The 70,299-nt window shown below is 48.5% G+C and overlaps 5 protein-coding genes and 1 pseudogene across 6 annotated transcripts; 3 read left to right on the top strand and 3 right to left on the bottom strand.

Annotated features, from left to right (window-relative positions):
- The first annotated feature begins 4,748 nt into the window (after window positions 1-4,748).
- LOC124648386 lies at window positions 4,749-6,302 on the top strand. The gene has a single exon (XM_047188165.1). The coding sequence runs from the start codon at window positions 4,749-4,751 to the stop codon at window positions 6,300-6,302; it is 1,554 nt and encodes a 517-aa protein (XP_047044121.1).
- A 623-nt stretch (window positions 6,303-6,925) lies between these two features.
- Window positions 6,926-8,332, bottom strand: LOC124648385 (annotated as a pseudogene).
- Window positions 8,333-16,957: 8,625 nt separating this feature from the next.
- Window positions 16,958-21,713, bottom strand: LOC124707238 (type I inositol polyphosphate 5-phosphatase 1-like). 2 transcript variants are annotated; one of them, XM_047238904.1, is made up of 10 exons: window positions 21,401-21,713; window positions 21,144-21,311; window positions 20,152-20,223; window positions 19,494-19,581; window positions 19,286-19,390; window positions 18,362-18,884; window positions 18,037-18,221; window positions 17,748-17,856; window positions 17,537-17,679; window positions 16,958-17,419 (listed from the first exon to the last, which is right to left on the bottom strand). In XM_047238904.1, the coding sequence occupies exons 1-10, from the start codon at window positions 21,513-21,515 to the stop codon at window positions 17,263-17,265; spliced, it is 1,665 nt and encodes a 554-aa protein (XP_047094860.1). In that variant the 5' UTR covers window positions 21,516-21,713; the 3' UTR covers window positions 16,958-17,262. The 2 variants fall into 2 exon arrangements, with proteins under 2 accessions (XP_047094860.1, XP_047094861.1); XM_047238905.1 differs by lacking the exon at window positions 16,958-17,419 and having other exon boundaries at window positions 17,568-17,679; window positions 17,748-17,873.
- A 1,450-nt stretch (window positions 21,714-23,163) lies between these two features.
- Window positions 23,164-25,590, bottom strand: LOC124649758. Its single transcript, XM_047189339.1, has 2 exons — window positions 25,453-25,590; window positions 23,164-23,548 (listed from the first exon to the last, which is right to left on the bottom strand). The coding sequence occupies exons 1-2, from the start codon at window positions 25,573-25,575 to the stop codon at window positions 23,429-23,431; spliced, it is 243 nt and encodes an 80-aa protein (XP_047045295.1). The 5' UTR covers window positions 25,576-25,590; the 3' UTR covers window positions 23,164-23,428.
- Window positions 25,591-25,936: 346 nt separating this feature from the next.
- Window positions 25,937-40,392, top strand: LOC124707236 (protein PIGMENT DEFECTIVE 338, chloroplastic-like). The gene is made up of 8 exons (XM_047238903.1): window positions 25,937-26,743; window positions 29,916-29,990; window positions 30,088-30,159; window positions 30,335-30,415; window positions 30,708-30,805; window positions 39,708-39,833; window positions 39,946-39,994; window positions 40,110-40,392. Exons 1-8 carry the CDS (start codon window positions 25,937-25,939, stop codon window positions 40,320-40,322), a joined length of 1,521 nt encoding a protein of 506 aa, XP_047094859.1. The 3' UTR covers window positions 40,323-40,392.
- A 1,282-nt stretch (window positions 40,393-41,674) lies between these two features.
- On the top strand, window positions 41,675-43,103 carry LOC124648384. The gene is made up of 2 exons (XM_047188164.1): window positions 41,675-42,420; window positions 42,509-43,103. Exons 1-2 carry the CDS (start codon window positions 41,675-41,677, stop codon window positions 43,101-43,103), a joined length of 1,341 nt encoding a protein of 446 aa, XP_047044120.1.
- The last annotated feature ends 27,196 nt before the right edge of the window (window positions 43,104-70,299 follow it).

Below are 70,299 nucleotides of genomic sequence, written 5' to 3'. Positions count from 1 at the left end.
CTAGAGTCTAGATAACATCTAGTATTGAGTTTTGAACAACAAGGAAGACGGTATGGAGTCTTATAATGTTTACCATATGTCTTTTATGTGAGTTTTGTCTGTACCGTTCATCCTTGTGTTTGTTTCAAATAACCTTGCTAGCCTAAACCTTGTATCGAGAGGGAATACTTCTCATGCATCCAAAATTCTTGAGCCAACCACTATGCCATTTGTGTCCACCATACCTACCTACTATATGGTATTTATCCGCCATTCCAAAGTAAATTGCTTGAGTGCTACCTTTAAAATTCCATCATTCACCTTTGCAATATATAGCTCATGGGACAAATAGCTTAAAAACTATTGTGGTATTGAATATGTACTTATGCACTTTATCTCTTATTAAGTTGCTTGTTGAGTGATAACCATGTTTCTGGGGACGCCATCAACTATTCTTTGTTGGATATCATGTGAGTTGCTATGCATGTCCGTCTTGTCTGAAGTAAGAGAGATCTACCACCTTCATGGTTGGAGCATGCATATTGTTAGAGAAGAACTTTGGGCCGCTAACTAAAGCCATGATTCATGGTGGAAGTTTCAGTTTGGACATATATCCTCAATCTCATATGAGAATAATAATTGTTGCCACATGCTTATGCATTAAAGAGGAGTCCATTATCTGTTGTCCATGTTGTCCCGGTATGGATGTCTAAGTTGAGAATAATCAAAAGCGAGAAATCCAAAATGCGAGCTTTCTCCTTAGACCTTTGTACAGGCGGCATGGAGGTACCCCATTGTGACACTTGGTCAAAACATGTGCATTGCAAAGATCCGGTAGTCCAAGTTAATTAGGACAAGGTGCGGGCACTATTAGTATACTATGCATGAGACTTGCAACTTGTAAGATATAATGTACATAACTCATATGCTTTATTACTACCGTTGATAAAATTGTTTCATGTTTTCAAAATAAAAGCTCTAGCACAAATATAGAAATCGATGCTTTCCTCTTTGAAGGACCATTCTCTTTACTTTTATGTTGAGTCAGTTCACCTATTTCTCTCCACCTCAAGAAGCAAACACTTGTGTGAACTGTGCATTGATTCCTACATACTTGCATATTGTACTTGTTATATTACTCTATGTTGACAATTATCCATGAGATATGCATGTTACAAGTTGAAAGCAACCGCTGAAACTTAATCTTCCTTTGTGTTGCTTCAATACCTTTACTTTGATTTATTGCTTTATGAGTTAACTCTTATGCAAGACTTATTAATACTTGTCTTGAAGTACTATTCATGAAAAGTCTTTGCTTTATGATTCACTTGTTTACTCATGTCATTACCATTGTTTTGATCGCTGCATCTACTACATATGTTTACAAATAGTATGATCAAGGTTATGATGGCATATCACTTCGAGAAATTATCTTTGTTATCGTTTTACCTGCTCGGGACGAGCAGTAACTAAGCTTGGGGATGCTTGATACGTCTCCGACGTATCGATAATTTCTTATGTTCTATGCCATATTATTGATGATACCTACATGTTTTATGCACACTTTATGTCATATTCGTGCATTTTCCGGAACTAACCTATTAACAAGATGCCGAAGTGCCGGCTCTCGTTTTCTGCTGTTTTTGGTTTCGAAATCCTAGTAACGAAATATTCTCGGAATTGGACGAAACAAAGACCCAGGGGCCTATTTTTCCACGGAGCTTCCGAAGACCGAAGAACATACGAAGTGGGGCCACGAGGTGGCAACACCACAAGGCGGCGCGGCCCGGGGGGCCCGCGCCGCCTATGGTGTGGCCCCCTCGTCGAGCCCCCGACTCTGCCCTTCCGCCTACTTAAAGCCTCCGTCGCGAAACCCCTGATGCGAAAAACCACGATACGGAAAACCTTACTGAGACGCCGCCGCCGCCGATCCCATCTCGGGGGATTCTGGAGATCTCCTCCGGCCCCCTGCCGGAGAGGGGATTCATCTCCCGGAGGACTCTACACCGCCATGGTCGCCTCCGGAGTGATGAGTGAGTAGTTCACCCCTGGACTATGGGTCCATAGCAGTAGCTAGATGGTTGTCTTCTCCTCATTGTGCTTCATTGTTGGATCTTGTGAGCTGCCTAACATGATCAAGATCATCTATCCGTAATACTCTATGTTGTGTTTGTCGGGATCCGATGGATAGAGAATACCATGTCATGTTAATTATCAAGTTATTACATATGTGTTGTTTATGATCTTGCATGCTCTCCGTTACTAGTAGAGGCTCGGCCAAGTTTTTACTCTTAACTTCAAGAGGGAGTATTTATGCTCGATAGTGGGTTCATGCCCGCATTGACACCGGGACAATGGATGAAAGTTCTAAGGTTGTGTTGTGCTCGTTGCCACTAGGGATAAAACATTGGCGCTATGTCCGAGGATGTAGTTGTTGATTACATTACGCACCATACTTAATGCAATTGTCCGTTGCTTTGCAACTTAATACCTGGAAGGGGTTCGGACGATAACCTGAAGGTGGACTTTTTAGGCATAGATGCGGTTGGATGGCGGTCTATGTACTTTGTCGTAATGCCCAATTAAATCTCACTATACTTATCATGTCATGTATGTGCATTGTTATGCCCTCTCTATTTGTCAATTGCCCGACCGTAATTTGTTCACCCAACATGCTTTTATCTTATGGGAGAGACACCTCTAGTGAACTGTGGACCCCGGTCCATTCTTTAATACTCGAAGTACAAATCTGCTGCAATACTTGTTTTTACTATTTTCTCTGCAAACAATCATCTTCCACACAATACGGTTAATCCTTTGTTACAAACAAGCCGGTGAGATTGACAACCTCACTGTTTCGTTGGGGCAAAGTACTTTGGTTGTGTTGTGCAGGTTCCACGTTGGCGCCGGAATCTCTGGTGTTGCGCGGCACTACATCCCGCCGCCATCAACCTTCAACGTGCTTCTTGGCTCCTCCTGGTTCGATAAACCTTGGTTTCTTTCTGAGGGAAAACTTGCTGCTGTGCGCATCATACCTTCCTCTTGGGGTTGCCCAACGAACGTGTGAAATACACGCCATCACTCGCCGGCGATGGCCTCTCCGAGCTCACAACGTCGCAGCAGCTCGCCGGCGACGGCCTCCCCTCACTCGCGACGCCGCAGCAGCTCGCCGGCGACGGCCTCCCCTCGCTCGCGACGCCGCAGCAGCTTTCGGCGCTCGAGTCGCCGCGAGCAGCGAGCTCGCCGGCGACGGCCTCCCCTCGCTTGCGACGCCGCAGCGAGCTTTTCCGCGCCCGAGTCGCCGCAGCGAGCGGCTCGCCGGCGACGGCCGCCCCACGCCCAAGTCGCCGCAGAGCGGCTCGCCGGCGACCGCCGCCCCGCGCTCGCTACGCCGCCGCAGCTCGCCGGCGACGGCCGCCCTCGGTCGCGACGCCGCAGCAGCTTTCCGGCGACAGCCTCCCCGCGCCCGAGTCGCCGCAGCGAGTAGCTTTCCGGCGACGGCCTCCCCGCGCCCGCGACGCCGCAGCGAGCTCGCCGGCGACCGCCTCCCGAGCTGGTCGCGGTTCTGCCGGAGCGCGCTGCTAGCTCTCCTCACGGGGCAAGAAGAGAACAGTGCTGGAATATGGGAAAAAAATAATTCACGTTGCCAGGTGTCAGCTCCCACACTGGGTCCAGCCATTTATTTCTTTTCTTAACGGGAGAAAACGGCCGTTCGGCCTACTCAGCACTGACAGTGGGCCTTCATCCCTTAAACTGCTATCAGACGTTCGTTTGCGTGATTTGTTACTGGTCGCCTCAAAAGTTGTAATTTTTAGCAAAAAATTTCAAGAATGGTACTAACCTGTAACCAGTGTCCCAATTGTGGTAGATTTATGTAATTTACTCATTTCTGTGTGAACTCTGTTTAAATGTTACTGTAATGTAGTTCATTCCCTCTGGTTACTTGACCGCTTTTCTTAAGTGTAAACTACTTTTTTTAGCATCATTTATTTACTGCAATCTCTATTGTTACTACTTATTTATTAAGGTAAAACGGTGCTGCATTTCAGCCACTGATAACTTGGCTAACTTAGAGAAGTCATACGCCAAAGAGAGAGCCTCCGTGCATGCTAGAGCTTCAAGGGATGGTGGATCGGTGACTCTTGGAATGACGATAGTCGAGGATCCCAGGTACTGACCCTCTTTATCTCTAATAACAACAGCACCTGATACCTTTCCATCGATTTTCAGAACTGCACCATCGACATTAGCTTTCACTAGATCATCACTTTTGTTTTTTTAAGGGGACACTAGATCATCACTTTTGTTTTTTTTAAGGGGACACTAGATCATCACTTGGCCACTTGGGGATTCATTTTTTTGGGACATTGCTAGTCGTTGTTGGGGTATTAGATAATGGATGGAGGCCTTGGCTTCGAAACAAGAGCTAGGTACCATCTTAGTAATAAAGGGGGGAAATTCCAGCCCATTAATGAGATATCGGGCCGGGCTTATTTTCAATTTGCTCGATCTCGTTCGCAAATTCCAATTTCCAACCCTCGTCCAATTATTAAGAAAAAAAATCCCAACTGTCGTCTCGCCGGCCGCGCGTACTCCGATTCCGCCGCGAGTCCGTCCGGCCACCGCCCCCACCCTGAGCTCAGTATACAAACTTACAAAGTGGTTCCAGCTTCGATGCGGAATCGTCTATCCAATCACGGCAGCCGAGAGCCAACTCGAAGCGCCTCCATCGCATCTCTACTCGCCGCGTGGCCGGAGTGAGCTCCCTCATGGCCTGGCGGCGTCGTCTAGACCGTCTCCTGCGCCGGCGGCCGAAGGCGGCGCCCGGAGAAGACCGGATCAGCGCCCTCCCCGACGACCTCCTCCTCCTCGTCCTGCGCCGCCTCGACACCCGCGCGGCGCTCGGCACCGGGGTGCTCTCCAGGCGCTGGGCCGGCCTCCCTCGCGAGCTCCCCGCCCTCGATCTCAGGGTCAGCGACGTGCTCCCGCCGCGCTACCAACGGTGGCTCCTCCGCCACCGCGACATCTACAGCAAGGGGACCTTCGTCTTGTACAGGCGCCGCCTCGCGCAGCACGAGTTCATGCCCAACATGACACGGTACGAGCGCCGCGCCATGCGCGCCTTCACCAGATCCGTCGAAGGCCTCTTGGCCGCCGGAGTTCGCCGGAGGATCAGCAGGCTGAGGCTCGAGTTCTTCACCACCCGCAACACCGGCTGCATCGACCGGTTGATCTCTCATGCCATGGATGATTGGGGCGTCGACGACCTCGAGGTCATCGCCAGGCCAACCTTCTACCAGCAGACCGTGCACACCTTCCCTAGCCATGGCCTCTGCGATGAGCCTGGCGCGTCACGCCTGCGAAGCCTCAAGCTTGGGTGCTGTGTGATCCCTCGACGGCTGCACAGGTACGGCGCGCTCACTAAGCTCGTCCTGCAAGACGTAGCTGAGTCGCCGCCATCTGCTTACGAAAATGTCTTGTACTCGTGCCCCCAGCTGCAGGTGGTGCACCTCAACTCCTGTCACTGCGACCGGGAGGCGGTCATGCTTTTGGATGCCCCCGAGTCGCAGATCAGGGAGCTCGTCGTGGACAATTGTGTGATCGGAACGGTATGGCTGAGGGATCTTCCCAACCTGGAGCAGCTGGCCTCCATGGGCACAAGACTCTGCATCGAGTCCGACGACTCAGTTCCAAGCCTCAGGCAATGGCACCTCACCCGCCGCCACGGCATCGAAGTGGAAGGGTTTCGCCAGTTGTTCCGGCGGCACCTGGAGCTTAACCCATTTGTTGAGCACACCCGGGACATTACCGACCTGATCATCCGGTTCACCGGCCCCGACAGATGGATCGTGCCGTCTAGCTCGCCGTCGTCGCTGCTACCTAACCTGAGGCGGCTGCTCGTTGCCGACGTGCCTTCGTCCTGGGACGTCTCCTGGCCCCGTGCTCTCCTCGAGATGGCGCCTGCCCTCGAGACCTTTCACATTCACATTGCCTCTATCCCGGAGGAGCCCAACAACGAGGAAATAATATCCTGGCACCCGACTAAGCTTCGGCAGCATCGCTTGAAGGAGTTTGTGATGGCTGGTTTCCAGGGAGCCGAGAGGCAGATCTACCTTGTCAAGTTTGTCATGGAAGTATGCACAGCGTTGCGCCGCGTTGCCATGTTCAGGAATGGCCATGCTCAGGACAAGGGGCACTGGGACTGGGAGATGGTGACACAGCAGCACTCATGGACCCAGGAGGAGAAGGACGCCACGCTCAACCAGATTATGGGCGCGGTATCTTCCGCAGCCGCAGCTCCAGTTCAAGTGGTTTTAGGCTGATCCTCGTGTGTTTGGGCCTGTCTTGCGATCCCCTCCTAATGTACTACTCCATATCCCTGTTTTACTAGCTCTAACTTGTAGCATAGTAATGTATTCCATGTCCCTGTTTTATTTGATGAAATGTATAATGTGTTGCTCAAATAATGTTTTCGCTGGCTGTTCATCCAAAATGTTATTACGAAGTTATTTGCATCAACCTTTAGAAGTTTGGAAATATCAGATAACTTTAAGAGGAGTAAAATCAATGCACTCCTTTCTTATATTTTAAGAACCTATGAACATGTCATGTTGATTTTCATCCTTGCCAGAAATTGATCAGAATACAATTGATTCTCTTCTGAAGTGTTTGACTAGCTATATTCTTATTTATTTACTAGATGAAAAAAATGACCATGTTTATGTATCAATTTGATGGGGGGAATTCTCCCCCACACCCATCCCTAGTGCTATGCATCAAAATGCAACCCCTACTTGCATCTGTACATTTTACTAGTAACTTGTTTGAAATACCGGCATTGCCCTTTGGTCACTGCGCCTTGAGCTAAGACCTTGCATCTTCTCTCACTTCCAGTGGTCTTTATTCAACAAGTATTTTTTTTCTTCAATAATAGATGATCCTCTGCCTCCAAATCAGTGAATGATAGCTTCCTGCAACTTTCTGTGGGATAAAACTCCTACCTCTGCCATGTAGATTGCAGACACCGGGTGGTGATCAGAAAGGTTGAGCTCCGCCACCTTGTCAGATGCTAACCTGATACCCTTTCCGTGTGAAAGAATCCGATCACACCTAAGACAAGTAGGCAAGATTTAATCTCGGTTCACATGACCAAGCATGAGCTACTATGAATCTTACCAGATTTATATGCAAATTGAAAGGCAGGACTATAACTAGGAGGACATCATACCATGCAGGTGTTCTTCTTGCAGATTGTGGCTCGTCACTTGCATACTATTCCGAGTTAAATTCATATTTATACGTCGGGGGAAAGCTGATCGCCCCTTCTATCCAGCCTTCAAATGTACGCCCTTTCATCAGTTCGCTTCTTAGCTGTCACAGCAAAAACATGAGCTGGATATTCTACAAGTAGTTATAAATCCACTGGGAAACCAAGTTACCTGATCATTGTCGAACAATCGATTCCAGTCCTGTCTTGAGATGAGCTCATGCGTACTTTAAAATGAAAGGTTGAGTCGGTAGTTGAGATCCCTAAACCATATAATCCTTCTGAAATTTTGGAATGGTGCAAACCATAATCTTGGGTTGCATCAGCTATACAGCAGTGGATACACTCAGATGAAATCCTGGTTGGGTGCAAACTTTTGGAGGATAGCAACGATTCCATGACACAAGTTTGCTAACTTACTTGTGGTCATGTATTCCCTTAGGCATGCACACTCCATGATTTGGGTTAAGTACTGTTCTTCGAAGGATTTCTTCAACATCTGCATTTATTTTTATTAGATTTGCGTCCTTTTCACCAGAGGTCAAATGGCAACATAAAAAGCAAAAGGGTGTCTGATATATAGACATGCTGACCTGGACTGATATTTAACCCTGGAGCATATAAGAAACAAATTTATCAGCAGCTGAATCTAGTAACAACTTATACGAGCAAGTCAATGAAACTTTCTAAGGCATGAAGTACAAACAAATCGAAAATGAATGGCAGAAAGAAAATATGATTAAGTTTGGTACTTGCCTTGTTACCAATATAACCCATCGTGCCTACACCTACTGTTGATACTCTCAAATTCTGAATGTGCTTTCTAGGACCTCTCAGAATCCATATCGAAAGATATATTCCCACCATTTGCTTGCTTATTATCCTTACAAAATATGGCCTTTTCTGTTTAACTGATCTATGATCGATACTGACATCATGGTCATGTGTCAGTAAAGTAAATGATGCACTGCCTTGAAGTAGGTGGACTCCACTATCATTAGTAGCTGGGTTATTTTCTTGTTCAATCAATGGATGAGGTTCCCCTTCACTTTCATTGTCAGGCTCACTAAGCAAGTCATCTTCCATCACAAGATAATCTGATGGATTAAACTTTGATGGTGAAGGAGGATCACTGTGACATTTATGCTTCGGCTTATATGGACATCACAAGTCATCTTCCATCACAAGATTTATCTTGTCAAGTTTGTCATGGAAGTATGCACGGCATTGCGCCATGTCGCTATGTTTAAGAATGGGGCTCAGGACAAGGGGCACTGGGAGTGGGAGATGGTGACGCACCAGCACTCATGGACCCAGGAGAAGGATGCCGGTTTTGGGCTGATCGTTTGTACCTGTCTTGCGATCCCCTCATAATGTACTCCATTGTAGAAAGGGATGCAACTCACAATGTATTGATTGAGTGCATATAGCGTTACATATATAGGCCACGTCCTCAACTATACAAGGAAGGAGGCGGGCCCAATAATCAATACAAAGATATGTATCGCTATACATAACTACAGAAGATACACATCCGGATATACAAGGATATGTATCTCAACACCCCCCGCAGTCGAAGCGTCGCCTGGTCGAACGCATAGACTGGACCGGAACTCCTCAAATGATGCCGTAGGGAGACCCTTGGTCATGATATCCGCAAATTGTTGGGAGGTGGGCACATGAAGTACTCGAATGTGTCCAAGGGCCACCTGTTCCCGAACAAAGTGGATGTCCAGCTCAATATGCTTGGTGCGGTGATGGTGGACCGGGTTGGCGGAGAGGTAGACGGCGGAGACATTGTCGCAATAGACCACGATGGCTTTGGCAACAGGACATGAGAGCTCAACGAGGAGTTGCCGCAGCCAAGAGACCTCGGCAACCGCGTTAGCAACAGCTCGGTACTCCGCTTCGGCGCTGGAGCGAGAGACCGTGGGTTGTCGCTTAGACGACCAGGAGATGAGGGAAGGTCCGAAGTAGACGCAGTAGCCAGGCGTGGAGCGACGCGTGTCGGGGCAGCCTGTCCAATCGGCGTCCGAGTAGGCGACGATGTCCGTGGCGGTGGAGGCGTGGAGGGAGAGGCCGAAGTCCATGTTGCCACGAATGTAGCGGAGGATCCGCTTGACCGCAGCCCAATGAGGATCCCGCGGAGCATGCATGTGAAGGCACACCTGCTGGGAGCGTTTTTACGGTACCCTGTACTGCACCTTGCAGTATAGAATATCTTACCGTTGATTTGATAAGGGTATGATGGACAAAATAAAAATTGAGCGCACACAAACATAAACCAAGTCTCTGGATAAGTTCCCAGGTCGTACATCTCCCTATCCCGTCTGTCCTCACGGCGCCGCCGCCGCTCGCCTCCCGTCTCTCCTCACGCCGCCGCTTGTCGAACTTGCCACAGCGTCGCCGTCGCCGCTCGTCTCCTGTCTCTCGTCACGCCGCCGCCGACGCCACTCGTCGAACTTGCTGCAGCGTCGCCGTCGTGTTCAACCTAGGCCGCAGCCGCCGTGTTCAACCCAGGCCGCCGCCGCCAGCCAGGTTGCCCGCTTGTCGACCTTGCCTGCAGCGTCGCCGCCGTGTTCAACCCAGGCCAGGTCGCCCGGTGGTCGAGCCTGCCGCAGCATCGCCGCAGGCGTGCTCCCGCTCATCGACCACGCCGTAGCCTCTCGGTGTCCTTATCCAGGAAACCTCAGCGTAAGTAAATACAAACTTACTATATCAGCAAGCTTTGTAGTTAAGATTAGAAAATTCGATGTCTATTTCATCAAGAATTCGACTCGCACCAATCCCAAGTAGATTCAATTGCTATATAAACTGAATGTACAGGTAAGTAAATACAAACTTAGAGATGAAGTTAGACTAGATGAACAAGCTTTGTAGTTAAGATTAGAAAATTCGAAGTCTATTTCATCAAGAATTCGTAATGTTGCAAACCATGTGAATAGTTTTCTTCTTTACTTTTTGCCCAGATGTTGATAAAAGCACTTGAAACTGAATGTATATGGTGATTTGTAATGTGTTGCATATACTTTCTGTCAAGTCAGAATCATTGTTAAATTGAGTATGGGCTAGGTTGTTCAGTTTAGAAGGATAATCCTGAAGCAAATTATTCAAGCACTGAATGGTACTGATATTACATTAGTTTTACTATCAGACTTGTAATAATATGCACTTTGATTCATAACTGTTGTTTACATGTGTAAATTATTCAAGCACTGAATGGTACTGATATTGAAACATGTGTTAGTTTTACTATCAGACTTGTAATAATATGGCTTTGATTCATAACTGCAGTTTACGTCATGGAGGGCATGAAGGACAATGAAGAGCACGATATGGTGATTAATGAAAGTTTTAGTAGCGAGGAAGAATGTTACAAGTACTACAATGCATATGCTAAGTCCAAGAGGTTTGGTGTTAGAAAAGAAGAGCTGACTAAGAAGCCAGGCACGGACATAGCTTTCCGCGTCTTTACGTGTGCTCTAAAGAAAGATACCGGGCAAGGAAGCACTTTGAGAAAACTAAACGAAAACGAACACCTCGGCCACTGTCGCGTTGTGGATGCAGTGCTCGGATGGAGATCGAGATGTCAATGGAAAGTGGTGAATGGTTTGTAAAAGATTTCGTGGTTGAACATAACCATCCACTCGCCATTGGTGACCAGACAACTTTCATAAGGTCTCACCGTGGGTTGAATGACGCTCAAAAGGCCGATGCCATTGAGTATGACATTGGTGGCCTTCGAACACACGAGATTATGGAAGTAATGGAGAAGTAACATGGTGGTCCCGAGAAGGTTGGTTTTGTACCTCGGGATCTCTATAATTTTTTTGCCAAGTAAGGAAAGGATTGAAGGTCGTGATGCTGAATTTTTGCTCAATTATATGGCTGCAAGACAAGAGAAAGATCCAGAATTCTTTTACAGCACAGCCCTGATAGTGAAGGGCACCTGGAAAACATATTTTGGGCAGACGCAGTGTCAAGTGTCAGATGGATTACGATGCCTTTGGTTGTGTCGTGGTCTTTGATAGCACATATCGTGTGAACAAATACAATCTTCCATTTGTCCCCTTCATTGCTGTGAACCACCATCATAGCACGACTGTGTTTGGATTTGGTATTGTGTCAGATGAGAAAACAAAATCTTACATGTGGTTGCTTGAAGCATTTTTGGAGTCAGCGCAGCAGAACCATCCTAGATCAGTAATCACCGATGGAAGCCGATGCATGAGACGTGGAAACCAAATAAATGATCCTACTTTGACAAGACACGAGTATTGCTATCATATTTGTCATATTCCGCTGGATTTGGTGATATAGTTCAGACTTATTTTTAATATTTCGTTTGAACAAATTTTCCTCTTTGATTAAAATGCCTAGCTATTTCGACAAGACATGGTTCAAACTGTATTTCAGATTGTGCAGGTTGCAACAGCATGAGCCAGCTTAAGTCTTTTTTGAGTTTCAATAAGTGTCCAGGTTTTCATGAATTAGCCTATGTTTTTTTGAACTTATGTGGACGACCTGATTCTCATGCTATTCAAATGAATATATTGTGGCATGCGTGATGTTGTTTACTAGTTATAAGTAAGCCTCCTATCATCTATAAAAACGTGTTTGGGTGTGGCAAAAGTAACAGGGATAACTATAACAGATTTCCATTGAGCTTGCAAACATGCGTTGACAAAAAAAAGTATCAAGCGATTAAGAACAATTCGTAACATCCTCAACAAACAAAATGGTGCCCTCAACAAAACGCATCCTAAAACCCACTCTTGAGCTTTACTTGTAAAATCAGATTTCCAATACAGGAACACCATCAAGAATCCCTTTGTCAACACTGTCAGCGTGTAAAAACAATATTAGAATCAAATACAATGATTTTCACTTGTGCTAGTTCTTTCTAAGCACACATAACAGGAACCAAATCAACCAGCTAACATACTAGGCTATGTAGCACTCGCAAGTGACTGAAAATTTCAATCCACAAACTGAAATACAGTTTATGATGGTATCAATTCATCTGCACAGAGCTATGGTATAATTTTACCTAAGTCATATGCTCGGATTATAGCGGCACGACCTCATCGCTATATGCTGCATGCTGCACGCTGCATCACTACTGGCGTTGGAAACTCTGCAGGGCAACAGCCGTCATCCACCAGACCTCGACGCCGTGACAAGACTGATGACCATGGAGGTTCAATGGTGACCATGGACGTAAGGCGACTCAACCCAATTTGCGGCAGGAGGAGGCGGCGCTGCAGCTGGGCGACGCCGCATTACGCAACTTCCGCCGCTCTAACTCCGCCGCCAACCATGGTCAGCCCTGTTGGCCCAGGACGCCGTCTGAGAAGAGCTGTGCCGGTGGGCTCGGCCACCTGCAGCTTCGTCGCCGCGCTCGGCAGCAACCGCCGGCGACACCGCCTCTGCCTCGGCCACCTGCAGCTTCGTCGCCGCGCTCGGCGGCAACCGCCGGCGCCACCGCCTCTGCCTCGACCCTGTACTTGACCGGCTGGGCCGCGCGGCCCTCCTAAACCTTCATGGCCGCGGATGGCTCCTGGCCGAAGATCGACCAGCTGTGCCACGGTGGTTCGTGTTGGCGACGGCCGGAACCCTAGTTCGTAGGGGCCATTCAAATCGACCGAGGAGGCGGGGATACGGGGGTCCGTGTTGGCGGCGGCCGGACCCTGGCTCGGAAGGGTGGTTCACGTCAGCGCCGCTGCTCAAGCCGGAGAGAGAGAAAAGGGGATTTTTTTGACGGGAAAGCTAGACGAACGGGGTCGGGGGTAGGAGATGGATTCTGGCTTTCTACAAATATGGATCTTCCTAAAATGCCCTCATCAACATATACTGCTGGCTCCAGAGGCGCAGGATACCTCTATACTGCTCGTGAGTTGGGCGTTAGAACTTAGGCAGTATGGTTTCATCTACACCATTCAATCTATCAATTGGATGGCCCATATTCAGCGCAGGGTACTGTAAAAGAGCTCGCTGCTGGACAGCATACTGCAGCTCGGGGCGGGTCAAGGTGAGGTACTGCAGGGCACCGACGATGGAGCGATAAAGTGACGCATCCGTGGCCAACGAACCATCCGTGGCGGAGAGCTTGGACTTCGTGTCGACAGGGCGTGGCCGCGGGTTTGCAATTAAGCATACCGGCGCGGTCCAAGAGCTCGTGGGCGTACTTGCGCTGATGAAGGAAGAAGCCGTCGGTGCGACGTACGACCTCGATGCCGAGGAAGTAGTGCAGGGGCCCCAAGTCCTTGAGGGAAAACTCAGCGCAAAGACGCTCGGCGATCTGTCGCAGGAGGTCCGTGGAGCTGGCCGTCAAGATGATGTCATCGACGTAGAGCAGCAGGTACACGGTGGTGGCGCCATTGTTGTACACAAACAGCGAGGCATCGGAGCGGGTGGAGCGGAAGCCGAGTTGGTGAAGAAACGCTGCGATGCGCTGGTACCAGGCGCGTGGGGCCTGCTTGAGCCCGTATAACGAGCGCGAGAGCAGGCACACATGGTCGGGGTGGGCGCCGTCGATGAAACCCGTGGGCTGCCGGCGAAGACCTGCTCCTCGAGATGGCCGTGAAGGAAGGCGTTGGAGACGTCCATCTGGTGCACGGGCCACGCATGGGAGACCGCGAGCTGAAGGACGGTGCAGATCGTCCCGGGCTTGACAACCGGGGCGAAGGTGTCGGTGAAGTCGACGCCGGCACGCTGGCGAAAACCACGAACCACCCACCGCGCCTTGTGACGGTCGAGAGTACCGTCCGGATGGAACTTGTGCTTGAAGACCCACTTCCCGGTGATGATGTTGGCGTGAGGGGGTCGGGGAACAAGCGTCCATGTCCGGTTCCGCCGCAGGGCGTCAAACTCGTCCCGCATGGCCGCAAGCCACTCGCGGGTCGCGGAGAGCAGCCCGGCGCAGGCGGGCAGGGGCGATGGCGTGGATGCTGAAGGCGCGAAAGTCGACGCGGTGCAGACGTACTCGTCCGAGGGGTACCGCGTGCTCGGGACGCGAATCCCTGCACGGGCGCGCGTGAGGGGCCCCGTGGCCGGTGGCGGAGGAGGCGGCGGCGGAGCCGGAGGCGAGGCGTCGCCCGGCGAGGATGGTGCGGCGCCTGAGCTGAGGCTCGAAGGCGACGCAAGCGGCGTCGAGGCAGATGAACCCGGCGAAGGGGCGTCGCCCGACGAAGACGGTGCGGCGCCCGAGCTGAGGCTCGAGGGCGACGCAGGCGGCATCGAGGCGGGCGTCAGCGCAGGTGTCGACGCGGGTGTCGGCGTGGGGTCACCCGAGACATGGCTCGAGGGTGACCCAGAGGGTGGCGAGGCAGTGCCCGAGCCAGAGCTCAAGGGCGCGGTGGAAGACGACGAGGCAGTGCCCGAGTCCGAGCTCGAGGGTACTGCAGCCGGCGGACCTGCAGGGGGTCGACGCCGGGGACCATCAGTAGTCGAAGGAGGAGTGGCGACCACCTGTCTCTGTGCAAAAGGAAAGCAATGCTCATCAAAGTACACGTACCGGGAGGTGATGACGCGGTGAGAAACCGGATCATAGCAGCGGTAGCCTTTGGTGTTAGTCGGGTAACCGAGGAAAACACACGGAACGGAACGAGGGGCGAGTTTATGAGGAGTGGTAGCGGTGATACTAGGATAACAACGACAACCGAAAATCCGAAGACCGTCGTAGGATGGAGGGGAACCGTAAAGGAGGTGATGAGGTGCATAGTTCCAGCGGGGACGACACGAACGAAGGTTGACAAGGAGGGTGGCGGTGGCTAATGCGTCGGTGCCAAAAGGTGGGGGAACATGGCTGTGGAATAGGAGTGTGCGGACACAGTCGTTGAGGGTGCGCAGGATACGCTCGGCGCGGCCGTTTTGTTGGGACGTGTATGGACAGGTTAGACGGAAAATAGTGCCGTGAGAGGAGAGTAGGGTGCGGACGGCGACATTGTCGAACTCTTTTCCGTTGTCAGTTTGTAGGGCGTGGATGGGGCGACCGAACTGGGTGGAAACATAGGCGTAGAAGGCTGTGAGAGTGGTGGCGACATCGGACTTTTTACGGAGGGGAAACGTCCACACAAAATGAGAAAAATCATCATGAATAACTAGGTAATAAAGAAGACCAGAATTACTCGGGATTGGAGAGGTCCATACATCACTATGAATTAACTCAAAAGGAAAAGACGCAACAGTGAAAGACTGACTAAAAGGAAGACGAACGTGTTTACCAAGACGACACGCTTCACAACTATGTGAAGACTGTTTAGTAGATGAAAACGAAAAATCCCTCATTATTTGGTGAAGCGTGTTGGCACTGGGATGTCCAAGACGAGCATGCCAAAGATCAACGCTCGCGGAGAGAGCACGAGGTGCGGCGCCGGGGGTGGAAGGCGACATCACCGGATACAAATCGCCGGGGCTCTCACATCGATGGAGGACCATCCGGGTGCGGGCGTCCTTAACGTAAAAACCAAAAGCGTTAAATTCAACAGATCACGCAGTTGTCACGAGAAAGAGTTTTAACAGAGACTAAATTCTGAATAAGCTGGGGAGACACAAGGACATTATTGAGAGACAGTGGTTTAGAAGTAGATGGAAAATTAGTAGAACCAATGTGAGAAATAGGAAGACCGGCGCCGTTACCGACAATGATGCGAGACTCGGTGGAAGTGGGAAAGGAATGAGAAAGGTTACCCGGATGAGCGGCCATGTGAGACGAGGCACCCGTGTCCATAAACCAGTTGCCGCCACCGGCGTAAGAGCCAGGTGCGGGCGCGGCGTGGTAGGCCGGGGCGTAAGATGGCGGCGTGGCGGTGAAGGCCGGGGCGTAGGGCGGTGTCGCGGTGAAGTGCGCCTGGTGAGTCGGCGGGCGCGGCACCGGCATGTTGTAGGCGTGGATGAGCCCCGTCCATGGGTTGTAGGCGAAGGGGTTGCTGCCGTTGGAGACCGACGACATGATGACGCGCGCGCGGGGGATGGCGACGGCGCGGGGTTGGGGAGGGAGGCGCGGCGGCGGCTGCAGGTGCGTCGGCGGCGCGGCGTGAGGAGGGGCACACGCGGCAGCGGCACAAGGGCGGCGGCGCTAGGGTTGGAGGGTGGGGCGGTGCGCGCGGGGAGAGAGGAGCGCGGCGGCTAGGTTAGGAACGGTAGGTGTCTGATACCATGTAGAAAGGGATGCAACTCACAATGTATTGATTGAGTGCATATGGCGTTACATATATAGGCCACGTCCTCAACTATACAAGGAAGGAGGCGGGCCCAATAATCAATACAAAGATATGTATCGCTATACATAATTACAGAAGATACACATCCGGATATATAAGGATATGTATCTCAACATCCATATCCCTATTTATTCGACGTAATTTATAGCATAGTAATAAATTTCATATCCCTTTTTTATTCATGTAATTTATAGCTTAACGCTCAAATAAAGTTATTGCTGGTTGTTCCATTTCTGTCATAAGCAGTGTGTGCAATGAACTGAAATGTTGTTTTTTGTTGGTTGTTCATCCAAGACAATATTAGGAAGTTGTCTGCATCGGGTTTTGGAAGTTTAAAGTGCCGGATAGCTATAGGAAAATATTGGGGTACAGTTTAAGAACCGCCCAATGCCCTTCTCTGTTACAGTTTAAGAAACCTATGAACATGCCATGTTGCTTTTCATCCTTGTCTTGCCAGAAATTGATCAGAATACAATTGATTCTCTTCTGAAGTGTTTGACTAGCTTTATTCTTATTTATTTATTCACTGGATGAAAAAAATGATCATGATTATGCATCTACACGTATCAATCTGACGGGGAAAATCCTCCCCCACACCAATCCCTAGTGCTATACATCAAACTGCACCCCCCCTACTTGCGTCTGTACATTTTACGAACTTGTTTGAAATACCAGCAGTGCCCTTTGGCCACTGCACCTTGAGCTAAGAACTTGCATCTTCTCTCACATTCCAGTGGTCTTTATTCAACAAGTACTTTTTTCGTCAATAATATATGATCCTCGGCCACCAAATCAGTGAATGTTTGCTTCCTGCAACTTTCTTTGGGCTAAAACTTCAACCTCTGCGATGTAGATTGCAGACACCGGGCGGTGATCAGAAAGGTTGAGCTCCGCCATCTTGTAAGAAGCTAACCTGATACCCTTTCCGTGTGAAAGAATCCGATCACACCTAGACAAGTAGACAAGATTTAATCTCGGTTCACATGACAAAGCATGAGGTACTATGAATCTTATCAGAATTATATGCAAATTGAAATGCAGGACCATAACTAGGAGAACATCATACCATGCAGGTGTTCTTCTTGCAGATTTTGGCTCGTCACTTGCATACTTTTCCGAGTTAAATTCATACTTATACGTTGGGGGGAAGTTGATCACCTCTTCTATCCAGCCATCAAATGTACGCCCTTTCATCAGTTCGCTTCTTAGCTGTCACAGCAAAAGCATAAGCTGGATATTCTACAAGTAGTTATGGATGTACTTGGCAACCAAGTTACCTGATCATTCTCGAACAATCCATCCCAGTCCTCTCTTGAGATGAGTTCATGTGTACTTTCAAATGAAAGGTTGAGTCGGTAGTTGAGATCCCCAAACCATATAATCCTTCTGAAATTTTGGAATGGCTGTATATAAGCAATTAAGAAAATGGTTGAATATAGCATATGCAAAGCATAATCTTGGGTTGCATCGGCTATACCGCAATGGATATACTCAGATGAAATCCTGATTAAGTGCAAACTTTTGGAGGATAGCAAAGATTCCGATGACATAAATTTGCTAACTTACTCGTGGTCATATATTCCCTTAGGCATGCACTTTCTATGATCTGGATTAAATACTGTTCTTCGAAGGATTTCTTGAACATCTGCATTTCTCTTTATTAGATTTCCATCCTTTTCACCAGAGGTCAAATGGCAACATACAAAGCAAAAGGGTGTCTGATATATAGACATGCTGACTGATATTGAACCCTGGAGCATAGAAGAAACAAATTTCTCAGCAGCTGTAACAACTGATATGAGCAAGTCAAAGCAACGAAATCTGAGGCATGAAGTACAAACAAATCCAAAATGAATGACAGAAAGAAAATAAGATTAATTTTGGTACTTGCCTTGTTACCAATATAACCCATCGCGCCTACACCTACAGTTGATACTCTCAAATTTCGAATGTGCTTTCTAAGGCCTCTCCGAACCCATATCGAAAGATATATTCCCACCATTTGCTTGCTTATTATCCTTACAAAATATGGCCTTTTCTGTTTAACTACTCTATGATCGGTACTGACATCATGGTCTAAATCACCTTCTGGAAAACCATTAGAATTATCATGTGTCAGTGAAGTAACTGATGCACCGTCTTGAAGTAGATGGACTCCACTATCATTAGTAGCTAGGTTATTGTCTTGTTCAATTAATGGATGAAGTTCCCCTTCACTTTCATTGTCAGCCTCACTAAGCAAGTCATCTTCCATCACAAGATAATCTGATGGATTAAACTTTGATGGTGAAGGAGGATCACCGTGACATTTCTTATTCAAAGTTTCACGAATGATGTTTTCCCATACTGCAACTGGATAGTCGTCTTCAGCACCGAATATATTCCCAGCATTTAGTGGAACAATTTCTTGAAATCTGAAAGATGGTCATAAATTTCATGGTAAATAGAAACTCAAAGGTATGTTTGTTGCCAGTGGCTTTATTTAAGAAAAGTAAGACCATGGGTCTTTAATCTAGAAACAGCATTAGTGCCGACAGAGAATAAACAGCTAACACGTCACATCATAGCCAGATAATAAGCTAATGTGTGATAAGGATCACGTCAATTTTCAAGAAACTTAGCATTGCCATCAGATAACTAAAATAATCAAATGTGTTTCCAATGGATGATCTAGAAACAGTTTTGAAGTTTTCCAAGATTGCAACTCTGATGGCAGATTGTGATTACTCATTTTATATGGATCTGTGCCACATAACTTCTTCCACCATAAGAAATGAAGACTCATGCAATTGAAAGATTTATAGCAGCGATTTACCCAAGAACATAAATATCAGCTGGCTCCTCCATCGCCAGCCATTCTTGAATGTTCAAGTCAGTGGGTGGAACTCTGCCTCCAACATTCCATGTCCCTACGAAAATCCTGCATATAAAAACCTGGTAAGTTGGAAGCAACACACGCGATAGGAAAATACTGTCAAGAACATGACTAAGACCAAAGAGGGGAGCAATCTATATGACTATACCTGAGTTCTGTGGCATCAATATATTGAGCAAGAGGTGTTGCTGCTTTGCATATTCTGTCCGCGTAAGGGACATCCTTCATTTGAATACCTACAGATTATAGTTCGTTAGAATATAAAGCAAGAACCCATGCTTTATCAAACAGGTGTTTCTGTCAGCATATAAAACCACAAGTCAAACCAATGCCTTACAAACAGGCGCTTGCTGTAACAAAACTGGGCTTTCGAGCAAGTCGAAACACAGATTGAAAGGCATACAAGTGCTTGGTAGTTTCCTTCTATAGTGTTTATATTAATTATCGTGCATGAGTTGCTTTTGAAGTATTTATTAGCATAAGTGGGAAACCAAAATGCACTATTTTGTTATAACAGTACAGAATCAAGAAGCATCATTGCCCCAGAGAAACTATAATTCAAGACTGCGATCTCTGATATGCAATTGGTTCCAAAAAGAAGTTGCCGCATCTATGTTCAAGGAACCAAGGAATAATTATGTAATCAAACTAGCATATTTTCTTCCCCCAGGTAGTGTTTTTATCACCACTGCTAAAATGCCTATTTCCTGGTCTGGATATCAAATATATAGAAGAAAACTGAACTTTCCCAACAACTAGATATGCAGCTCGTTGCAACCCCAAAAATGGTACAATATTGAAATTACCGATCGTGCCTGCACCAAGTCCATGTAATCTCCTGTCTTCATCATACAGGTTGTGTTCGCGACAACACTTGTCTGTGCAATTGGAGCAAGGTAGTAGTCAGAATAATTATGACCATCCATATCAATCTGCAAATTTAAGCTAAAGATCCCATGTAGAACTGCGTGATTCCTACTGAACACAATGTGGTTCTCCTATTTTTATAAAATGATCGCATGTACAACTTCGTGTACAGCGTGAAGGGAGACTCGGCATATTAACAACATTCCTTACTATCTTGTATTCTTGTTCCATTTTCCCCCCTCAAAAGGAAGTCAGACAAGACCTGAACAAGCAACGACAGGAAAAGGAGGTATTCCAAAGTGGCCTGCCTTTTCCTCCTCAACTCGCTTGCTCCTCTCATTTGCTAACCTTTTTCTCCCAAGCAGGATTTGGAACGAAACAAAAAGGTATCAGGAATCTCGAATCCTCAAACTCATCGACCTAACCTTTCTTTTCCCTTAAAAACGTCAAATCTAGCAAAAGAATTGGGTGGTCTGCAGGAAGTAGTAGTAGACAGACATCACAGTGGAGGTCTCTGTCAGAGAGATGACCGGCACGGCACCCATACCATGCTCGAATTGAATTGGTGGTACTCGTATTAGCAAGACTTCAAGGGCATGAACTCCCACAGGAGTGCAAGCAATAACCAATTTGACTATACAAAAAAGGTCAACATGAATAATGTTATTCGGATAGAGAAGCTAATAGTTATCCAGTGCGAGAATTCTCTGATCATGTTGTGAAGAAGAAAAAGTTCAGTTGGAAAGTCTGCGGCTGCAAAATTTGCAATGTGGTGGTCTGCATTGTGTTCCCATCACAGCCTAGCACTGAAATTTCCACACCAAAATCCCCTCCTTTTAGCTCAGTACTGATCGGATCGAATCAGGCAGTCCATGCGCAGAAACGGGAGGGGATGGTGGAAAGAGCGAGATGGCGAAGTGAAGCTGCTGACCTTGGTGGTCGGGCTCGTCGTCGTCCTCGTCGGCGCTGAAGTCGGAGTCGCCGGACCCGGCGCCGACGTTGAGCCACTTGCGCAGCACCACCCTGCGCCACAGCCGCCCGCAGTCCGCGCCGCCGCAGCAGCACAGCATCGTCTCCGCCCAGCTCCGCATCACCTCCTTCCAAAACACAAACGCAAAAAAGTCAGCAATCTGATCCGAGGAGAACTCGACTGAAATCACAAACAGCTTACAGCTACCTGCTGCTGCTGCTGCTGCTGCTGACACCTGCCCGACGGAGCAGCCGCCATGGCTGCCTCATCCTCCTGGTCCTGGCGAGCTAGAAACAATGGAGCCGCCTCGGAGGAGGAGGAGGAAGAGGCCATTGCCGTCCAGCCGTGGACTACTACTACTTACAGCACAAGCTCGCGATTTCTCAGGGAGTCAGGGAATAGGATGGTCTGGATTCTAGGAGTAGAGATGCTACGTCTTAATCAACGGGAGGTGTTTCTGTCGTGGACGAATTCGTGGGGCAATTGACTGCCGCATTGGCGGCGAGGATGGATGATAATTATCTGCGACACGTTCAGTTCGTCGTACTTAAACTGTTTTGCTCCTAAGCGTATCGTTATCTTTGTGAAGGTGACCCCTGCGTATTATATCCTCAAGTCCTGAACTGGCTTCGTGTGTATTTTACCATTCTTCCGCTGACATTTGTACTATCTTATGTTTACCTCTCTAAACACTGCTGTGATGTTCCCCTGTTTCACTCCTTTTTGGAGAGATTTAATATAACCGTTCAGGCTGGCGTGGCCAAGTACAAAAAAATACCTCTCTAAAAAGGCAAAACAAAAAACCACTTCTTCCGTCCATAAAAAGATGTTGCATATTTGGATGTATCTATACATCTAAATTTAGCCAAACTTGCGATATTCTTTTATGAATAAAGGTAATATTTTTTAGATGAAAATACGAAGAACTTGATTTTGCCCTTGTGTTCTTCGGTTTTCGTGTAAAACAGATGAAATAATATTTTGATGGAAATTTGTATGTATATGCTAAACATCTACATTCACTTATACTTTTTCCATAAATTTTGATTTGTAAAAATAAAGTTTTCATTTAAAAAAAAACAAGGTCCCTGGGGATCCAGCTTCAGAAGAGGTTTCTACGAGAATGCCTTAATGTTTCCTAGCAAGAGTGTGCTGGATCTTTGCCACTTGTGTGAATTGTTCCAAAGGATTAGTAGATTCTAATAGCGTTTTCCAAAGAAAAAGAATATCTGACCCTTAATGATTCGGCAGCATGAGGCAACCACCCCCGGGCATACTCAGGAGACATGATTAACTCAAATTAATACTTCCTGCAACAGCTTCCATGGGCCAATTAGTACAAATGGACTGTGCTATATATTTAGGGGTCATTTTTCTTATACATATGTTTTTGGTGGTACTTTTGTTTATATATGATGATGTGATGAGTGTTGACTATTAGTTTGCATTTTTGTGCACGACAAATATGGTGGAAATATCACAATTATAATGAACATTTTCTAGATCTGCAGATGGTGGGGAACCAATAATGATAGTCCATAACAGCTATACTTAATTATCTTGATATGATCACCTAGAACAGTCCAATATCTTCTTGAAAGCAGCTTGCCTAATGCCTATAACCAAAACACTTCTTTTGATTATCATCAGAAATCTGAACAATTCCGAGTGAAGAAGCAGCAATTTGACACACTAAAAAAGGAAATTGTACAATAGATGTCGGCAAGAGTCATGGCTACACGCAACACAAGTCGCAGCCAATGGGCACGGTGATGGTGAGTTGGATGGACGTGGTGGGTCACCTTATTCAGCACCCGAACCAGCAGCCTGGCTTCGCACAGAAGCATGATCCTCCAGACGAACCATATCACCCAGGATAGTTATCACTTTCAGAACGCCAGTGTTTATTTTACATCCATGTGAATCTCCCAGAAAATACCATCAAATGAGGGAGAACAGGCATCTTAAACCATCTACATAGTTAACAGCCAACACTTGAGAACTTGAGAAGATTACATGTATAAAAGGTTCCCCAGGATAAGCGACAGGTAAGTGTTAAGTGGTCTGTAAAGATCTGTGTATCCCCTCATGCAACAAAACAAGATTCTTTCCCACACCACAAAAACTGTTCGCTAGATTATTTCGCTGTCAGTCACAGGGCTCTTGCCTTAAAAGGAGAAGAAAACACATGTTAAAGTAAACAGACTTAAAAATCATCCATGCTCAAGCCTCGTGATAACAGCCGACTAATCCGATGGAGCGTCCACAACTGGAGAGGACTCTGCGCTTTTCTGGGCTTCCAAAGCTGCAAGTCGCTTGTCGAGAGCCTTGTAACGGGCGTCCACGTGGTCGTAGAGACCTTTCACCTGAACAAAAAGAATGCAATTTGAAGGTCAGATGCTTATCTTGAAGCCAACCAGAATACTGTAGAGTGGATGTGCAGACAGAGATGTTTAAGAATGCATTTATTTATAGAAATATCAAATCTTACAGCTCAGACAAGTTCGCTTATGAAAAACATCCTCAACGAAGCTTAGTTACATACTCGAAATAACATAAGAAGCCTGTCCTTATATTTAGGGCGACTTATTACCAAAAAGCTACTCCGTATATGACAACATGTCTTCATTGCATCTACCTGAATAATTTCTCAGCTTTCCTCTATGAAATTCTGCCTATTTACATGAACTACTGAACAATCCCATCACTGTGTACTGAATGAAACCACGGAAAATCAGACATGATGGACTACGCTAGTGTTCTTCATATATTTCAGTGCCGGGATATCTATTGCTCCCTCCTTCCCAAAAGTTAAGGCATGCAGATTTTTTGGTTTAACCAAGTTTATAGAAAATTATCAATATATCTACAGTACCAAATAAATCAACTCTGAAAACATATTTTATGATGATTTGGTACTATCGATATTGATAAATTTTTCTATAAACTTGGCCATACTTACAAATGTTTGAATTAGGACAAAATTAACATGCCTTGCGGAGGGAGTACTTCATCATTGATGAATTTACCACAATTTCATACTGGAAAGAAGTTATGAGAAAAACAAAAACTACCTGCATTATTGTTAATGAGACAAACACGCCAGCTTCAGGCTTTAGGTTTCTTTGAAAAAAAACATCTACGATTGTGAGCTTCAAGTTTGTGTTTACTTCGGAAAAAAAATCTATGATTGTGCAAATAAATTTTGGAACTTAGAAGACTGGTCGTGTCTATGAAATCGTAAAATGCTCACAAGCTATGCTGCATCAATGAATGCCGGTGCTCAAGTCATTTGCACAAAACTGAGCTAAACTCAACTATAATCAAGTCATGCTGTTAACACTAGAAGCATCTTCAAACTCCATTTATCATTTCCATTCTACATTGTCAGGACATTATCATCTGATAATGTGCAAGGCACTGCAGACAAATTGTTTTCACTATAGTGCATGGCCATTTCATAAGGACTCTGCCTGTGTGTATAGGATAATTATAGAGCAGTACCTGCCCATCCATCCATGATCCAGGAGGTCAAGTTGCATGAAACTACTCGTCCATTTAGACAAGACATCACAGGGGAGCTTCATAGGTAGAGCAAAAGATAACGGTTCTCTGCCAGACAATCCCCTAAACCAATTGTTTTTATGAAAAGAAATATGGCGAGTGTGCAAAGATGCAACCATTGTAGCTCAGAATACTTCTAGAATCACAGCAGGCCACAAACTACCAAACTGCCATATAGACCACTGATTTGACCAGGGCAAGATACTCATCACATGGAGTGAGACTGGAACCGTCAACAATGTCAAAACTGAGAATTGCATTGCTGGTTACAAATTACATTTTGCAGAAACTAACACCATGAGTTTCTAGACATAATAGAGGCTGCAATCAAATTGAAAGTGATAGGCCCATAGAAGCATCTATCATCACAGAAACCCCCAAATAATCAGCAGGCAATATGGCGGCCTGCAAATTCAGGCCTGGTGTGTAACATTACCGATCACAAGATATGATCTATATCCAAGCACCGTAGGCTTACAGTTTCAGGACACGCCAGTAACGCCAACAGGAACGTGATCTAGAGATAAGTAGTTTCCTCAACTTAGCGTCAGGATATAAGCAGAAACGCCACCTAGAGGAGGGTTTTCTTCTTCTCTAACCTAATCCCCCATTCCCACACGCGAGGAGCAGAACCGCGGATGCGATTGGGGCGTACGGGCTAGTACAGAATCCGAGATCTGGGGGAGGGGGAGCGTGCGGGCCAAACCTTGAGGGCGGTGGAGTCGTGGGCGAGCTTGTAGTCCTTGTAGAGGAAGTAGCCGCCGCCGGCCGCCGCGGCCGCCGCGCCAGCGAAGAAGGAGGCCAGCCTCACCCGCAGCATGAACCCCATCCTCCGTTCCTCTCCTCGCCGCCGCCGCCTCCTTGCTTCTGCTAGTTCCGCTCCGCCGCCGTCTACTCCGGTGGGGTTCCTTGCTTGTGTTGTGCGACTGCGACCGACGGACGATTCCGGCTCGACCTATCGGCCTGACACTGGGTCCCACATATCAGTGAAGTAGTCACGTTCAACCTCATTGGGCCTGGGCCACGACGAGAATGGGCCGGGCCAATTTGTTCACCGGAGAAGTTGTCTGAAAGAAGACAAAAAAAAAACTAAATCTGAAATATCCCCGCGAAGAGGATAGAGCAGCACGCGCTGACTGACCACCACGCCGCTGCTCGCTCCCAGCGAGCTCGCCTCGCCTCGCCTCGCCATGCCGCCGCCCTCCCTCCTCTCCCTCCTCCCCGCCGCCTCCGTCTCCCCGCGCACCCGCCGCCGCCGAGCCCCTGACGCGAGCCCCCGCCTCCATTCCCGCCTCTCCGTCCGCACGGCACGGGCTCCCTCGCCGCTCCGTGCGTTACCCTCCTCCGATGTGGGCGTCGGCGGCGGGGATGGAGGGGGCGAGGAGCTGCACCTGCTCGACAAGCCGTTCCCGTCCGCCTCCTCCGAAGCGGAGGACGAGCGCGAGCCGGCTCCAGCGCCGTCCACGGAACAAGTGCTCGCCTCCTACCTCAACTTCTTCCAGCTGAAGGGCGCCGACGCCAGCGAGGACACGGAATCCAACCCCAACGCCGCCGTGACCTTCCTAGAGGACGACGCTGGCGCTAGCGCGGGCGGCGGCGGGGGCGGGGTCGTCTACTACGACCCCAGGCCCGGGGACCTGGTGGTGGGCGTGGTCGTCGGGGGCGACGCGAGGGCGCTCGACGTCGACGTCGGCGCCGGGGGCGAGCCGGCGCTGATGCTGGCCAAGGAGGCGGCGCCCACGTCCCCGGACGAGTTCGGCTACCTGGCGTGCGACCTCGCGTCGAGCGAGTTCGCCGCGGAAGGCAGGGTCGGCGTGGCGGTCGGCGGCGGCGGCGTGGGAGGGAAGGTCCGGAGGGCCGGGAAGGGGAAGTGCGCGCCGGTGGTGGGCGTCGGCACGGTGGTGTTCGCGGAGGTCCTCGGCCGGACGCTTGGCGGGCGGCCGCTGCTGTCTGCGCGCAGGCTGTTCCGGCGCGTCGCGTGGCACAGAGTGAGGCAGGTCCTCTATGGCTCTCCTCTCTACTTTCGTTGGAACTCGATGAACTGCTTCATTAGCAATCGTTTGAACGTTAGTTGCGTGCTTTAGTTTGCACCGTCGGTAGTTCAGTACCGGATAGAGTTTGAACGTAGTGCAGCACTAGGTAACTTCAAACACCAATAGTAATCTCGTATGGTTTTTAGCAATGAGCACTATTGCTGTGAGAATTTGATGAGCTGGTCTATTAGCAATGATTTTGTTGTCCCTTGTATGTTTTAGTTCATTACCAGATTGTTTGAACATGGTGCAGTATCAGTCTACCAGATACTTCAAACACCACTACTTATACAGTATGCAGCACATGATTAGTATGAGGAGTAGGTCTCCAGCCCGAGTCATGACCACCGTCTTGCTGGTACCAAGCAGATTTGTCCTATACTAGCTGGCCTATCTAGCTCGAGCTGTTAAAGCATTGTGAGGTATGTTGCTTGCAACGCTAATATGTACTAACATAGCTTCCTCCTAGATTTGGGGCCGGCCATCTGGGGGCACGCCAATGAGGGTATTCGCCCCTAAAATGGCGGTTGCATGTGCTGGCGTTGTTGCCCGACAGCATTACGTGGGCGCCGGTGGTAATGCTCTTAGCACCTGGTACACTCGGCAAAGCTCCTAGATTTTTTTAGAGGACATAAATCTCTTGCCTTTGGTTGCCGTGAGGCCGTCCCTTTACGCACTCGGGAAAATATAGACAACAACTTTTCTTATCGAGACAATCAGTACTCTTTATTTAGGAGAACAACAACTTTAACCAGTGTACCGCTGATTTAAGCTGGGCACACACAATAGTAGTAGATAATTTAAAAATTATAGTTTAAGCGATGTATCCGCATAGGCGATCGAGCAGCGGAGGCACGCCATCGATTGAGGCCTTAGGCCTATCCAAGGATCTTGCAAATGAGGTCACGGACGCGAGGTTTGCCGCAGATTTCGAGGATGAAGTTGACCTTGTTGGCAACATCGACGTCGGCACGAGCATTGAACTGCAAGAAGGTGTTGCATAGGCAAGTCGCGGCATTGACCGCCGGCTTCCCACGGATCCGCCGGCAGCAGAGCTCTCTACCGACCATGCCCATACTTCCTAGGCCGATATTGATGCACACTCCAAATTCAGCTACATCGCCCAGCGTGCACTGCTCGCTACTACCGGCCGGTGGCGGTGGCGATGCTACCGTCGGAGGTGGAGGTGTGGGGTGTGGCGGTGGCGATGCTTTCGTTGGAGGTGGAGGTGTGGGGTGTGTCGGTGGCGATGCTTTCGTTGGAGGTGGCGGTGGCGATGCTTTCGTTGGAGGTGGAGGTGTGGGGTGTGTCGGTGGCGATGCTTTCGTTGGAGGTGGCGGTGGAGATGCTTTCGGTGGAGGTGGAGATGATTTGGGTGGCGGTGGCGATGATCTGGGTGGTGGTGGCGATGATTTGGGTGGCGGTGGCGATGCTTTAGGTGGCGGTGGAGATGATTTCGGTGGAGGTGACAGCGGAGATGCTTTCGGTGGTGGTGGAGATGCTTTGGGTGGCGGTGGCGATGCTTTGGGTGGCGGTGGATAATTCGATTCAGCCGGTGGAAGTGGCGATGATTTTGGTGGCGGTGGCGATGCTTTGGGTGGCGGTGGATAATTCGATTCAGCCGGTGGAAGTGGCGATGATTTTGGTGGCGGTGGAGATGCTTTCGGTGGAGGTGGCGATGCTGCCGCTGGCGGGGGAGATGTTGCATTTGGAGGTGGCGATGCTGCCGGTGGCGGGGGCGATGCTGACGGTGGCAGGGAGAGACTGCAGGTGGCGGTGGCGATGTTGCCGGTGGCGATGCTACCGGCGACGGGGGCAGGCCCGTTGCTACCGGAGCTGGGCCCAATGCTACCGGAGCCGGTGCTGGTGGTGGTGATACGATGTAGCAATCAGCCTGCACGGAGGTCACGGCCTGAAGGATCATGGCGAGGAGGAGGAGGGCCACGAAGGACGCCGTGGCTTTGGTGGTGGCCATTGTTGCTGCAGGAACGCTCGGTGGTTTTTATTCTTCTACTTTCATTTAGATGTGTTAGTGCTGTTGTGGAGTTAGTGTGTGTAAACCGGGACATATTTATAGGGCCTAAGGGCTACGAGGGTTGATCATGATGCGGATTTCAGAGTAGTGATTAGTGCGTGTACATACAGTTTAAAGAATGGCTCCATGGATCGCAATTCGCAAGTACGGAGTATGTGTAATTAAGTACGTTTGGATTTAGCTCATGGAACGTGGACGTTTTGAAAGACTTCCAGGTTCTCAGTTTGGTAGTTTGGCAGGTTAAGTGCCTAAATTTCCGTACATACGTCGAGAAAATGTGCTTCTCCCTCTGACCCATATCTTTTGATGAATGTCATAGTCAAGGGATCGAGGACCTCCTATGTATCTCTTGCAACAAGCTGGAGCACCCGCGTAGTTCACTTGGGCCGGCCCGCAAGCGCATGTTTTTTTCTTGCGACTCACCTAGCCCGCACTCGCCTGTAGGATTCACAGCAGCAATCAGCGACCCCTAAAAAAACGCAGCAATCAACGAATTCTGGTTCGAATTTCATCCGCTGCAAGTTAAGCCAAACCTTTTTGATCTTAAAAAAAAGGATTGACGGCAGTGGCCACCTGCACAGCAAAACTTCCAAATATTGTGTGCGCGTAAACTTCAACATCAAATGACGACACTATCCGAAAGTGTTGTACATCCTCAATACGCTACGGGGTTCTTACGATGGTTTAAGTCAAAATCATTTGGCTCGTATTTCATGTTATTGTTAGGAACATGGAATGATTTCAAAAAGATTAAGTGCATGGACAAATAATTGGTATTACATCATTTGATCATGAGATCTTGTAAATCTTCAATCGTAGTAAGAACGGCATACCTTCACAGTTTGTTTAGCCACATGTGTGTGCTTACTTGGATGCAGAGCAGTCAGCAGTGCAACAGAAAATCCTGTTCTAAATACGTATGAGGAAACTCCTTGTTTTCCTCATGTCTTGTTTCGATGACAATGGATATGATTGTCTTCTTGAATTTATATTGCTGATGCACTTCTGTGAGAAAGCGTGACCGATTAAGTTTTGAGATAAGCTATAATTTTTACCGCGAATGTTATATATATGACAGTTTCTGTACACACTGATGTCCAGATGAAGCAGCTTAATGCACCTATCAAGGTTAAAATTTTCGAGTGGAATGCTGGAGGCTTGCTGACAAGAATTGAGGTATGCGGTTACTCATAACAAGTTTACTGTACTACGTTGCTTGGTCCAGTTTTGAATATTTGTTGCTAAAGCTGATCTCCATGATTCCATCATTTAGGGGCTCCGGGCATTTCTCCCTAAGCCTGAGATGATGTCTAGACCAAGAAACTTTACAGATCTGAAGAACAGTGTAAGTTTAAGATAGTATGCAATATTTTTTGTTTCTCCTATAGAAACTTGAATACTGAATCCTCCGTTTGTTCCAGCCTTCGTATATAGCCACTACCGATCCTTTCTTATGTAGCATTATCAGCTTTTGTTAATAAAGTGACTAACCTGTGAATCTTACTGTTTCTTCTGCACAGGTTGGTCGACAGATCCATGTCTGTATTAGGAAGATTGATGAAAGGAGTAACGAATTAATAATTAGTGAAAAAGAGGCGTGGGTAAGTTCACTGCATTGATCTATATTCACTCTGTTTCCCTTACCTGTAGCATTCACTAGCATATTGTTTAGCAGGATATCGTATGATTTATTGTGGCTGTTTGAAGTAGAGAAGCTCCGTCTCTGAACTTATCAGATTGCCTACAGAATTATTTTGCACAGCTTTTGCTGCAGCCTACAACTCTTAATTAAGTACACTTAAAGCATCTGTATCATTTGAATTCTGCAGTAACTTACATGAGTAAACCTATGGGTATCTTTGAATTAATTTTGAATTTCCTTACTTGTTTTAGGCAATATTGTACCTTAGTGAAGGGGCTCTCTTGGAAGGGACAGTCCGCAAATTGTTTCCATACGGTGCACAAATTAGGATTGGCGAGACTAACAGAAGGTAACATCCCTAAACCTTTCGTTACATATTAAATGTGGCATTTCTTCTTTTCCTGTTCAAGTTCAGTTTACAGTTAAGATTTGCACGATCATTCGGTCCAGTTCCTTTATTTCATTTAGTGGGTGCTGATAAGTTCCTTTGTGGCCATATTTTCTAATAGAGTTGCATATGTCTTAGTCTAGCTTGCTCCTCCTATTACGACAAATAAAATACTGTTTGTCAAATAATTTAGAAGTTAGCTGCTACCACGGTATGTCTTACCGACTGGCCTTCGCATTGATAACTTAATGAGCGCTGCTATACATACGATAAACTGTGTACGATACTCGTCCGATCTTGCGTGGCTGCGACCTTCCTTGGGCGATGCAATTGGAACGTGGGTTTGGGCTGGAATGGGCTGGGACATGGAAATGGAACCGGACAAGTCTCCTGTTCTACGTACTCTATTTTCCTTTAGGGCATCTCAAACTGGCAGATTTGCTTGAAGCAAATAGAAACTTAATAAAAACATAGTAGAAATTACATCGTCTTCTACGTCTTGGCGTCGCCTAGTCGTTCTCATCGGAGTGGTAGTGACGGCGGCACATGGTCTCGTCGAAGACCTTGACGCTGAAGTCGTTGTGGTCGTCATACTTGAAAACGACGAAGTGCCCGACATCGATGGCATGCGAGCGGGCGAAGCGCCTCTAGCGGTTATGGAGGAACATCTGCCCCTCGCCGTCGAACATCACCTCCGCGGGCCACAGGCCGGTCGCGCCGCGGACACGCGCAAGAGGACATGGTGGGGCTCTTGCCCGTCGACGATCGAGGTGAACCTCTGGGGCAGGCGCAGCCTGTCCTAGCTCATGCCCTAGTGGACGGTCACGCCAAACTCAAAGCCGGAGAGGTCGATGGCGACCGGCTCGGGCGACGATGGTGGCGACATCAACGCTGGTGGCTGACTCTAGCCTCTCCCGCTACCTCTTCCTCGTCGGCCTCGGCTGCGGCTCTCCCACGGCCACGACCACAGACACAGGAGGACACGCTCGTTGCCCGCGCTGATGCATCGGTTTCCCAAATTTGGGGCGCGGATGGGTCGTGGCGGACGGGTCGGTCCGTTTGCGTCGCCCCGCTAGAGCGTGCGCAGGTTGTCCGTCCATCCGCGCAGACCGAGACGGACAGGCCAGGACCGGTGGGTCGGACCGCGAGGACGGCAGGGAGGTTCGTGTCGTTGATGTAGTCCTTGGCGAAACCTACACATCCACGTCTCACACCAACCGAGTATATGTATTGTTCTATCTACCATAGGGCCATAGTCCGTCAGACGGCCTAATCGGCGGCATGCTGGCCGATCGGCAGTTGTGTGGCCGACCGAGCCGCATGTTTAAATTTTTTGAAATCATGTAATATGCGTGTAATTTAAATAAAAACCATATTATTTAAAAATCATCGCGATTTTCTAGCTCTACATAAAATTCGGAGATGGGAGCTCGATGCAAACGGCAGTTTGGCAGAGGAGAGTGATACCTATTACTTCTTACAAAAATACATCAAAACTTGTGGAAAACTTCAATAGGAATCACAGATTATTGCAGATAACTTGTTACGCACTGATTTGCAGATCGGCAAGGAATAGATCATCTTGAAGAATATGGGGAACCGACTTGTTTTGGATGAGCATAAGGGCCTGGAGTCGTGGGCTTGGGTTTTTTATTTGGGCTGGGTAAGGGATATTTGGGCACGGGTCAGTAATTAGCACCGTGTTAGCCTGAAAAAAATGTCGTGGAGGAAGTATCGTACGGAAGTCGTATGCAAAACATCGTGTGTGAAGCAATTCCGTAACTAAACCACAACTACTTTATTTCCCCGTAACTCTCGGAGCCTCTCCCAGGGGCGATAAGGGTTTGGTGGACGCGGCGGCGCACGTCGATCTGATCGGCGGGGCGAGCGAGGGAAAGTCTTGCGACGAGAATGGCTTCGCCTGCGAGCAACACAGAGACGGCTCAAGGGGCGCTGTCGCCGCGTGCGGCAAGGGCGAAACTTGAAGAGGAGCTGGGAAGGTTGGACATCACTGATGAGGAGGCCACCCCCCTGGTGGTGGATGATCGTGATGATGATCCTGTGCAGAAGTGGTCACTGGCGGGTAAGGTCCTTCACCGCACTGTGTTTCATATCCAGACCATAGCCAGTGCGCTTCGCCCGGCCTGGGGTAACCCTAGAGGATTGATGTTCAGATCGGTTGGAATCAACATGTTTGTTGCTGACTTCGCGACTAAGCGCGATCGTGACCGAGTCTGGGAAGGTTCTCCATGGCATGTGAGTAATAATGCTGTGATCTTATGTGAGTTTGAGGATTGTATGCAGCCCTCGGAATTAAGATTTGATCGGCTTTCTCTTTGGGCACGGATCATGAATCTGCCTTTCAACCTGAGAGATCAAAAATGGTGGTTACCGATTGCCCATCAGATTGATAGAAAGGCTACTGAGGTTCAGTTTGACCATGTTGGTGGTTTCCTAAGGGTGAGGGTCACCATTGATATTGCAAAGCCCTTGAGGAGATGGGTGTTGATCGATTCTGCTAAGAGAAAGAGCATGGATATGTATGAAATCCAGTACGAGCATGTACCTCATTTTTGTTTCTCTTGTGGTCGTTTAGGACACTCAGACCTTCTCTGCCCGAACCCTGGTCATCGGGATGAGAATGGGATGCTTCCTTTTGGCAAGGGTCTGAGAGCACCAGATGCTTGGAAGAAACCATTTGTCCGTGAAGGTTCGGCGGGACCTAGCCAGAACAGGAATGCAGAGACACGCAACTCTAGTAATGTAGCTGAGAAGGGGACAGAAGTTACGTCGCCTCTGAAAAAGAACCCGGCTGCAAAGCGTAAATCTGGTGTTGTGCAAAAAGAGTATAGGAGGGTAGAGATGCCGCTCCTGAAGAGTAATCCGGATGGCGAGGGCATGAGTGTTGTTGTATATGAAGATCCAGCTAAGGGTGCCATGACCGGTGAACCAGGTGGCGTGGAGATTTATGAAAGGGATGCAAAAAAGAAGAAACCTACACCGACTAACTCGGACAACTCGGCAGCGGCTGCTGTGCAGCCCTGCCCGGAGCAATGAATTGCTTAGAATGGAACAGTCGCGGGCTTGGGAACCAGGCGGCTGTTCGTGAACTTCGCAATATTGTGAAGCAAGAACGCCCTAGTCTCCTGTTTGTGATGGAGACGAAAATTTCTGCTAAGCGTGTGGAAAATCTGAAGGAATCTTTGGGTTTTGCAGGCTGTTTTGCTGTGAATAGTGATGGTTTGAGTGGTGGTATTGGTGCTTTCTGGTCAGCAGATGTATTTGTTGAGGTTAAAAATTTTAGTTTCTGCCATATTGATACTATGGTGAGGAAGATTGATAGTCCTGAACTGCAATGGAGATGGACTGGATTTTATGGGGCTCCAAGAGCGGAAGATAGACATCATAGCTGGAGATCCCTTCGTACGCTGCACGGGATTGAACACTCAGCCTGGCTCTGTGTGGGCGATTTTAATGAAACTTTATATGCTTCGAGCATTTTTCCGAGCTTTGAGGCCGGAGTGGCAAATGCGAGCGTTTCGTGAGGTGCTTGAGGATTGCTCGCTTGTTGATCCGGGGTGGTCGGGAGTGGAGTACACATGGGATAACGGTCAGATGGGTGTGGCAAATGTCAAAGCCAGACTAGATAGATCTCTTGGTAATGAAGCTTTTATGAATATGTTTGCTCACAAAAGAGTTCGGCACATTGTGACCTCGGAGTCAGATCATTGCTTTGTTCTATCTGAGTTCCGGGTAGATGTGGGTGATACGCGACCTAGGGGACCCAAACACTTCCGCTATGAGGATGTATGGCAAACACATGCTGATTATGATGATCTGGTGTTAGCGAAATGGAAGAAGGGTGCTGGACGTGATGGTCTGAGTGGGGTTGTTCAAGCCCTTAATGATATGCAGGCATCTTTAAGCATGTGGGGTGCAAAGGAATTTGGTTGTTTGGCACGCAAAGTGCGGAAGCTTAGGCAGAAACTTGAGCGCTTGCGTGGCCGTTCAGTAGGCCGTGGGCCGACAGATGAGGAGCGGGCTGTAGTTAAGCAGCTGCGTGAAGCACTTCGCCAAGAGGAAATATGGATGCGCCAAAGATCTAGAGTTTTGTGGCTCAGAGAGGGTGATCGCAATACGGCGTATTTCCATCGACATGCTGCTCACTGTAAGCGCATAAATAAAATTGAAAATCTAGCTCGTGATGATGGCAGCATATGTGATAACTGGACGGATGTGTGTACTGAAGTCCAGAGTTTCTACCAGAATTTATATACGTCTCAGGGCTTTAATCATATGGATGAGCTTCTGGACCTGGTTCCTACCCGGGTGAATCAAGATATGAATATGGAATTAGACAAAGCATTCTCTGTTGAAGAGGTGAGAGCGGCGCTGTTCCAAATGGCGCCGTCAAAAGCACCGGGTGTGGACGGCTTCACGGCCGGTTTTTTCCAAAGGCACTGGAACCTTTTAAAAGATGACATAGTGCCAGCGGTTCTGGATTTTTTGAATGGAGGGGAGCTACCTGTGGGTATGAACGATACGGCAATCACTCTTATTCCCAAGGTGCCCCACCCTCAGAGGATTTCGCAGTACCGCCCAATTTCTCTCTGTTCGGTGTTGTACAAAATTGCAGCCAAATGTATTGCTAATCGGGCAAGGGGACTTCTGGGAGAGATTATTGGCGAGGAACAAAGTGCTTTTGTTCCTGGGCGCCTTATTACTGATAATGTGCTTATTGCGTATGAGAGTGTTCATGCAATGAAGCGAAGGAAGAAAGGCAAAAATACGGTATGTGCAGTTAAACTCGATATGATGAAAGCATACGATAGAGTGGAGTGGCATTACCTTCAGGCTATTATGTTGAAGCTTGGGTTTAGTGCGAGTTTTGTGCGGTTGGTTCTGAAATGTGTCTCTTCTGTGAGGTTTACGGTCCGTGTTAATGGAGAATTATTACCGTATTTCACTCCTACAAGAGGGTTACGACAGGGGGATCCGATTTCCCCATATCTTTTTCTACTGTGTGGAGAAGGGTTTACCTCTTTGTTGAATCATTTTGGTGGCATTCATGTAGACAGAGGTATAAGGGTAAGCCCTCGCTCACCCTGGATCAACCACTTGCTTTTTGCGGATGATAGTTTGATCTTTATGAAAGCAAAGGTGGAGAGTGCGCAGCGACTCAATGAGATCCTGCAAATTTATGGAGATTGTTCGGGGCAGCGGGTTAACAGAGATAAAAGCTCGATTTTTTTCAGCCCAAATACACCTGTGCCAGTTCGAAATGATCTCAAACAACAATTGGCCATCACCGTTGAAGCGTTCAGTGAACGATATTTGGGTCTTCCTACGGCTGTGGGGCGTATTACTAGTGGTACTTTTGACCATCTTGGAGAAAGAATACGTAGCAAATTGCATGGAGGTATGGAGCGGATGGTTTCTTGTGCTGGCAAGGAGGTTTTCCTAAAATCTGTTATACAGGCTATTCCAACTTTCAGTATGAGCTGTTTTCGTTTGACGAAGAAAGTACTCAAGCAGCTTCGGTCATATATGGCAAGATATTGGTGGAGTAGCTCCCTGGATCGTCGATCTCTGCATTGGCTTTCGTGGGACTCGCTAGTTGCACCTAAATGCAAAGGAGGTATGGGTTTCAAGGACTTGGGGTATTTCAATTTGGCTATGCTTGGTAAGCACGGATGGAGGCTTATCTCTCATCCGGAGACTCTGTGTAGCCGGGTGTTGAAGACAAAATATTTTCCTGAGGTGGAGTTTATGGCAGCCACGATCCCAAGGAGTTCTTCTGCGACATGGAGAGCGATAATCGCTGGCAGGGAAGCTCTCACTTGTGGCTTGATCAAGCGCATTGGTAGCGGGTTGTCTGTTGATGTGTGGACTGACAGATGGATTCCGGAGACAAGAACGATGATTCCGTCGGTCCGGATTGGTGATGCAGAAGCGAGCTCGCTGCGGATGATATCAACAAGGTTGCTCGACCTCATTGATTCCGAGAACTGGACATGGAAGGCGGAGGTCATCCGAAGGAATTTTATCGCACCCGAGGCGGATGCTATTCTAAACATTCCTCTTCGTCGGGGTGGCGGTGCAGATTTTTGGGCTTGGGGTTTGGAAAAGTCGGGTGTCTACACCGTAAAGTCGGCGTATCGATCTCTTATGATGCGAACGAGCATGTAGCTCTAGCGGAAGGGACGGCTACGGGTACTTCAGATTCGATACACGGTTGTGGTCTCGATTATGGAAACTCAAGGTAGTTCCTAAAGTTCGTGTGTTCCGGTGGCGTGTTATCCGTGGTATTCGCCGGTGGAGCGTACGCTACGAGCACGAGCACATTGCTGAGTTGGGACGATGCAAAGTCCGTTTGTCGGCGAATGAAGATCCGATGCATGCACTTGTGAGGTGCTCTCATGCGGAGAATTTCGGATTGAAGCGAGAGTGTGGCTGAACATAAAATTGCCGCCTCTACATCCGGATACTTGGACCCGTGATATCATATGTGATGAAAGATTTAGCGATGATGATAGATCAAAGATTGTTACGATCATGTGGGCAATATGGTCATCAAGGAATAATATCACTCATGAGAAGGGTGGCCTCGATCCGGTTCGGACTATGTTGCGGACGAGGAGGCCTTAGCTGTGCTCGGATATCCCTAGGCATCATGCCAAGGTACTTCCGAGCCATGGTTGGAGACCGCCGGATGAGGACTGGATAAAAATCAATACGTACGCTGGTGTGTCTTTGGAGAATCGGAAGTCCGGAGCGAGGGGTGTTGCGCGCAATCCTTACGGCTTCATCGGAGCATGGAGTAAACCGTATCCGGTGTGACTAACCCCTTGATCGCCGAGGCATTGGCATTGAGGGATGGTGTCATCTTCGCAAAGCTCCGGGGTTTTACGCGAGTGCTAATGGAGACGGATCGCAAGGAGGTCGTCGACTTCGGGATTCGCGTACGGGTTCTCGCGCTCGTCATAGCGCCTATTATACAAGAGATTGAAGGGCTAGCTTTTTCGTTTTTATCTTTTGATGTTTCACATGTAATGAGATCGGCGAATACTCCTGCCCACCTTTGTGCTAAGCATGCTTGCACTTTGGAGGTGACGAGTTGCTGGATGAACTCTCCGCCTAGTTTTCTGGTTACCAGTATCCAGGCTGATTGTGCTGGTCTTTGGGTGAATAAAGCCTTTAATTTCCTCGCAAAAAAAAAAAGCAATTCCGTAACTTAATTTAGGCTTCTGAAACTCACGAGCTAATGAGGTCTCGATTCGCTGTCAGTTGTGTTGCTTAGATTTTGAGCCGTTTTCTGTGCTCTAGCTTGTTCCTTGGAATAATAATTTGTAGCAGAACACCATCCAGTCTTTCTGTTTTTCGATAAAGGGAATATATTAATGTCGAAGGATACCAATTACACCCGGCCTCTGGAACAATGCAATGCCCTAAAACATTACGGATGCACACAGCTAAAAAAGAGAGAAAACTAAGAAATTAAAGTCCCGCTACAGCATCACAACCCTAGCAATAGTAATACAACCACCACCAAGACAACACCTGAAAATCAAACTCTTCAAAAGCGACGCCTCCAAGAAGGGAACAGTGCACCAGCGCCGCCGTCGCCCGATCAAAGATCTTAGGTTTTCACACTGAAGATAGTCTTCGCTCTCAAAATAAAGCCTTCAACAAGGATATTGCCAGGCACAACCAGTTAAGGCCACCTTGGGTTTTCACCCTGAAAGGTAAGACTCCGAACTTCACATGTGCTGCCGCCCCCACTTTCATACCACTGTTGCTAAGTTCGGAACACCAAGCAAGCCCCTCAACAGCGCAAAGACTTGAACCTCCATTAGCTAGTCCTCCAATCCGGCCTTCATGATATTCTCTTCTTCTGACTTCACCATGGATCAGCTGTCACTTGGTGTCAACACAGAAAAGAGCTTCGCGCCGCTCCCTCCAAACCAATCGGTCGGAATAAAAGCATGGGTGCGCACGACCGAATACCACCGATCCAGCAAACTCTAGGCAATAAAAGCACTGTTACACTTGCCAGCGGCGCCTTCCGGAACTCAACACACCGGACAGATCGCGAGTCCAGGCTTCCGGTAGGTCTTCCTCTTCATGCAAGAGAGGCTCTAGGACCGCCGCCTTTATTTAGGTCGAACCCCCACGTCTGCGACCATCCCGGGCTGGCCAGTCCAACCCTCCACCGGCGATATCAGCCGCCACTGGCTTCCACACTTCTCCATCTCGCCGTCGAAACGCGGTGATAGATCGATAGATCCACCACCACCAACCGCAGGCCGACCCTCTCCGGCGAAGAAGAGGGCCACCTCCACCGTCGAACCCAAGGCTGCTGCCCCGGACGACCTCGTGTCGCGGGAGAAGCCCGAGATCGCCTCCACTCACCGACGAGAGGCGGTGGGGATGGCGCAGGCCATGGGCCTGGTTGCCGCCCACCACCAGCCCCTGCCGGCGTGCTGCGGGGAGAGCCGACGGGAGGAGGGGGTCCACAGCGCAGCGCCGCCGCCGCCCATCACCATCCGCGCCGGCCGGTCCTCCAAAAGCGTCGAGGAGGAGAGATCCCGTCCGCCGTCCACCATGCATCAACGACGAAGGGCCCCCGCCGCCGCCACGCCCCGTGGGTCTTTGCCCCGGCGGCGCCACCGGTGGCGGCGGTTAGGGTTGGGATCCAGTCTTTCTGTTAAAGTCTTTTATTGTTGCATGCCGAAATGCAATTTGGACCAGCAGCTAGTCTAGTTGAATCATAGACATCACTCTGTTCAGATGGCATGTATGTGAAAATCTACAGGTGGGAACATTTCGGATGTCTAATTTACAGCTTCTATTGCTTCTGCAGTGGTTTGCTGCATGTCTCAAAGATAACACATGGCCAGGTGAGATCCGTCAGTGATGTGCTTCAAGTGGGCGAAAGAGTGAAGGCTCTTGTGATTAAATCATCGGCACCAGACAGAATTGCGCTTAGGTAACTAAACCCCATACTCTACTGTATAGTTGCATCTGTTGTATTAGAGGTTGTCTCAAGTTCTTTTGGGTCTGTGGTTACCCACTGAAAGTACATATGTTTTGATCCGCAGTACGAAGGACCTTGAGAGCGAGCCTGGACTGTTTCTCTCTGACAAAGAGGTGAGAGCACTGCATGTAAACCCTCCATCAGGAGCATCACACGTACAACTATATTCAGTCTGCCAAACTGTCAGCGCGTAGTCACATTTATTTTTGTTGCATCTGGTGTCTGCAGAAGGTGTTTGCTGAGGCTGAAGAGATGGCGCGGCGATACCGGGATCAGATGCCGGTGTCGCCTCTGTCCGCCGAGCCTGGCTCCTCGTGCAGCGATGACCATGGTGTCCCGTTTGAGGACGAAGAGGAGTCGTACGCGAACTGGAAGTGGTTGAAATTCATCAAGTCTGACAGAGTAGGATGTAGCCCTCGTAGTACCGAACCAGGATTGTAACGCAGGGATGATCTGCAGAAATTTTGTTCAGTCCAGTGCTTTTCAATCCAATCCAATGCTTGGTGTGTAAGAGCTGCTCCGCTGGCGCCGCCTAGTTGATTCTGCTTCTGCAGATATGAACTGGAGACGTGGCAGCCGGCCGACGAATCTAGCCACCAGCCTGCGGGCTACCGGCGAGCCGCAGACATCTCATCGCGTAATCTGACCCTGACCTCAAAGGTGTTGGTGAACGTCGACTCACGCGGCACCCTCATCTCATGTGCTCAGGTAACCGATCGCTGCCGCGAGTGCCTTGATAGATAAATTTAGCGGCACTTCCAATTTTGCGTGTGTTCGTCACTTTTCACTAAACGCCGGTGACCAGCTGACCATTAGAGGCACTGATCAAAAGGGTGTGTCTATGTTTCAGTTGACTGAGATTTTCTTAAGTCTCAGTCAACTCAGAAAAGTGCAACTGTAGTTTAAAGAAAAGTGCAACTCAATTCAGTTGCACATTTCTGGTAGAAAAGTGCAATTGCACTTTTTTAACAGAAAAGTACAACTCAAGTACTTTTTTATAAGTGACTTAGACTTAAGAAAATCTCAGTTGACTGAGACATAGCAAAACCCTAATCAAAATCTGCCGCCTAAACCTAGCATTAGCGGCACATCGGAAAAATGCCTGCAGCAAAATGCCGCAAATCTGCATACGTGACGTAGTTGAAGAGGTGAGAAAGCGGAAACGAAGATGAAGCAGGAGAAGACTAGCTATGTGAAGCAGCAGGAGGTGAAGGATGAAGACTAGCAACATATATATGAGGAATATATAGCGATGTCAAGAAGCAGGAGATGAAGTCTCATTCGCGTACGTACGCCCACCTGCCGGTTTGGAGCGCGCCGAGCCGCGCGCCCTGCTTCTGCAGCATCTCCCCGAACAGAGTCAGCGCCTCCTGGGGCTCGCCGGCGCGCGCGTACGCGGAGAGAATCGTGTTCCAGGCCACCACGGTCTTGGCCGGCCGGCGCCATGCATGGTCTGCAAGCACCGGAGCGCGGCCACCGTACTTGGTGGCGTACATGTTGAAGACCACCCCCGCGATGAGGACGCGCCGGTGCACTTCCCTGGCCAGCGCGAGGTCCCCGGCGCCGGCGCAGGCTGCGAACGCCGCCGCTGGGGGCACGACGGAGAGACAGAGCTGCGCGTTTTCTATTAGGGTGCCGAGTCCGACTCCGTCTCCAACAATGAACACTGTCCTAGCTGGATCCGACTCGGGTCGACTTGCGACACGAACCCATCCGCTATAAGAGGAGTGTCCACACGACCCACCCAAAGCAAGAACCGAACCGAGTAGCCGATCGAACGGATAGAGCGCGCGATGGAAGAGCATGGCGACCAGACGCAGCTGCTGCCTGACGACGTGCTCGCGGTCGTCCTCGCCCGCCTCGCTCCGCGCGACCTCGCCACGTCCCGGTGCGTCTGCAAGCCCTGGCGGGACACCATCGACGCTCGCCGCATCCTTCGCGCCGACCTCCTCCCGCACTCGCTGGCCGGCTTCTTCATCAACTTCAACGACCTCAGGTACTCAGAGTTCTTCTCCCGCCCATCATCACCCTCTCCGTCCGAGGGGCCCGGGATCCAAGAGAAAGAGCTCATCTACCTCACCATGCAAGCTCACTGCAACGGCCTTCTCCTGGTCCGCGACACGGTGGCAAACCCGGCCACGGGGTGGAGGGCACCTTTGCCGCCGCCGCCGCCCAAAACACCGGGGATGGAGTGCTTCATCTATGACGCCTACCTTGCATATGATCCTACGCTGTCGCCTCACTATCAAGTCCTTCTCCTACCTCGTGTTCCCTACATCGAGCTTGACATAGAACCGGACGAGTACCCGTTGAACATGGTTGACCCGGCAATGTTTGAATTGGAATGGCCGCCATCATCGTGTGTGCTGCGTGTCTTCTCATCGTTCACCAAGCGATGGGAGGAAAAAGCTTTCTCTCGGGTAGGAGAGGCTGCAGGAACCGTTCTTGAATTGGGGATAGCAGATATAGGGAATGATTCCACCGCCGTCTACTGGCATGGCGCACTCTATGTGCGATGCCAAAAAGGTTTTGTTATGAGGTACACCTACTTATTTTCCGAGCCTCATCCCTTAAGTCAGTTTTCATTTATTTATTGACATGTCGGCTAACCATATGACTTCTTGTAGGTTATCGTTATCAAGCAACACAATCCAAGTAATTAAACCACCTGGAGATCTTGAACCCGAGAGCTGCGAAATTATGCATCACCTCGGAAAATCTAGAAAGGGTGTGTATTACGCATCAATTAAAGATTCATACCGACTTCAGGTATGGGTTCTCAACGAATCATGCGCTTATACTAAGTGGGAGTTGGAGCATGATAGGCACTTCAATCTACTGCTAAACGACGGCCAACAAGTTTATGGGCCCTGGATCTTGCAAGATGTTAACTACAACAACGAAGAGTATATCAATGTTAACGGTGACGATGGCACCACGGTAGTAGAAGGCAATTTCAGATGGGACTCTGATGATGATGAGGAGGAGGGGGACGCAAAAGATTTGGTGGACAAATTCAACGGTGGAATTTCAATCCTTGGATTTCATCCTTTCAAAGAAATTGTCTTCCTTAGTGCAGATTTGAGTAGAGGACTGGCATATCATTTAAATACCTCCAAGATTCAACACCTTGGTAACTTATGCCCAAAGCATTACCACGGGATTACTCGACATGGATTTATCAGAGCATCTTTTCCTTATACGCCTTGTTGGATGGAATAGTTCTCTGTAATAGCCCATAGAGATTGACATCTTTTATTGAACGGGATATATATTTGTTGGTACAGATTATTTTTAGAACATATCAAAGCATATATATTATGTTTATTTTCCAATACAACGTCAACCCTCTATTTTATCCATGTGTGATAATTCCTCGATGGTAGATCTTACCGTTCATATTGTGTATGTATTTGTTTTCCCTTTACCTTTTTGCTACTAGCATTAATCTTTGACGGCTTGTAGTTTTTTTTCTCTAGCCATCCTTCATGTTATCATTTTCTTAGAAGAAGTAGAAGTTACACGGTGGGTCCGTGCATGTGTAGACAGCCTCCGCAGCCTAAAGACCGGGAGACGTATACACACGAACCAGCACCGTGGATTTTTTTTTTTTTTGCGAAATCAGCACAGTGGATCTTGAGAAACTTATTTATTTATTTTATTACATTTACATAAATAAATAAAATAGATTCTCTACAATGTTTTCCACTAACTAGTCCGGGGTACACCTCGAATGAGATGATATCTTCTCTGTGATCTTGCGTTAGCGTCGACACTAAATCTAAAGAGAAATGGAGGGAACAAGGATGGAAGAGTATGATAAATCATACTCCCTCCGTCCCAGGGAAAAGGGCGTATAATTTTTTTCTAAATTTCGTCAAGGCGTCAAGGCTTAAGGCGTGGTCTGTTGGGCTTCCTAATTTTTCAATTCTAACCCCACTTACGTACCTCTTTGTCCTCGAAACTAGGCGAGCCGCCGTTGGCATCCAAAGAGAAAAGGGGATCTCCCTAATTACTGCCGTGCATGCAGGGGTAAAAGGGGCAAGTAGCGATTCTTTCTCCTCTCTCTAATCCCTCCTTAGGGCATGTACAGTAGTGTCTAATCAGCCATCTGTAAGCCAGGACACGTAGGAACACGCCTGATGTGTCAGAAAGAGAAAGCTAGTAACTGTCGAGTCCGTCTGTAATTATACAGACGATCTATTCCCGCACAAATCGCTCCTTAACGTCGTCCTTTTTTCCATTGTATTGACCCATCGCTTGTGTCGTGGGTCCTGGCCTTCAAGATATCTCTCTTATTTTCGCAACTTCTGGTTCTCTATCCAACTAATCAACACACGTTCAGGAGGTCTTCGTTGGCTGATTTTGCGGTGTGATACAGATAGCAAAAAAAGAAGTCTATTGTAAACACTGTCTTTAGGGCTGTCTGTAATTGACGTGGAGGATCTTTACAGACTGCATGTATCTAAACTACTGTACATGCCCTTAATAATCGTGCTGCAAGATATACGCCATTTCCCTTGGTTCAGAGGGAGTACTCAGTAAGAAAATACTTTACTAACTGTCAGATATAACTTGAGCCAGGCCCTATCCTTATGGTACACGAACTCGTGCTCCTTTCAGCCCAGGACACCCATCATAACCAGAACGAGACCGGCAGCAAGTTAGGGGGGGTGTTGTATGCCGAGCTGGTCGGCGCGGAAGCGGTCGCCGCACACCCCGCGCGCCCGGATTACTAACTGGGCTGCAGCCCAACATCAGGTAAGCCGGTTTTTTCTTTTTCGTTTTTTTCTGTTGTTTGTTTTCTTTTTTAAAAGAATCTTTTTAAAAATCTGAACATTTGTAAAATTTTTAAAAAAATCAAATTAAAAAAATCATTTTTTAAAAATCTGAACATTTTCAGATTTGAACATTTTTTAATTTGAACAAAAATGTTTTTTTTTCTATGAACAATTTCCGAATTTGAATATTTTTGAATTTGAACAAAATTTATATTTGAACAATTTTTGAATCTGAACGGTTTTCATATTAGAAAATTTTTCAAATTTGAACAAATTTCGAATATGAACGATTTTCATATTTGAACAATTTTTGAATTTAAACAGTTTTCATATTTGAACAGTTTTCGAATTTTAGTAATTCTCAAATTTGACGTTTTTCTAATTTAAACATTTTTCGAATATAGACTTTTCTAATTTGAACAAAAGAAAGAATTAATAGAAAGAAAAGAAAATAAAACAGAAAACGGAAAAAGAAAAAAAGAAAAAAGAGAAAACAAAAGCGAAATACGTTAAATGGGCCAGGCCCAATACCCGACCAGGGTGTGCGGCAACCCGCATCGACACCGACCTGGTCGGCGTACAGGACTGGCCGAAAGTTAGGGCCCCCGCGTCTACTATCTCCCGTCCGTTAGCTTTTACCATACCGGTCTCGGATTTTACGTATTCTACTAATTTATTTTCATCTTACCAACTACATATTACAAAAATTTCTTATTTTTGTGTGGCAAAATTATAAGATCATGAAATTATAAGAAGATTACTTGAATTTTGCTTCTTTATTTTTGCGAGAAGAAAGAGATGATATTACAGCAGCGATCTTACAGATAGGTCCTGAAAGAAACAGAAATTACAGATAAGCCCATACAGGACCCCGACCTCGCCGGCGACGACCCAGAGCTGAGACTGGCGGGCCGCTGCCATAGCTTCGCACGCGCCTTGGATTCGAAGCAACCCCTCAGCAGCGGGGTAGTCAAAACTCACCGTCACCGAAGAACCTACTCCACGCCTCACCAACGACGTCGCGCCGCTCGCCATCATCAACTTCTTCGATTTCACGATCCAGATCGACCACCACCTTCGATCCGGAGAGGGATTGAGATACTCACCCGATCCGCGGAACGAGGAGCACCGGGAAGGCGAGCTCCTCACAGCAGTACCCCGAAGACCACCGCTGCTGGAAGGGAAGAAGCTCGCCACCAAAAACCGCATCGCCGGCGTCACCACCTCCTCGACGCCACCGAGCGGAGACCCAGACGACCCTACTATGAACAGGCTACGATCCGGGGATCCCCCTCCTCCCGCTGCCGAGGCAGCCGACGGAAGAGAAGGGATCCCACGGATCCAGAGCTCGCGCCACCCTAAACCCGGTGGAGATGGGATGGGAAAAAAGTCTCCCCAATTGTTGTTGGGTGTGCCTATGTCTCAGTTGACTGAGATTTTCTTAAGTCTCAGTCAACTCAGAAAAGTGCAACTACAGTTCGAAGAAAAGTGCAACTCGGTTTAGTTGCATATTTCTACAGAAAAGTGCAATTGCATTCTTTTAATAGAAAAGTACAACTCAAAGCACATTTTTGTAAGTGACTTAGACTTAAAAAATCTCAGTTGACTGAGACATAACAAAACCGTTGTTAAATGAGCATGGGATGAGAAGGCACTCCCCGCTAGGAAGCAGCCCCTATCATCTGAATACTGATCTAATGTCGAGCGTATTTAGAATCTGAGTAGCCGATCGAGCTGTTTTTTTAATTTACTTGCTAAGTAATCAACTCTTCGGACTTATACCGGGCACAAATTGAGTCCTTGAACTTGTTGGCTGTGTCTAAAACAGTCCTTCAACTCACAAAGTGCGCTAGAACAGTCCCCAATCTCGCTTTGTACGTCTGGATACGGTCCAAGCTACGATTCACGAGTGTATTTTGATGACGTGGTGTAGGATCGGACACGCAGGCCGCAGCGTCGTTCCCCACAACCATGATGAGCTACTGCATCGACGAACTGCTGACCACCAGCGACGGCTCCTTTGTGCTTCCTCGACCTCAACCGGGATTTTGCTCCATCTTCAACTCTCACGCTGTCATGCACGCAGCTAGCCGACGATGTCCTACATACCCACGCCAGTATGAGCGAGGCAGCACAAGAAAGCACGACACCTCGCCGGTACAGGTAGGTCCAACAGGGCAGCAAGATCCCCACCGCCGACCTCGAGCACCGGCGCCCCTGACCGCCGGCGAGCCCAACCTCCGTGCTCGCGGTCGAGCACCGCAGCTCCCTGATCGCGCCCAAACCCAGCCCCGTGCTCACGGCTGAGTAGCGGTGCCCCCTGTTGTTTCGCTCACGGCCATCGCTCTGTCCTGGGCATTTTCTCGAATGCGTCGTGTGTGCCGACCAGCTCATCTGCTCGCACCCGTCATTGGAGTCAAATCCGACGAGCCTGGCATAATGCGCTGCCTTCGCTCATTGTCCAGGGCTCCAGGCCCGCGCGACGGGTTTAACTGGCCGCGCCATGCAGGTAGGAGGTGACTGGAACGACCGGCAGCGACCACCGCAGCAACGCAGAGCACAGAAAGACAACTGGATCGATGGAGCGGAGAAAGATGTCCTCGATGGCGTCGATCCTATGCGTCCAGGTTCAATTCATAGGCAGGGTAGGAGCAGCATGACGAGTCGGAGGGGATGTCGCGCTCTGCCGGTCGCGGGGATGACGACAGCCTCGCCCCGACGGGCGGCGGCCACTTCGACGAACTTGCGAGAGAGAGGATGTAGTGGGTTGAGGAGTTTGTAGGGGCAGCGAGGGAGACGGTTTTCTCCGTGTCAGGAGCATGGCCTCGCCGGGAATCGCGATGACGACTATGGCCACAGGTGGGAAAGAAGAGGCGCCGCAGCTTGATGAAGACGACACACGAGTTTAGGTGGGCTGCAGAGGGCACGATACAGCGACACGTCAACAAAATACGGGGTCAGTACAGTTTTGGACCGTATATGGACCTGTATAGCGAGATTAGGGACTACACTGGTGTGCTTTGTGAGTTGAAGGACTGTTTTAGACATCGCCAACAAGTTCCAGGACGGTAGTTGCATTTCACTCTTTTCTAAAAAAAGGAGTGTAAGGGCATCTCCAACGGGGCAGACCCAAATGCAAAAAATCATCCGTTTGGGTCTTTCCGGACAAAACCTGCTCGGGCAACCCAACCTAAAAACGGACAGGTGCAACGTCCGATCTGACCCAAAACTGGCGCAAATTTGGGAGACTTTTGGGGCGAGCCGGACGAAGGCGGACGTCCGTTGTATCCGCGTATGTCCGCCTCCTGGCCCATGTGACAGTGACACAAAATGCAACCACATGGTCCCCAGCCTTCTCTCTCTCCTCTGTCTTCCCTGTTTACTTTTTCCCCCATGAAAACTTTCATCGCTGCTCGCCGGATTGGAGCTCACTTAACCGAGCTCCGGCGCCACCCTCGGCTGGAGACGCCGGGCCGCCGGCTCCTTTTTTTCGGTCATGCCGGAAGTCGCCGGAGCGAAACGACCACCGGCCGACCTCGACGCCGCCGAGCAAGACGAAGACGGGGCGGAGCACGTCGGCCGCTGCGATCCCGGCCTCGCCTCGACGCCGCCCGGTGCCGCGCCACGAGCCTCGCCCGGCCCCGCGCCCCTCGCGCCGCCCGCGTGCCTCGCCGCGGCCGCACCCCTCACGCCGCCCGTGCTACCTCGTTGGGCTGCGAGCACCGGCCGCGGGCGCCCGAGCCACGCCACGCCACGCCGCGCGGCGCCGGCCGCGTCGGCTCCTCCACGCCGCCCGCGGCCGAGGAGCCCCGCCGCGCGTGCCGCGCGACGAAGCTCCGTCCGGCTGCGAGGCGAGGCCGCACCGGGCCTCGGGCCACCGCCGGAGGGCACGGGCGGAGCGCGCCGCCGGCCGCGTCGGCCACGGGCGGGGCCGGAGCTGGCCGTGCGCGCGCTCGGGCGGGGCGGCGGCGAGGCGGAGCGGACCGTGCGCGGCGAGCGGGCCGTGCGCGCGCGCGGGCGAGGCGGAGCCGGCCGCGTCGGCCACGGCGGGCGGGTGGGCACGGCCACGGCCGGGTGGCGGCGCAGCTCGCTCGGCGCGGGACGCGGTGAGCGAGGCGGAGAAGCCACGGGCGGGGCGGGTGGGCACGGCCACGGGCGGGGCGGAGACGGCCGCAGCTCGTCGGCGCGGGACGCGGTGAGCGAGGCGGAGAAGCCACGGGCGGGGCGGGTGGGCACGGCCACGGGCGGGCGGAGGACGGCCGCGTCTCGCCGCCCCGTGCCGCGCCTCGCCACGAGCACGGCCCCCGCCGCGGGCTCCGGCGGCCGCCCGTCCACCACCGGCTCCGGCCCGCCAAGGCCTCCTCCGGTCGGCCATGGCCTCCTCCGGCTGCTGCCTGCGCGCCCGCCATGGTTGCGCCGGTGGAACTAGTACAGGGAGAAAGATGATTTTTTTTAATTTGGGTCTGAGCTGCGTTGGGGAATACTACCCGAGACGGACGTCCGTAGGCTGTCCGCTCACGTCCGCGTGTCCGGAGCACGACCCAAACGGATGAAATGGGACGTCCGTTTAGGTCTTCTGGTTGGAGATGCCCTAATTCAAGCTGGTTTGGGTCTCAAAACCTTGCTACCCAGTTAATGCCTACCGAAATCCAAAACGCATCGTGGCGAACCCACTGCTCGCTGAGCCAAGACAACCGAACAACGAGCGCAGCGCCTCACCACGAGAGCGGCGAACAAGCACACAAACCTTAAATTGCGATGTAAATATACATCACCTGTTACTTTGTCGTTTCCCTATTCCACACCTGTGTGACCTTGATCCCGCCACGGCCGGCTGAATCCTGGCTATGGAGCCCTCCTCCGGCCACTCTCATGCCCCATAAATCAAGCGCCGTCGTGGTCTCCGCAACTACCTCAGAGCATCTCTAGCCGCGTCTCCCAAAGCGTCCATCAAAGCAATTTGGGACGCGTCAGACCAAAAAACCGTTATAGCCGCGTCCTTCAAAGCCCATTTTTGTCTGGCGCGCCCCGATACAGTGTCCAGCGCCCCGAGCCCGTCCCTGTCCCACAGGGGACGCTCCGGGCACGCCGAACACAATGAAAAGCGACGTCAACCGACGCTGGCCCGACGCGTCAGCGGCTCGGAAGCCTAAAGCCCCGTCCCCTACCTTTGGTCAAGCGATGTTAATGGCGTTCCTGTTTTCCTAGGCGACTCAGGGACGCGTCTCGTCGTGCATGGCCGCGTGGCCGTCCGCGCCGGCGTTATTGCGTGCAACCACCCCGCTGCTGCCGCTGTACATTAAGACGCCCTGCAGTTCGTCCCAATTTCTCACCGCTCCCAAACCTTCTCGTCGCCTCCTCACCCTCGCAGATCTTCTCCTCGCCGCTCCAAAAATGTCGAGCTCGTCCTCCCGCAAGATGCACAGCACCCAGGGGCTCGTCGGCGGGCCCAACAGCTGGAACAAGGACGGCCGCGCCCTGTTATGGGGCGTTCCGGGGCGCACCCTCGAGAACGTCATCCGCGGCATCCGCAACGGCGCTCCAAGGTTGGAGACGCCGTCGTCACCGCCACCGTCTCCTCGAGGAGGACCACCGCAATGGCAGCCGAGGAGGACGACGTACTCGTCCTCCTCGTACTCTTCTTCCTCAGGACTGGCGCGATCGACGCCGTCCTCGTCGTACCGCTCGGCGCCCTACACCGTCCCCAAACGGGAGGTGAAGGAGGAGCCGGCGACGCCCGTGAACACGAGGCATGGCGGCGCCCTCCTCATCCCGAAGCCAGAGGAAGCGTCGCAGGCGGTGCTGCTGGCGGAGTACGAGCAGCAGCAGTGGCACATCGCCAGCAGCGACGACCCCGAGGACTGCCCAGGTCTGCGGGCGGCGTTCTTGGCGTCGCTCAACGACAAGGACGCCTGGAGGGGCGACGTCGAGACGGAGATCGCCATGTCCATCCGCGACTCCGGCAAGCCGCTCGTGGACCTCATCGACGACGGCGAGGCAGGACCAAGCGGCTTGGTGAAGGACGAGCCCGTCGACGAGCGGATCAACCAGGAGGTCGTCACCGACGAGATGTACAACTTCCAGCAGTACTACGACGCCTCCGACCGCCGCAAGTACTTCTAGATTAGGTTTAGTTTAAATTTAGTCAAATCTCGATCGAATCTATGTAAGTTTGGACGAATCTAATCGAATCTCATTAAGTTTAAAATTTCCAAAATTTTGTTTGGGGGACGCGACTGGGGAGCGACGTCCCCTAAATGCGGCACAACGAAACACGTCCTTCAAACGGTCAATCCGGCGCGTTTTGGGGACGGTTTGGGGGGGACGCGCAGTGCCTCCCTCTGTTAGCCGGTCTTCGCGACAACGCGCTCGAGAACTGCGAAAAACACAACCGTTATTGTGTCGTCAAAGACGAAAGGACCACGGGACACAGTGAAGCCCAAGGCGTCCACGTCAGAACTGGCTCCCCCCACCCCAAAAAAAAAGAATGAGAAGGAGGTCGTCGGAGGCCACATAAGAGCATCTCCAACAGAGGCTCTAAAATAGCGCTGCGCTAAAAAAAACCGTCAATATACAGCGTCAAACACGTTTTTGCGTCCTCCAGCAGGCGCTGCAAAAATAAGTCGCGCTGTAAAAACTTTTATGCGCGCGGCAGTTTGCGCTATCCAAAGCGGTATATCTGGCGCGCCGACTAGAGCGCGCTGTAAACTGGAACCGCGATCCTTCCCACCGCGCGGAAAAAGAAACAGCTCAATGTCTCTCGCGCTTCGACGAGGAGCTCCACCGCACGCCGCACTCGGAGAAGGTGGACCAGAAGTACGTGCACGCCGCGACGCCGCTGCACGGCCACGGCGCCGGCGGCAAGAAGACGCCGCGGCGCGGCCGGCCGGAGCGAGGGTGGCGCGGCCGACACAGCGTCGGCGGCGTACGTCGCGGCGGTGTCCTGCTCCGACTGCCGCTTCAAGCAGCGCGCCGTGGCGTCCGCGTCGCCGGGGGCCGTCATCCGCTCGCTCTTCGTGTCCCTCACCCGGCGCTCCACCCCGCGCTCGTCGCCGTCGACGACGGCGACCTCAGCCTCGGCCTCGGAGGGCGGATACGGAGGCGAGCAGTGGCGCCTGGCCGCCGACCTCTCGCGGCGGCTCAACGCGGCCACGCGGACACGGGACGACGTGGTGGAGGAGACGGCGCGGCTGCGGCACTCGCTGGCGGAGCTGGAGCTGAAGCTCGCGCGGCCGCGCACGCACGCATGGGTTTCGGCCGCGCACGGACTCGATTGATGTCGCCGCGCACGCACGCACGGACTGATTTCGGCCGCGCACGGGATTCGATTGCTAGCTTGAGATCAATTTCTAGCTATATGGATAATCACAGTAATTTAGTTGATTTTTTCAGATTTATTTGTGGGTGTTTGATCTTGTTTGTTGTATGTATGTTGAAAAAACTTGTTTGTGGAGGTCTATTTTACAGCCTCCGGCGAAGGGCTGTTTTTGGCTTTTTTGGTTGCGCTGTAAAATAGAGACTCCGGCGAAGCTCGCACCGGCGTCGTGCGCTGTATCCGGATCGAGCGGCTGCAAACGACTTTTACAGCGTCAAATTTTAGAGCCTCTGTTGGAGATGCTCTAAAGAATTCGACAGCTTTTGTGGACAACACCAACCAGTTCGTGGTCCCGCGACGCCCCTTCCACAACATCGTCGATGAAATTGTTGAATGTAGATGGGCTCATATAGTCTACAATTCCTGAAATCTCAAGGCCCATCACGTTGGCTGCTTGGGACAGCCTTGGGGGACAAAGTTTAGTCCCACATTGCTAGTTGGGAGAGAGTTGGAGTGGTATATAAGGGCTGCTGTTCTAGTCATTCCAAGTGAGTGAGAATAGAAGGAGCCCTCGCGCACTCCTCCTCCTCCGCCCGCCCCGCCTCGCCTCGTCACGTCACGTCACGTCACGCACGCACGTCGCGTTTCGTGACTCGAGTTCGAGTTCGAGTTCGAGACACACTCAAGGAAGCCTAAATTTTTGCTTGGTGCACCAACTGTGTTGGGTACGTGTCGACCTGCATGTGCATGTTCGCCGCGTGTCCCTGGCTTCCTACGCGTGTCAACGCGGTCGGGTCGGCTTCCCAGGCTATACAAGGAGACAGATCAGATCTAGAAAAATATACAGTTCTCAGAACTCTCTAGTTCATCTCTCTCGCGAAGTTCCTGTTGCTGCGCTACTCTCTAGTCTTCCCCATCCCGGCGACTGCGTGCACAGCCGTCCGGGAGAGCAGGCCTCCGAAACTCCGTCCGTTAAGATCCTGCACCGGGAGACGGGCGATAAGGTTTTTGGGGAGCGTCTCGGCGCGACTGCTCGCTACTGTTCGTCTTCTTCTTCGACGATCCGGCTGCTTCATCGACAAATCCGACTACACCATGGGCGACATCAACAATACCCATGGTGGTGGTGCTGCTGCTGCTGGTGCGACCTTCCCGGTCGCGATGTATGTGCTTTTCCTCTCCTACCTTGCACTGCTACTTGTTCCATGTTCAGATCTGATGCATGTGCTTAGTCTGATGTGTATGGTTAAGTATGCTTGTGCATCTCTAATGTTGTTTTCGGTAATTAATCTCATACGGAAATTGCCTAATAATCCAACAATCCAAAAACCTTATTTGCTTAGGCAATTTTCACCATCTGGTTTTGCTGCTGCGCTCAAACCGAGCCCGTTTACGGGTTCTCATTTCAAGAGATGGCAAAGTAAGACCCTCTTGTGGCTCACTTCTATGGGTGTGCACCGAGTTGCGGAAGGTATTCCCAGAGGTCCGCTTACTCCTGAAGAGGATAAAGCGTTCGGGGATGCCACCGTAATCTTTGTGGGTGCCGTCCTAAGCGTGCTTGGAGACAAGTTGGTTGATGCTTATCCGCACATCCGAAATGGGAAGGAAGCTGTGGGATGCACTCGGACGCTAAGTTTGGTGTCTGCCGATGCCGGAGGTGAACTGTATGCTATGGAGCAGTTCAATGACTACAGAATGGTTGAGAACCGATCTATAGTAGAATAGGCTCATGAGATACAGATCATGGCAAAGGAACTCGAGCTCCTCAAGTGTGTGCTACCGGACAAGTTTGTCGCGGGATGCATTGTCGCTAAGCTTCCCCCTTCATGGAGGAACTTTGCCACTTCCCTGAAACATCAGAGGCATGAGTTTTCTGTTGAGAATATCATGGGCTCTCTGGATATTGAGGAGAAGGCGAGGGCAAAAGACAAACACACTGGAGGAACCGAGGGACGTTCGCTGCCAATATGGTGCGGAAAAATGCCCACAAGTCCAAGGGAAAGAACAAGGGAGTCTCCCGGACTACCAACTTCAAGAAGAAGGGGAAAACGGAGAAGAAAGATCCTTGCTGGGTGTGTGGCGAGACCGACCACTCGGGCCAATCGTTGTCCACAACGCAAAGGAAAGAAATGTCAAGCTGGACGGAACTCAAATTCGTCAGCATGGTCATTGGCAACACAGAGGAAGGAACTACAGGGTATGGTAATATGTTACCTACCGTTCTTTCGGTGTTTCAGCCCACGGAATGGTGGGTTGATACTGGTGCTAATGTTCATGTGTGTGCTGACATCTCCATGTTTACCTCTTATCAGGCCCGAGGTTCCTCAGTAATGATGGGGAATGGGTTACATGCTACTGTTCGTGGTGTTGGCACGGTAGATCTGAAGTTTACTTCGGGAAAGATCGTGCAAGCCGAAGAACGTGCTCGCATGTCCCTTCTATCAAGAAGAATCTCGTTAGTGGCTCCCGTCTTATGAAAGATGGGTTTAAGTTGGTGTTTGAGTCCAATAAAGTTGTACTGTCTAAGTATGGAACTTTTGTTGGAAAGGGATATGAATGTGAGGGAATGTTGCGCTTCTCTCTAGAAGACTTCTGTGATAATGTTGTGAATCATGTAAGCACTAGTGTTAATGAAACTAATGTTTGGCATTCACGACTTTGTCATGTTAATTTCGGTTGTATGACGCAGCTTGCTGATATGAGTTTAATTCCGAAATTCACCTTTGTCAAAGGCTCTAAGTGCCATGCTTGTGTGTGATACGTCTCCAACGTATCGATAATTTCTTGTGTTCCATGCCACATTATTGATGTTATCTACATGTTTTATGCACACTTTATATCATATTCGTGCATTTTACGGAACTAACCTATTAACAAGATGCCGAAGTGCCGATTGCTTGTTTTCTGCTGTTTTTGGTTTCAGAAATCCTAGTAAAGAAATATTCTCGGAATTGGACGAAATTAAAGCCCAGAGGCCTATTTTCTCACGAAGCTTCCAGAAGTCCGAAGGAGAGACGAAGAGGGGCCACAGGGTGGCCAAACCCTAGGGCGGCGCGGCCCCCCCCTTGGCCGCGCCGGCCTGTGGTGTGGGCCCCCTGTGCCGCCTCTTGACCTGCCCTTCCGCCTACAAATAGCCTCCGTGACGAAACCCCCAGTACCGAGAGCCACGATACGGAAAACATTGCCGAGACGCCGTCGCCGCCGAACCCATCTCGGGGGATCCTGGAGATCGCCTCCGGCACCTCGCCGGAGAGGGGATTCATCTCCCGGAGGACTCTACACCGCCATGGTCGCCTCCGGAGTGATGAGTGAGTAGTCTACCCCTGGACTATGGGTCCATAGCGGTAGCTAGATGGTTGTCTTCTCCCCATTGTGCTATCATTGTCGGATCTTGTGAGCTGCCTATCATGATCAAGATCATCTATATGTAATTCTATATGTTGCGTTTGTTGGGATCCGATGAATAGAGAATACTTGTTATGTTGATTATCAAAGTTATGCTTATGTGTTGTTTATGATCTTGCATGCTCTCCGTTATTAGTAGATGCTCTGGCCAAGTAGATGCTTTTAACTCCAAGAGGGAGTACTTATGCTCGATAGTGGGTTCATGCCTGCATTGACACACGGGACGATGATGGAAAGTTCTAAGGTTGTGTTGTGCTTGTTGCCACTAGGGATAAAACATTGATGCTATGTCTAAGGATGTAGTTGTTGATTACATTACGCACCATACTTAATGCAATTGTCCGTTGTTTGCAACTTAATACTGGAGGGGTTCGGATGATAACTCTGAAGGTGGACTTTTTAGGCATAGATGCGGTTGGATGGCGGTCTATGTACTTTGTCGTAATGCCCAATTAAATCTCACTATACTCATCATGATATGTATGTGCATTGTCATGCTCTCTTTATTTGTCAATTGCCCAACTGTAATTTGTTCACCCAACATGCTCGTTCGTCTTATGGGAGAGACACCTCTAGTGAGCTGTGGACCCGGTCCAATTCTCTTTCTTGAAATACAATCTACTGCAATACTTGTTTCTACTTGTTTTCTCTGCAAACAATCATCTTCCACACAATACGGTTAATCCTTTGTTACAGCAAGCCGGTGAGATTGACAACCTCAGCTGTTTCGTTGGGGCAAAGTAGCTTGGTTGTGTTGTGCGGGTTCCACGTTGGCGCCGGAATCTACGGTGTTGCGCCGCACTACATCCCGCCGCCATCAACCTTCAACGTGCTTCTTGGCTCCTCCTGGTTCGATAAACCTTGGTTTCTTTCTGAGGGAAAACTTGCTGCTGTGCGCATCATACCTTCCTCTTGGGGTTGCCCAACGAACGTGTGAAATACACGCCATCAAGCTCTTTTTATGGCGCCGTTGCCGGGGAGATCAAGACACGCTGCAGGGGAGTCTCCACTTCTCAATCTCTTTACTTTGTTTTTGTCTTGCTTTATTTTATTTACTACTTTGTTTGCTGCACTTAAATCAAAATACAAAAAAATTAGTTACTTGTTTTACTTTACTTAATATCATGCATGTTTTTATTTCACTAGTTTGGCATAATGTACAAGAGTGAGCTTCTTATTCTATTTCCTGATTTAAAACATGGATTGTTTGATGCGAAAATTAAAAAACCTATGGAATCTTATTTGCATGCTGGTAGTAATATTAGTATGAACGCTTTGAACACCATTGTTGATAATGATATAGAAAGTTCTAAGCTTGGGGAAGCTGGTTTTCATGATATTTTTAGTCCCCCAAGCATTGAGGAGAAAATTTTCTTTGATGATACTTTGCCTCCTATTTCTGATGATGATAATGATAGTGGTCTTTTTGTGCCACCTACTATGGAGAGTAAATTTTGTTGTGATTATACTATGCCTCTTACACTTGATGAGAATAATAATGATAGCTACTTTGTTGAATTTGCTCCCACTACAACTAATAAAATTAATTATGCTTATGTGGAGAGTAATAATTTTATGCATGAGACTCATGATAAGAATGCTTTATGTGATAGTTATATTGTTGAGTTTGCTCATGTTGCTACTGAAAGTTATTATGAGAGAGGAAAATATGGTTGTAGAAATTTTCATGTTACTAAAATGCCTCTCTATGTGCTGAATTTTTTGAAGCTACACTTGTTTTATCTTCCTATGCTTGTTACTTTGCTCTTCATGAACTTGTTTATTTACAAGATTCCTATGCATAGGAAGCATGTTAGACTTAAATGTGTTTTGAATTTGCCTCTTGATGCTCTCTTTTGCTTCAAATACTATTTCTTGCGAGTGCATCATTAAAACTGCTGAGCCCATCTTAATGGCTATAAAGAAAAGAACTTCTTGGGAGATAACCCATGTGTTATTTTGCTACAGTACTTTGTTTTTATTTTGTGTCTTGGAAGTTGTTTACTACTGTAGCAACCTCTCCTTATCTTAGTTTTGAGTTTTGTTGTGCCAAGTTAAGCCGTTGATAGAAAAGTAAGTACTAGATTTGGATTACTGCGCAGTTCCAGATTTCTTTGCTGTCACGAATCTGAGCCCACTGCCCTGCAGGAAGCTCAGAAAATTATGCCAATTTACGTGCATGATCCTCAGATATGTACGCAACTTTCATTCAATTTGAGCATTTTCATTTGAGCAAGTCTGGTGCCATTTTAAAATTCGTCAATACGAACTGTTCTGTTTTGACAGATTCTGCCTTTTATTTCGCATTGCCTCTTTCGCTATGTTGGATGAATTTCTTTGATCCACTAATGTCCAGTAGCATTATGCAATGTCCAGAAGTGTTAAGAATGAGTGTGTCACCTCTGAATATGTCAATTTATATTGTGCACTAACCCTCTAATGAGTTGTTTCGAGTTTGGTGTGGAGGAAGTTTTCAAGGATCAAGAGAGGAGTATGATGCAACATGATTAAGGAGAGTGAAAGCTCTAAGCTTGGGGATGCACCCGGTGGTTCACCCCTGCATATATCAAGAAGACTCAAGCGTCTAAGCTTGGGGATGCCCAAGGCATCCCCTTCTTCATCAACAAATTATCGGGTTCCTCCCCTGAAACTACATTTTTATTCGGCCACATCTTATGTGCTTTTTCTTGGAGCGTCGTTTTGTTTTTGTTTTTGTTTTGTTTGAATAAAATGGATCCTAGCATTCACTTTATGGGAGAGATACACACTCCGCTGTAGCTTATGGACAAATATGTCCTTGGTTTCTACTCATAGTATTCATGGCGAAGTTTCTCCTTCGTTAAATTGTTATATGGTTGGAATTGGAAAATGATACATGTAGTAATTGCTAAAAATGTTTTGGGTAATGTGATACTTGGCAATTGTTGTGCTCATGTTTAAGCTCTTGCATCATATGCTTTGCACCCATTAATGAAGAAATACATAGAGCATGCTACAATTTGGTTTGCATATTTGGTTTCTCTAAGGTCTAGATAATTTCTAGTTTTGAGTTTGAACAACAAGGAAGACGGTATAGAGTATTATAATGCTTTCAATATGTCTTTTATGTGAGTTTTGCTGTACTAGTTCATCCTTGTGTTTGCTTCAAACAACCTTGCTAGCCTAAACCTTGTATCGAGAGGGAATACTTCTCATGCATCCAAAATACTTGAGCCAACCACTATGCCATTTGTGTCCACCATACCTACCTATACTACATGGTATTTTCCCGCCATTCCAAAGTAAATTGCTTGAGTGCTACCTTTAAAATTCCATCATTCACTTTTGCAATATATAGCTCATGGGACAAATAGCTTAAAAACTATTGTGGTATTGAATATGTAATTATGCACTTTATCTCCTATTAAGTTGCTTGTTGTGCGATAACCATGTTTACTGGGGAACGCCATCAACTCATTGTTGAATTTCATGTGAGTTGCTATGCATGTTCGTCTTGTCTGAAGTAAGGGCGATCTACACTGAGTTGAATGGTTTGAGCATGCATATTGTGAGAGAAGAACATTGGGCCGCTAACTAAAGCCATGTTCCATGGTGGAAGTTTCAGTTTTGGACAAACATCCTCAAATCTCTAATGAGAAAAGAATTAATTGTTGTTGAATGCTTAAAGCATTAAAAGAGGAGTCCATTATCTGTTGTCTATGTTGTCCCGGTATGGATGTCTAAGTTGAGAATAATCAAAAGCGAGAAATCCAAATGCGAGCTTTCTCCTTAGACCTTTGTACGAGGCGGCATAGAGGTACCCCTTTGTGATACTTGGTTAAAGCATATGTATTGCGGTGATAATCCAGGTAGTCCAAGCTAATTAGGACAAGGTGCGAGCACTATTAGTACACTATGCATGAGGCTTGCAACTTATAAGATATAATTTACATGATGCATATGCTTTATTACTACCGTTGACAAAATTGTTTCATGTTTTCAAAATCAAAGCTCTAGCACAAATATAGCAATCGATGCTTTTCCTCTATGAGGACCATTCTTTTACTTTTATGTTGAGTCAGTTCACCTATTTCTCTCCACCTCAAGAAGCAAACACTTGTGTGAACTGTGCATTGATTCTTACATACTTGCTTATTGCACTTACTATATTACTCTATGTTGACAATATCCATGAGATATACATGTTACAAGTTGAAAGCAACCGCTGAAACTTAATCTTCTTTTGTGTTGCTTCAATACCTTTACTTTGAATTATTGCTTTATGAGTTAACTCTTATGCAAGACTTATTGATGCTTGTCTTGAAATGCTATTCATGAAAAGTCTTTGCTATATGATTCAGTTGTTTACTCATGTCATACACATTGTTTTGATCGCTGCATTCTCTACATATGCTTTACAAATAGTATGATCAAGTTTATGATGGCATGTCACTCCGAAATTATCTTTGTTATCGTTTTACCTGCTCGGGACGAGCGAGAACTAAGCTTGGGGATGCTGATACGTCTCCAACGTATCGATAATTTCTTGTGTTCCATGCCACATTATTGATGTTATCTACATGTTTTATGCACACTTTATATCATATTCGTGCATTTTCCGGAACTAACCTATTAACAAGATGCCGAAGTGCCGATTCTTCGTTTTCTGCTGTTTTTGGTTTCAGAAATCCTAGTAAAGAAATATTCTCGGAATTGGACGAAATTAAAGCCCGAGAGGCCTATTTTCTCACGAAGCTTCCGGAAGTCCGAAGGAGAGACGAAGAGGGGCCACGGGGTGGCCAAACCCTAGGGCGGCGCGGCCCCCCTTGGCCGCGCCGGCCTGTGGTGTGGGCCCCTGTGCCGCCTCTTGACCTGCCCTTCCGCCTACAAATAGCCTCCGTGACGAAACCCCCGGTACCGAGAGCCACGATACGGAAAACATTGCGAGACGCCGTCGCCGCCGAACCCATCTCGGGGATCCTGGAGATCGCCTCCGGCACCCCTGCCGGAGAGGGGATTCATCTCCCGGAGGACTCTACACCGCCATGGTCGCCTCCGGAGTGATGAGTGAGTAGTCTACCCCTGGACTATGGGTCCATAGCGGTAGCTAGATGGTTGTCTTCTCCCCATTGTGCTATCATTGTCGGATCTTGTGAGCTGCCTATCATGATCAAGATCATCTATATGTAATTCTATATGTTGCGTTTGTTGGGATCCGATGAATAGAGAATACTTGTTATGTTGATTATCAAAGTTATGCTTATGTGTTGTTTATGATCTTGCATGCTCTCCGTTATTAGTAGATGCTCTGGCCAAGTAGATGCTTTTAACTCCAAGAGGGAGTACTTATGCTCGATAGTGGGTTCATGCCTGCATTGACACCTGGGACGGTGACAGAAAGTTCTAAGGTTGTGTTGTGCTTGTTGCCACTAGGGATAAAACATTGATGCTATGTCTAAGGATGTAGTTGTTGATTACATTACGCACCATACTTAATGCAATTGTCCGTTGTTTGCAACTTAATACTGGAGGGGTTCGGATGATAACACTGAAGGTGGACTTTTTAGGCATAGATGCGGTTGGATGGCGGTCTATGTACTTTGTCGTAATGCCCAATTAAATCTCACTATACTCATCATGATATGTATGTGCATTGTCATGCTCTCTTTATTTGTCAATTGCCCAACTGTAATTTGTTCACCCAACATGCTGTTCGTCTTATGGGAGAGACACCTCTAGTGAGCTGTGGACCCCGGTCCAATTCTCTTTACTCGAAATACAATCTACTCGCAATACTTGTTTCTACTTGTTTTCTCTGCAAACAATCATCTTCCACACAATACGGTTAATCCTTTGTTACGAGCAAGCCGGTGAGATTGACAACCTCACCTGTTTCGTTGGGGCAAAGTAGCTTGGTTGTGTTGTGCAGGTTCCACGTTGGCGCCGGAATCTCCGGTGTTGCGCCGCACTACATCCCGCCGCCATCAACCTTCAACGTGCTTCTTGGCTCCTCCTGGTTCGATAAACCTTGGTTTCTTTCTGAGGGAAAACTTGCTGCTGTGCGCATCATACCTTCCTCTTGGGGTTGCCCAACGAACGTGTGAAATACACGCCATCAGTGTGCAAGCAAAGCAGCCTCGCAAGCCTCATAAGCCTGCGAAGGAAAGAAACTTGGCACCACTAGAGCTCATACATTCAGATCTATGTGAGATGAATGGTGAGTTGACAAAAGGTGGAAAGAAATATTTCATGACTTTGATTGATGATTCCACTAGGTACTGTTATGTGTATCTCCTGAAAACTAAAGATGAGGCTCTTGATTTCTTTAAAATCTATAAGGCTGAAGTTGAGAACCAACTTGAAAGAAAGATAAAAAGGGTTCGGTCCGATCGTAGTGGAGAGTACTTTTCTAATGAGTTCAATTTATTCTGTGCGGAACATGGTATAATCCATGAGAGGACGCCTCCCAATTCCCCACAATCCAATGGGATTGCGGAAAGGAAAAACCGTACTCTAACAGATTTGGTTAACGCCATGTTAGATGTTTCGGGTTTATCCAAGGAATGGTGGGGGAGGCTATATTGACTTCGTGTCATGTCCTAAATCGTGTTCCAACCAAGAATAAAGAGATTACCCCTTATGAGGAATGGGAAAAGAAAAGACCAACACTCTCCTACCTACGAACTTGGGGTTGTTTGGCGAAAGTGAATTTGCCAATCACCAAGAAGGGAAAGCTTGGACCAAAAACCGTGGATTGTGTCTTTCTTGGCTATGCTGCCCATAGCATTGCCTATAGATTTCTTGTGGTGAAATCTGGAGTGGATGACATGAATGTTGGCACCATCTTTGAATCAAGAGATGCTACATTCTTTGAGGATATATTCCCTATGAGAGATATGCATGTCATGTCTAGTTGGGAATCTGATCCAATACATGAAACTCCTATGGAGTCTGATGAAGAATCTGATGATGAGAGTTCAGATTCTGATGAAGATAACAATGAAGCTCCCACAAGGAGTAAGAGACAAAGGACTGCAAAGTCTTTTGGTAATGATTTCATTGTGTATCTTGTGGATGATACTCCCACTACCATTTCAGAAGCCCTCGCATCTCCCGATGCGGACTACTCGGAAGGAAGCGGTTCAAAGCGAGATGGATTCCATCTTGGCTAATGGAACGTGGGAGTTATCTGAGCGTCCTTATGGGTGCAAACCTGTAGGATGTAAATGGGTATTTAAGAAGAAGCTTCGAGCTGATGGTACTATTGAGAAGTACAAGGCTCGGCTTGTAGCCAAAGGCTATACCAAAAGGAAGGCGAAGATTTCTTCGATACCTACTCACCTGTGGCGAGATTGACCACCATTCGAGTACTACTGTCATTGGCTGCCTCACACGGTCTTCTCGTTCATCAAATGGACGTTAAGACGGCTTTCCTAAATGGAGAGTTGGATGAGGAAATTTACATGGAACAGCCTGATGGTTTTGTACTACAAGGTCAAGAAAGAAAGGTGTGTAAATTAAAGAAATCTTTGTATGGTCTTAAACAAGCACCCAAACAATGGCATGAAAAGTTCGAAAGAACTTTGACATCAGTGGGCTTTGTTGTCAATGAAGCAGACAATTGTGTGTACTACCGCCATGGTGGGGGTGAGGGAGTTGTCCTATGCTTGTATGTGGATGACATACTAATTTTTGGGACAAGTCTCAAAGTGATTGCGGAGGTCAAAACCTTCCTATCTCAGTGTTTCGAGATGAAAGATCTTGGAGAAGCTGATGTTATATTGAACATCAAGCTATTGAGAGATGGGAATAATGCGATTACTCTTGTGCAATCTCATTATGTTGAGAAGGTGTTGAGCAGATTTGGCTATGCTGATTGCAAATCTTCTCTCACACCTTATGATCCTAGTGTCTTGCTTCGAAAGAATGAAAAGGCAACTAAAGATCAATTAAGATACTCTCAAATCATTGGTTCACTCATGTATTTAGCTTGCGCTACGAGGCCTGATATCTCGTTTGCTGTGTGCAAACTTAGCCGGTTTGTGGCCAACCCGGGAGATGATCATCGGCATGCTCTTGAGAGAGTGATGCGCTATCTAAAGGGAACCATGAGTTATGGAATTCATTATACCGGGTATCCAAGAGGACTTGAAGGGTATAGTGACTCCAATTGGATTTCTGATGCTAAAATGAAGGCCACAAGTGGATATGTTTTCACTCTTGGTGGTGGCGTCGTTTCCTGGAAGTCATGCAAGCGGACCATCTTAACGAGGTCAACTATGGAACCAGAACTCACGGCACTAGATACGGCCTACTGTCGAAGCGGAATGGCTTCGTGAGCTCTTGATGGACTTGCCTATGGTTGAAAAACCAATACCGGCCATCCTCATGAACTGTGACAATCAAACTGTGATTGTCAAAGTGAAAAGTTCTAAGGATAATATGAAAAGTTCCAAACATATCAAGAGGAGATTGAAGTCTGTCGAAAACCGAAGAACTCCGGAGTGATAGCATTGGATTATGTCCAAAGTGCTAAAAATCGGCGAGATCCTTTCACAAAAGGACTATCAAGAAATATGATAGACCTAGCATCGAGGGAGATGGGTTTGAGACCCACTTGAGTTGCCGAGGGGGTAACCCAACCTATGTGACCGGAAATTCCGTGAAGTAGGACCTGGAAAAACAAACCGGAGTAACTGAGTTGAGAGAAAATTTAATACTCCCACTCCGCTGCAGATGCAATTCTCTCATAGTTACTGTAAGGCAGGTTGACGATGTCTTAATGTGTTCTGAGCGGCTCTTAATGAGCGAAGACGCTGTCCTACAGGGCGATCTTTGAAGAACACACCTATATGAGTGACACTACTGGTCATAGTGTGGGAGATTTGGGTGAATCTCTAGTAAGCTCATGAAAGGCCGAGGAGTATGACTTATAAGCTCCACCCGAGGGGAAGGCTATGGCAGCCTAGTACCGTGCCGGCATTGAGCGCTGCACAAAGACTGACAATTCAAGGCATAGTCCATTGTTCAGTTGTAGTCAAGCGTAGCACCTTGCCTAAGTGGAAGTTCAACTTAACAGTCTCCACCGAAGTGCAGGTATATCAAACAGTGAATGGAACTAATGTGTCATCTGATGTGCATATGAGATCTGGTGGGGGATTGTTGAATGTAGATGGGCTGCAGCCCAGTAAGGCAGCCCATATAGTCTACAATTCCTGAAATCTCAAGGCCCATCACGTTGGCAGCTTGGGACAGCCTTGGGGGACAAAGTTTAGTCCCACATTGCTAGTTGGGAGAGAGTTGGAGTGGTATATAAGGGCTGCTGTTCTAGTCATTCCAAGTGAGTGAGAATAGAAGGAGCCCTCGCGCACTCCTCCTCCTCCGCCCGCCCCGCCTCGCCTCGTCACGCACGTCGCGTTTCGTGACTCGAGTTCGAGTTCGAGACACACTCAAGGAAGCCTAAATTTTTGCTTGGTGCACCAACTGTGTTGGGTACGTGTCGACCTTCATGTGCATGTTCGCCGCATGTCCCTGGCTTCCTACGCGTGTCAACGCGGTCGGGTCGGCTTCCCAGGCTATACAAGGAGACAGATCAGATCTAGAAAAATATACAGTTCTCAGAACTCTCTAGTTCATCTCTCTCGCGAAGTTCCTGTTGCTGCGCTACTCTCTAGTCTTCCCCATCCCGACGACTGCGTGCACAGTCGTCCGGGAGAGCAGGCCTCCGAAACTCCGTCCGTTGAGATCCTGCACCGGGAGACGGGCGATAAGGTTTTTGGGGAGCGTCTCGGCGCGACTGCTCGCTACTGTTCGTCTTCTTCTTCGACGATCCGGCTGCTTCATCGACAGATCCGACTACACCATGGGCGACATCAACAATACCCATGGTGGTGGTGCTGCTGCTGCTGGTGCGACCTTCCCGGTCGCGATGTACGTGCTTTTCCTCTCCTACCTTGCACTGCTACTTGTTCCATGTTCAGATCTGATGCATGTGCTTAGTCTGATGTGTATGGTTAAGTATGCTTGTGCATCTCTAATGTTGTTTTCGGTAATTAATCTCATACGGAAATTGCCTAATAATCCAACAGAAATGACCTGAAGATATGAATTTTTCCGTTTTTCCGTTGAAGTAACGCAAATTCTTTTCCGTCGCCCCTACCCGATGATTGTACGACGATGTGAACGAAAATAGGGTTGTACACAGTAGCACTACACTAAGCGAGGACTGAAAAAGGTACCGTAGTACGGAGCAAGTTTTTTCCAGAGATACCATAGAGGACGTAGTGGTATTTTCGACAACTAAAAGAGGTGGCAGAGATGGTGAAGTATTTTGCTTTCGGAGTTTCTACAAAAAGAAGATTGTATTTTTCCTGCTAATAGAGGCGGTGAAAAATGAAGTAAGTATATTCTTTGATGACACAGTAGAAGAAGGCAGTAATTTTGCTCATGTAAAATGGGCAACATACGGTGGAGTAAATACTTTTTTTTCTGCTGGTACCGTAGATAAACACAGTAATATTTTCATGGATAAAAGAGGCTGTGAAAACTGGAGTACGTATTTTCCTAAGTCTATATGTAAGAGAGGATTAGTATGTGTTCTTGGAAAATATAAGGTCTATGCATTTGTATTTTTTTCAGATAAAAGAGTCAACGAACGATAAAACAACCATGTTTTTTAAGTAGAGGTGCGGAAGAACAGACGTTAGACTAGTCACAATGCATAGTATCATATAGAAGTATCATGCGTATGATACTACTACATGTTAATATCTCCACAATGCATGGTATCATATACTAGTATCATAGTCTTTTTATATTAATTGATTTATAGAATCTCAATGCAAATATATGTACAAGATTACTTGACATTAAATTTTTCTAGTAGTATGTGTTATGATACGGTATCTACCTATGATACTAGTATCCTCTCTCTCATCCTTAATTGCACTGCCATATTAGTATTTTGCATGCATGAAATGCATGATACTACCTACGATACTTTCATTGTGGGTAGTCTTAGAGAATTAGGGTTCCTGCAGTTGAAGAAACGTTCTTGACAAACTACTGTTGTGGAATTCAGTGAAAAGTAATTACTATTGATAAGTAATGCCTCTCAGAAAACTCTTGTAAGATAGCTAACATCGGTAAAATACTATTGAAGCTAAATATTTGTGCCGATAACTTACCGAAAAATAGATACTTAACCACCCTCAAAAATGTATTGTTAAATATTTAACTTCAAAAAATTACTGCCAAACCTGAGAATTTACTATCGGGAATTGGTGTTTTAAAATCAATGATTTGCAAAATTACTGTCAAATTAAGTTTTTGCCGAAGTTGACAATTATGTGTCCGAAACTTTCAAGAAAATTGCTAGAAAAAATTGTAAGTGACAATTATTGTCAAGAAAAGTTAAATAAATAAATAAATAAGAGGGTCAGCGCATGAACAATGCTTGGAGGCATGTGGGGAGAGAAAACATGCTCAGCCTTAGAGCATCTCTAGGAGAGCCCGTAAAAACGCGAACTGAAAACGTGGAGTTCAGTTCATCGAACTCGCGCCAGCGGCTTCCGAACCCGTAAAAACAGGGTTTATGACATTTTTTTGCATCGAACAAACGACACAAAAAATGCAAACAATTCATGTATAGTTCATAATGCAGACATCAAATGACACAATTAAAGCAAACAGTTCATAGTTCCCCATCTCCTCTCACCGCCGGCATCAAACCGAGGTTGGCCCGCCGTCAGCACCATCGCCACCACCTCCTGGAGTCACATCGGCACCACCAGTTGCCTCTTGATGAGCTAGTCTTCGTCTTGCCGTGATCTCCGCCGAGGCCTCCTTCCACCACTCCGGTTGTTGCTCATTCATGTCCTTCGTGTTCATCATCATGATCTCCCTCTCTTCGGCCTTGTTGACCCCTCGTCGAGCACGTCCTGGGCGACGTTCGCGGTGGCTTCCGGTGGCGGCGGCGGCGTTGGCATGGAGGGGACCGGATGCAGGGTGCCACGGGTAGTCGCTGCCTTCATTTTCGTCCTTTTCGGAGCCGAATTCTTCGGTCTCGCACTGGCTGCCTTCGGCTTTCTTGCCACCGACGATACATCACCGGTGGCCGCCGCCGCACCGGATTGCGGGACCACATGCGTTCCCACGCGCCGCCGCTTCACCCCGCTCATCGATGAGACCGTCGTTGCAACATCCGCGGGGTCGCAGGGGTGTCAGCAGTCGCCAGGGTGGTTGGTGGAGCGACGGAAGCTCCGACGACCACGGGAGAGGGTGGCGGCACCTACGAGGTAGCAACGGCGGCCGGCGGGGTCGATTCGAGACTCATTGGGGAGAAATCGGAGGGTGGCGGCACAGAGGAAGGTGAGGGCGCACATATCGGCGGCGGCGGCGGTGGGAAGGAGCTGAAAGTTCCCTCGCGCGCAAAGTAGGGATTGTGTTCGGGCTGCATTCGGTTCGCTCCATCGCCCCTACAAATACAGGCCGACGGAGCGAATCGAACGCAGCCCGAAAAAATATTTTCAGTTTTGGCTCGTTTACGATCACTTATCAGCGCTCTTTTTCGGCCCGAACCCGCAAACTGGTGGTTATTTTCCGGTTTTATGCCTTTCCGGGCTCTGCTAGAGATGCTCTTAATATGTATAGGTAGATATTTAGTGTTTGTAGTCTCAACGATGAAACATTCTTGCAAAGTATGGATGTTGGAGTGATCGCCTACGTGACTCAAGATACACCATCGCAAGAGTACGAGATACAATTAGAGGATGAGGTGGAGGAGGGTGAAGATGTGGTTGCGGACAAGGGGCTAGATCTAGAAGACGAGGGGTTCTTGGATGAAGCTCCAAATGGAATGAAAGATCGGCCAACTACAATGCCAAAGAAGACAAGTTGATTTGCACGGCCAGGTCAAGATTGGACTTGATGTGTCCGTCGGTAGCGAGCAACCGGGCAATGCATATCGGACTCGTATGACCGACTGCTTCAATGCACGCACCCGAAGTGGCAATACACGAACTCTTGACTCTATTCATCACCGGTGGAAAACCATTTTCATTGATTGTCAAGGTAGGTGTGCTTTGACACATGTCAACCAAGTGAACCCGAGTGGTACAATTGACGATGTTTGGGTAACTTACCTTCTTGTTTCCTCTATGACACCCATTTGTTTGTTCTATGTGGCTAACTTGTTCGCTCTATGTGTCTTTGTAGACATCCATTGCTCAAGGATTCTTCAAAGTAAGAGCGAAGAAAGGCAAGAGAAGGAAGGAAAGGAAGCCTTTCACTTTGCACCATTGTTGGTACGAGCTTCAACATTATGAGAAGTGGAAGAACCGTGCCTTGTATGACGTGGCAACGAAGAGCGACAAGAACTCGGTTGCCGATGCAACTATTATTGATGACGGTGACGATGAATTATCAAGTGAGGAAGGAAGAAGGATCCCCAGTCCCAACTTGGTTGGCAAAACCAAACGGTCTGGCGGAAGAAGTATGCCAAGGAGAAGTGCAAGAAGGCTGAAGATGATGATATCAAGAAATCATTGGATGTTATCATGGATGTGAGAAAATAGATGGCAAAGATAAAAAGATGATGAAGAAGCAAGAAATGGAGGATATGTGTGCGGCCAAAGAGAGATGAATGTCGACCGAGGAGAGGGTGGTGGTGGCCGAAGAGGTGAAGGAACATGCCGAGGATAGAAAAGTGGATACGGAAGAGGCTCATCGAGCCGAAGAGAGGAAGGACAAACTCATGTTCATGGATAAAAGTGGCATGAGTGACAAGCAAAATTAATACATCGAGCTGTGTCGCGATCAATTTTTTATAAGGAAGCAAATGATGGGACACATGCATGTCATGGCTGGCGGCATTGGTGAATATATGGGTGACTACATGGGTGCAGGCGCGCGGGGCATTGGTGGATATATGGGTGACTACATGGGTGGAGCCATGCGTGGCATTGGTGGGTACGTGCATTCTTTGGGAAGTGCTATGGGTAGACAGGGCCGGCTCTAGGATTTAGAGGACCCTAGGGCAAATTCTATAAATGGGCCCAATTTAAGCTGCGTGCATGCTAGATGGGCTTAAATTTTTTTCTTCTACCTTTTCCTATATGCACTGTGACAGAAATAATAGGTCCCCGTTCTGGTTGGGCCCCGGGCCGTCGCACTTCTTGCCCCGGGCTAGAGCCGGCCCTGTGGGTAGATTCATTCTTAGCATGGGAGCATACATCGGTGGCATTGGTCGAGGCATGGGAACCTACATGAGTGATGTCATTGGAGCTTCCATGGGTGGTGGCGTGGGAGCTTTCATGAGTTGAGATGTAGGTGGTTTCATGGGTGGTGGCATTCCCAACACCACCCATGTTGACGATCAAGGCATAGGGGAGAGACACCCAAACAAGATGTCAACATTAGTAATGGAGGCAGGGTCGTCATTGAGCTATGAGTGGCTTTGCTATTATCAATGTGTGTTTGTCGAACTATGTCGTTTGTCTATGTTTTTTTTCCCTGGAAAGGCAAGGTCTGGAAGGACCTGGACTATGTTGCAGTAGTCAAAGAGGTGGTACAAGTTACATAGAGGGACACAAAGAAAAATAAAATTACACTCAAGTCCCTGGATTTTGCACAGAGGACCTCTAAAGATTTTGCAGAAATGCAATCGAGCCCCTCTTCCACCCAACTACAGGGTGATGAGCTGCGCCGGCGACCACCAACATCCTCGCCAGGGACATGGACAGTTGCGAGGAGACCGGTGCCAGTCGTCGCCGCCGCATCATCAGAGACAGGCCTCCAAAGGAGGTTGCTACGACGCATCTCTTGCATCGATTGATGCCAATTGGGACATCCAAGATCGGTGACCAACCAGTGGTCACCGTGTGACAGCTCGAGGAAGCAGCAGGAGTCTCGCCGGCCGCCACGAATTCCCAGTCACCGT

The sequence above is a fragment of the Lolium rigidum genome, chromosome 4, assembly GCF_022539505.1.
Source record: "Lolium rigidum isolate FL_2022 chromosome 4, APGP_CSIRO_Lrig_0.1, whole genome shotgun sequence".
NCBI lineage: Eukaryota > Viridiplantae > Streptophyta > Magnoliopsida > Poales > Poaceae > Lolium > Lolium rigidum.
Note: the sequence above shows the minus strand (reverse complement) of the source record. Positions and strands in the feature narration are given on the sequence as shown.

What these genes read in the sequence shown, in the direction of transcription:
- LOC124648386 (XM_047188165.1), top strand. Translation starts at nt 4,749, where the DNA reads ATGGCCTGGCGGCGTCGTCTAGACCGTCTCCTGCGCCGGCGGCCGAAG.
- LOC124707238 (XM_047238904.1), bottom strand. Translation starts at nt 21,515, where the DNA reads ATGGCCTCTTCCTCCTCCTCCTCCGAGGCGGCTCCATTGTTTCTAGCT. An exon ending in CGACGAGCCCGACCACCAAG is followed by an intron (nt 20,224 to 21,143) that starts GTCAGCAGCTTC and finishes CCAATTGCACAG; the next exon opens with ACAAGTGTTGTCGCGAACAC. An exon ending in AAGGGAATATATGACCACGA is followed by an intron (nt 17,857 to 18,036) that starts GTAAGTTAGCAA and finishes CCAAAATTTCAG; the next exon opens with AAGGATTATATGGTTTGGGG.
- LOC124649758 (XM_047189339.1), bottom strand. Translation starts at nt 25,575, where the DNA reads ATGGGGTTCATGCTGCGGGTGAGGCTGGCCTCCTTCTTCGCTGGCGCG. An exon ending in ACGACTCCACCGCCCTCAAG is followed by an intron (nt 23,549 to 25,452) that starts GTTTGGCCCGCA and finishes CTTTTTGTTCAG; the next exon opens with GTGAAAGGTCTCTACGACCA.
- LOC124707236 (XM_047238903.1), top strand. Translation starts at nt 25,937, where the DNA reads ATGCCGCCGCCCTCCCTCCTCTCCCTCCTCCCCGCCGCCTCCGTCTCC. An exon ending in CGTGGCACAGAGTGAGGCAG is followed by an intron (nt 26,744 to 29,915) that starts GTCCTCTATGGC and finishes ACTGATGTCCAG; the next exon opens with ATGAAGCAGCTTAATGCACC. An exon ending in TTAGTGAAAAAGAGGCGTGG is followed by an intron (nt 30,416 to 30,707) that starts GTAAGTTCACTG and finishes TACTTGTTTTAG; the next exon opens with GCAATATTGTACCTTAGTGA.
- LOC124648384 (XM_047188164.1), top strand. Translation starts at nt 41,675, where the DNA reads ATGGAAGAGCATGGCGACCAGACGCAGCTGCTGCCTGACGACGTGCTC. An exon ending in CAAAAAGGTTTTGTTATGAG is followed by an intron (nt 42,421 to 42,508) that starts GTACACCTACTT and finishes GACTTCTTGTAG; the next exon opens with GTTATCGTTATCAAGCAACA.